We start from the raw sequence: 72,089 nt of genomic DNA, 5'->3' as shown, positions 1-72,089 counted from the left end.
TGGAACTTGTAATCTCCAGGTCGCTTCAGTTTTTGGCAGCCCTAGCTTCTGATTGTCGTCCTTCCTTTTTGGTTTTTTTCTTTTTTTTTTAAATCCTTTCAAGCATTCACAGTTCACGTATGATTTTAGAAAGGAATTGGGTCATCCTCCTTTAGTGTGTTTGGCCCATTTTTAACAATAGAAAAGAACTGGGCCTTTATTTAAATTTATGGCCCATTTTTAACCTATATATTATATACATTATATAAGAATTGGAGGCCTAACAAAATTGGAGGCCCAAAGCGATAGCCTGAGTTGGCTGGCCCATGGGCCGGCCCTGGAAAAAGCAAAGGGCACAAGTACAACTTTTAGTGGGGACATGTGACTCATCTTTGTCTGGTATTGGGGACAACATTACGAAACCATGGGATGTGTGAAGATACCTTCCACGAGAAAATTTACATCACCGGATAAACTTTAGCTCCTTGCAAAACCCATCAGATCAAAATTTAGCTCCTCCGAGCAGCATGCAAAACCCAACACCCGCGGGCAACGGACAAACTCCGTTGCGGGTAACAAGAGCTTCCGTGTGTTAAATCCGGCTTTTGCGGATCACGTGTACACTCTGAGCAAAGAGACGGCGGGTCAATCCGGCTTCCGCACCCACGAGCAAAGTTTCAGCGTGTCAAGTCCGGCTCCCGCAGGCCATGTAAAAACTCCGACATGATCACCGCGGGTAACACGCGTTTCAGAATATGAACTTCGCCCCGCTGGTCGATTAAACTACCCCGCAGATCAATTCAAGTTTCGCACGAAAAATATTGCGGGTACACCACGACTTCCGCGGATCATGAGAAAGCTCCGGACAAAGTTACAGCAGGCTCAGTTTCAGCCAACGCTGGTAATTCTCTGACCACCACAGGTTAAGGAGGATCAGTTTCAACTTCCGTTGTGACATGCGAGATTGGCGGGTCACTTACATGCTCCGGCATGATTAACAATAATAAAGAGAAGTGTATATACACTACCGGGGTGTCATCAGTGATCATTGCGGGCCATACGAATGGACCAACAGACTAACACTTGCCACCGCATACCACATACGTGCATTTAACGCACTAGCCCGCATCCGCGGGATCCATACTCATCACTTGCTCGCTCTGGCGGGTTAACTCAATCTATTGCGGGTCAAAGTTTCCTCACGTACAAGCTTCCGCAGAATCGTTCCGCCTCCGCGGAACATATGCTCATGCAGGTTAATCACGACCTTACATGCAAAGTTTCTGCGGACTCCGACGGGCCGCATGAGTGCCATGCGGGTCACTTATACGAGCCCAGCAAACACTTAGATACGCCACATGAGTGTCATCCGCGGGTCATTTACACACTCCGGTGAGTTACCAAAAATTAACACGGTGAGCCATACGCTCGTGCCCGCGGGCGAGAGCCAGCAACCACGGATCACATACGTTTCCCGACTAGAACCAAGCACTCTGCTGTATTTCACCGTCCTCGCCATGCTACTCTCCACAGTTCTACGAAGACCTCTATCAAGAAGAAATATAAACACTACATATGTACACTCGAATAATAAATGGTCATGTAGCACGTGCTGTGGTGGAGGAAGTATGGAAACAAAAGTGGATTTAAATCTCAATTTTCATAATAGTGCCTCACCTATTATGACATATTTATTTTGTTAACTAAGTTGGGGTTTGAACAATTGACATTTTACCCCCTCAAGGTTATTAAAAGTATAATAAAGGTTGGAGTCAACTATAGAGAGCATCATTCGCGTAAGAGGCGCGGAACACGTTTTGTCTTATGGAATGCTTTCCTCATCAGACGGTGTTGGTTCTCAAAAAAGTAAGTTTCTCAAAAATCCTTTAATTTTTTATTTATATTGATTTTGTTTAAATAAGGAACAAAATAAAAACAAAAGAAAATGTTTGAGTGAATAAGATGTTCATTAAAAAACCGCATGGGTGCCCAAATCATGTCCTGACACAATTTTCATTTTTATTAATAAACTAATATTAGATACTAGTTTATGAAATGAAATGGAGTTGTCATAGACTTTACTAATAAACGTAAGTATTATCAAATTTTTGGAACGATTATTAATAAAAAATGATTATGAGAAATTGTTTAATCTCATATGGCATCTCAAAAACAACGAATATCATTTTTGTCATGATATAAAAAGTTGTTTATACCCGTCCGCACGTTTAATTGAAATATTGTTAACAAGTTTACTATTACAAGTTCAATGTTACTAACATTACTTAGCAGGAATGAACTGGAGGACTATCATGGTATATCACCACCACATTAGCGCGGTGGAAGACATCCAAATATAAGGTTGGGCACACCTCATAATTCGCCCGAGGATGGAAGACATCTTATTATACCCGGTGTGCGTGCCGAAAGTGACATGCGTGTCATCTTTGGATGGAAGACGTCCAAATAACAAGCTAATGCCAATGCCACGGCTACAGGCTAATGCCAACGCCACGGCTACAGGCTAATGCCAACGCCACACGCCACGGCTAAAGGCTAATGCCAACGCCACGGCTACAGGCTAATGCCAACGCCACGGCTAAATTAAATGTTGGGAATCCTTATAAAAAACCCTTATGGCCACGCGCCGAATTAATGACATGCGTGCCATCTTATGATAAAAAGGCCCGCGTGCCAAACTCACCATCATGATTTAAAACCTCTTACAACCCGAAGCAAAGTAGACGCACATGCAAAAAGGTCCATATAGAAAGCATTGGGTCAAAAAAGCACTACTCCTCGCTCCTGAGCATTCCTCATAAAGTCCAGCACTTCACCAAACCGCTTGCACACCCTAGAGATGCACTGGACTGGGGGGACTTGTAGGTGTAGAGTACGTCAAACCCGGTACGACCACTTATATATTACATAATATGTTATGTTTATTACATTATTATTATTGTCTACTAATTAGGCTCATTGGGCTGGGGGTTTGTGGAGGTAACCCCTGACCGGGCCTGGCCCAATAAAGGTTAGGGTTCATGATGGTAGCCATAGAGTCCCTATATAAGGAGCCTTTATCATACATTGAAAGGACATTCTCTTGGACCCTTGGCTCCCACATATTTTTGTGTCTGTAAACAAGAGTTCATTCTCTTAGCAGTCACCTCCACTACCCCATTTTTATATGGCAGATCTGATCAACCGGAGAAGAAGATCAAGGCGTATCGTATCAGCAGTTAACCGTATCCTACCCTGTTGACTCATCGGATCTAGGACCCGTTAAGGGGAATAGATCCATGTTTCTTCAACTAGGTTTTCTGAACTCAATTTAAATTCATTTATCTTGTATTAAAATAGTTTAATTAGTAATTAAGTTTTATTTATGGATAAAAAGATATCAACCATTCTACTATAAGTTATCTTTGGGATTGAGTTTCAAAGCAACATATTGACTTATTGGCTTTTTTAAAAGTCATTTTAAAAAAGTCAGGACTTGTGGCCTATGTTGCACGGGAGCTGGTACGGGAACGGGAAACGGGCACGGGTACGGGAACGAGAAACGACAAAACTCAAAAAATCAAGAAACGGGTACGGCACGGGTACGACAAAAAAATTATTAAAAAAATAAAAATATATATTACATAGGTAATTAATTATTAATAACAATAAATAAATATATTATTTTTATTTATATATAATGTCATTTAAACATTTTATGTATAAAATTATAAGTTGATAACCAAATATAAACTAGTCTAGATAGTAAGGGTTAAATGTTAAAATGTAGAACCTAATTTAATACTATTTAACAAAGTTTAGAGACTACATGCAAATAATTGAAAGATCAAGGAGTTTAATGTAAAAACCTAAACCTATTACTTAACCTAAAATACTTTAAAATAATCTGGCCGCCTCTTCTTCTTCATTCTTCTTCCATCGGTTTCCGGCGCCGGAATTCATCGGATACGTCCCGGAATCGTTTGTTGACCGTCCCCAGCTTTTCGAAACGGTCAACGACCGTCCCCAAATATTAGGAAACGGTCAAGAAACGTTTCCTGCTGTCCCCGTCGGTGTTTCCGTCCCCGGCGAGTTTCTGGGACGGGGTACGGCAGGTGGGTCGCGTTTCCGTGCAACCTAGCTTGTGGCTTTTAAAAAACAGCTTTTTAACTTTTTCAAAAGTTAAAATAAGAAAGATTTTTATGATTGCAAAACACCTTTTTAACTTATTGCTTCTTAAAAAAACAAGCCAATAAGTTGTTTTTAAACTCAATCCAAGCATACACTAAGTTAGCAAGTTTGAGTCTTTTTGAGTGTGGGTACCCAAATCAAATCAATTGTTGAAAAATGGGACAGGTGTAATTTACATTACAAGAACACAGCTGAAGTATATAAACCAATATTATTATATTAACAAATGGCATAAAACCAGTTATAACACAAATTATGTACATTATGAGCATATAGCTGCTTCTTGTTTACATAATCAGAACAAAAAATATATAGCTTTGCCCTGAACAATACTTACAATTCAGGAACAGTAGCAGATTATTTTCAAGATTTTACAGAATATAATTTTTTCAAGCAATTGGTTATTATACATAAAACAAAAAATATAATAAATAAGTAAATAGATTCCAGCAGATAATGAGAGAAAATTGGTTAGATACAGCACAAGTTGCAAGCACAGTAGTACTATGTTCCCATGTCAGTTATCTAGAAACCATGAATTTTGATATGCTCTTTCTTCACAATGCCAGCCTGGAAAAACAAACAAATCACCCTTATTTTTTTTCTAAATATTAAAACAAAATATCTGTGTATACAATCATTACTTGAATGAGGAAGGTTGATACATTCTTCCTTTGATCACCTTGAAGTTGGATCACCTGCATAGCGTATGTTAATGCAGCGCATAACGTATAAATACGTACAGCGTATATAAAAAGGAGAGAGTAAATGAGGTGGTTACCTTGCCAAGTTGAGGGTCTTGAACAACAGTACCATTGCAGCAAAACTCCTTTTTGAGATCTTTAAGGATCTTATTGTAGCTAAACTCTTTCTTCAACCCTTGGACAGTTGTCAGGCTTTTTCTACCATTGCGTTGGTTGTTGTATACGTATATGAACGTATTCCTTTGACCCCGCCGCACCCGAGTTCTCAGCATTTGCCTCAGCAAATGGATCTTACTTGCACACAAAATATATAATAAATAATAATACTGATTTACTTCTTCTACACAAAATAAATAATGTGTGAACATACCAAAGGCAGTTGGAATTTGGATGTCAATCTCAGACATGAAACTTGAGTGCTAGAATTGGAGGCAACAAACAACCAACCAAATAGGCTTCTTTTTGTTCAAAACACCTGAAACATCGACTAAAGTTCAAGCTTTTTACAAATCCTGATAACTACAATTCATGGTCCGCTTTAACCATAAGAGAGGACGAAGTTGGAGCCGTGGAGAGGTTGGGAAAAAATGGAACCGACCGGCCCCTGGAGGGAAAACCACCCCGAGTTTCTCTCGGATGATTTTTCACTGAAATCTGGGGAATACTCCAAGGTTTCTCCCGGATGAATTTCGTGTGAGGTGAACCGAACCCCTTTGTGAAGAAATGGGATAAAATGAGAGAAAGTGGGATGATATGTTAAACGAGACGATATTTAAGGGCGGTTCGGTAAATCTCATGGGGTGGCTTGAAGGAGATTTAAATAATAATTCGTTTATTATTTATTAATAAGTTTGTCTTATTTTTATTAAGTTAGTCTTATCCTAAAACATATTTGAGTTAGATTCAAATTGGGTATTTGAATACGAGTAGGACTCGAATCAAAGGTGTTACATAAACCCTTGGTTCACATAGGTTTATTAAGTTTTTCGTGTATCTTTTCTTAATAATATTGAGTTGTTTTTGTTCGTCAAAAAAGTCTTCGTCGCCACTGTGTTTTCAAGTTGAAAAAGTGCAACCATCATCCAAAGCTTTTTATTCTTTATTTCTTTCTTTCTTGCTATACGTACAGCATCAACAAACAAGAAGAATATTAATATTATTCTTTCTATCTAGTGTGTACAAGAAGAAAAGGCAACAGAGCATATAATATTCAAGATCAGTTCTTGAGTTTAGTCGACTCTGCTGTGGTAGATTCAACAAGTGGTATCTAGAGCCGGTCACCGGATCACGTTCGTACGTAATCGAGTTTAGTCGATCGGAGTGGTGAGAAAAGAAGCCGACGAAGAAGGAAACGATGGCCGATACGTCGTTTGTCGCTGGAATCAGGCGTTTGAACCAAACTAATTACCGGGTTTGGTCGACATGTGTTATGTCATACCTTCAAGGTCAGGACCTTTGGGAGGTAACCAACGGAACCGAAACGCAGGTGCCAAGAAACGACACCGGAGGTGCCATCGGGAAGTGGCGAGTAAAAGTCGGGAGAGCGTTGTTCGTGTTAAAAACAACAGTCGAAGAGGAGATGTTAGATCACTTTCAAGAATCCGAAACACCGAAGCATGCATGGGATATTCTTGAACGACTATTGACGAAGAAAAACGACACCCGATTACAACTTCTTGAAAACGAGTTGCTTTCGGTTACTCAGAAAGATATGACGATTCCAAAGTACTTCCATAAAGTGAAATCTTTTTGTCGCGAGATTGCCGATTTAGATCAGCAATCAAGGATCGGAGACGCGAGGATGAAACGGATTATTATTCACGGTTTGAGGCCGGAATTTCAGTCGTTTGTCGGTGATGTTCAAGGTTGGCCGACTCAACCATCACTCTCGGAATTTGAAAATTTATTATCCGGACATGAATCCTTAGCCAAACAGATGGCCGATGTGTCGGTCTCCGCTGTACCGAAGCAAGAAAGCGAGGCGTTGTTTGCGGGAAAAGGAAAAGGAAAGTTCAAACCCAACCACGGTTACAACAAAAAGAAACCGTGGGATCAAAATAAACCCGAGGAACAAAACCAACGGGAAGGAAGCGTTGATCGAAAGAATTGGAACCGCATGAAAAAGGGTAAACGTCCGTCGTTTAAAAATTTTAAGTGTTATAATTGTGGCATGCGAGGGCACATCGCAAAGTATTGTACAGCGAGTGCAACTGAAGAAGGAAACGCCGCGACAACGCAAAATCGAACTGAAGAGCCTGGGATGTCGAGGCCCATTATGCCGGAATTGGAGAAGTTCATGCGTTAACGGCTACGGTAAAACCCTCTTTAAATTTATTAAATGATTGGATTGTGGATTCGGGTTGTTCGAATCACTTAACGGGTGAAAAGGAGCGGTTAAAGAACCCGGTTAAGTACGAGGGTAATCAGGTGGTAGTTATAGCCGATGATTCGCGACACGGCATAGCTCATATCGGTGAGGTTGACCTCTCACCAGATTCTGAGGAAAGTGGTTTTGTTCTTAAAAACGTGTTTCATGTTCCCGGTATATCGGTTCCTCAAATCACCGATACCAGACGATATGTTTTGTTCGGGCCAAACGAGGTGAGTATTATCGATAAGTTCGAAACTAAATCCATACCGGTGGTTCAAAGGAGAAAGAAATACTCGGTTTATGTATTGTCTGTCGGGACTTCGTACGTTAATAAGGTGAAAAGGAATTTAAACGCAGATCTTTGGCATCAACGTTTAAGCCACGTCGGGTATGATAAACTTCAATTAATCGTGAAAAAGAAATTGGTGGCGGGAATACCCGAACTCGAAGTAAAAACGGATGTGGTCTGTGGCGGTTGTCAGTTTGGAAAGGCTCATAAGCAACCGTTTGAGATTTCTAGTTATCGAGCTAAAGTCCCTCTCGAGCTAGTTCATACCGATGTGTTCGGTCCGGTGAAACAGTCATCAATTAAAGGTATGAGTTACATGATATCATTTATTGATGATTATTTGAAATATTTGTGGGTATATTTCATGAAAGATAAATCCGAGGCGTTTGAACGTTTCAAAGACTTCAAGTTAGAAGCCGAACGGGATCTAAAGAGAAGCATCGAGTGTCTTCGTTCCGATAACGGAGGCGAATATACATCCCGTGAATTTTCTTTGTTTCTAAAAGAAAATAGAATTAAACGCCAACTAACGTGTTCTAATACTCCGAGCAAAAAGGGGTTTCGGAGAGAAAGAATCGCACCCTAACCGACATGATCGGAAGCATGATGCACAACAAAAATGTACCGGGGAGATTTTGGGCGGAGGCAATGAGTACCGCTGCGTTTATAAGTAACCGATTGCCACAACAAGGAATGGGATACGAGTCACCATACGAGAAGATGTTCAAAATCCAACCGAATGTTAGTTACTTTCGAGTTTTTGGATGCGTGTGTTACGTGTTCATCCCGGGGCATCTCAGACACAAGTTGGAGAAAAAGGCAACGAGATGTATTTTTGTTGGTTACGATAATGAAAAGAAAGGGTGGCGATGTTGTGAGCCGAGTACCGGGCGAATTTATGTGTCTCGGGACGTAATATTTGATGAAAATTCATCATGGTGGTCACCAAGTAAGGAAGTCTTGCCCGACACACATGACTTACAAAAAGAGTATGATGAGTATGTTACGGTTCAGGTTGGTGGCAACGATCTAGAAGAACAATCTGAACAAACACTTAACACCGAACCTGTTTTAGGAACACGAAACGGGCCACGTTCTGATCCATGGCGATCCGGGTCGTTAGTTAGTCAAATAAACGGTCAAACCAGCACCTCAGCTGTACCAGTATTAAGTTAATACTGAAGGAGATGTAACGGCTTTCCGGAGGTCTGAACGAGTCAGAAATCAGAGCCCGAAGTATGCAAATGCCGCCTTACTTGTTAATACCGAAGGAGATGTACCGGCTGTCCGGAGGTCTGAACGAGTCAGAAATCGAACCCGAGACGGTAGAATAAGCTGTACGAGATCCTAAGTGGATGGAAGCAATGAAGCAAGAGTTAGATGCTTTAGCCAGTAACGAGACCTGGCATCTTGTTCCGAAGCCTGGGTGATGTAAAACCGATTTCGTGTAAGTGGGTTTTTAAAATTAAAAGACGAGCCGATGGGTCGATAGAAAGATATAAGGCTCGACTAGTCGCACGGGGTTTTTCACAAGAGTACGGGATCGATTATGAAGATACGTTTAGTCCCGTAGCTAAACTCGTTTCTGTTCGAGTAATTTTAGCAATTGCCGGCAAATGGATGTTAGTAATGCGTTTTTGTATGGCGATTTGGATCGTATAATATACATGGATCATCCGGGAGGTTTTGTAAGTCAAAATTTTCCTAACTATGTTTGTCAGTTAAAGAAAGCAATTTACGGCTTAAAACAGTCACCGCGGTCCTGGTTTGGTAAGATTGGTAAGTTTTTGGAACTCAACGGATTTGTTACTCAACGGATTTGTTCCTACAATAGTCGATACCAGCATGTTCGTCCGAGCCGAAGGAGACAAAACCGCCGTTGTCCTCGTTTATGTCGACGACTTAATTATAACCGGTGATTTAGCCTACGTGGTGGAGCAGTTGAAAAACAAATCTGTGCACTCGTTTTTTTCATGAAAGACTTGGGAAAATTAAAGCACTTTTTTGGTCTTGAGCTCGAGTACGAGAATGATGGGTTTATACTTCACCAAAATCGGTATGTTGTTAATCTTTTAGTGAAATTCGGTATGGAAAGTTGCAAACCGATACGTGTACCCATGGAACCAAGCGGGTCTCTTTGAGCCGAAGAAGGAAAAGAGTTGGAAGAAGTAACCATGTATAGGCAAATAATTGGAAGTCTAATTTATTTGACCTTGACACGACCGGACATTGCGTATGTCGTTGGTGTGCTTAGTAGATTCGTTCAAGCTCCAAGAAAACCGCACCTTAAAGCTGCTCGGTTAGTGTTGCGGTATGTGAAGTCGACTCCAAGTTATGGTGTTAAGTTTAAGAGGGAGTCGAGTATGGAATTAATCGGGTTTTGCGATGCCGATTATGCTAAAGATCTGGACACGAGACGATGTACTACCGGGTATGTATTCTTGATTGGTTCAAGTGCTGTTACATGGTGCAGCAAAAGGCAACCTACCGTATCACTTTCGACTACCGAGGCGGAGTATTGGGCCGCGACTATGGCTGCGCAAGAGTGCGTGTGTGTAAGGCCCCGTTACCGGTAACCCTACTTTCGTGTTGGATTTACTCATAAACACAGTTCTAAATATCAGAGTTAATTAAAAACTTTACGCGGAATATAAAACTTTCATAAAACATTACATATCAATTCATAATCATGTCTTAAAACATTCCTCTTGTCTTTCAAAATCAAAACATAACTTATAAAAGCATATCAGATCTTCAGATGCCAGGCTTTAGTCTTCTGCCATGTGTCCTCCACTCAAGCCAGCTGTCTCATCCTACTCACCTGCGTGCATACTAAAAGTCAGCTACGCTGAGTGAGTTCTAGTTAATCATACAATACCATACAATACCTTATTACATACATACGTACTTAACCTCATAACTTTCTTTCATACACACATAAGTACTCATATCTTCATTCTTACTTACATACTTTCTTTCTTACTTACATACTTTCTTTACATTCATAATCATACGTTTTAAAGAGCCTTTCGCCCTATAACCTCACAGATATTATAAGGGTCTGGTCCCTAACATCACAGATATTATAAGGGTCTGGTCCCTAACATCACAGATATTATGAGGGTCTGGTCCCTATCCTCACAGATATTGTAAGGGTCTGGTCCCTAACATCACAGATATTATAAGAGTCTGGTCCCTAACATCACAGATATTATAAGGGTCTGGTCCCTAACATCACAGATATTATGAGGGTCTGGTCCCTAACATCACAGATATTATGAGGGTCTGGTCCCTAACATCACAGATATTATGAGGGTCTGGTCCCTAACATCACAGATATTATAAGGGTCTGGTCCCTAACATCACAGATATTATAAGGGTCTGGTCCCTTGGTTTTCGAATATTAGTAGGGTTCGATTCCCTCTTCGTTACCATACAACCATACATCATACCTCGAGTATTATTAGGGCTCGGTACCCTTTTCGTAACCATACAACCATACAACCGTCATTTCCTTCTTTTATTAACTTTATTACGTTCATACACATAAACATACATATCATACTTACCATATTTATAACGTTACAACTTGACAGTACGTGCAATATCCGAAGATCGTTCACGCCCCGACAAGTATTCATTTGAAATATTCATACATCTACGATATATAATATTCGTACCTTTATTTTTAACCTGACGGTACGCGCAATATCCGAAGATCGTTCGCGTACCGACAAACAATCATTCAAATCTATCACACATATCACATATGACATACACTTATCACTTAGGATAAATGTATTAACAACACATCGAGTATGCACACAGCCCCGAAAACATAACAAGGAATGGGGCTAGAAACTCACCTGAATTCTGCTTCTTTCTCTGGTAGCTGTAAATCCCCTCTTTAACTGAGCTCGGCTAACTGTACAAGTTACACGTATCAATACTCGCCTGACCTAATCTGGTGGCCTAGTATTAGCTTACTTTAACTTATCGCTTTATAATTTATTTTCTAATCAAACTTGGCTTTAGGCGAAGTTAACCCTTCGGGCGAACTTAGCTTCAGGCGAAGTTAAACCTTAGGCGAACTTGGCTTCAGGCGAAGTTAAACCTTAGGCGAACTTGGCTTCAGGCGAAGTTAAACCTTAGGCGAACTTGGCTTCAGGCGAAGTTAAACCTTAGGCGAACTTGGCTTCAGGCGAAGTTAAACCTTAGGCGAACTTGGCTTCAGGCGAAGTTAAACCTTAGGCGAACTTGGCTTCAGGCGAAGTTATCCTTAGGCGAACTTGGCTTCAGGCGAAGTTATCCTTAGGCGAACTTGGCCGTAGGCGAAGTTATCCTTAGGCGAACTTGGCCGTAGGCGAAGTTACGCTTGAAGGCGAAGTTACGCTTGAAGGCGAAGTTCATCAAGCGAACTTAATCTTGCAGGCGAAGTTGTCGCGCTGCAGATCTGTTTGCCCATAACTCCTTCGTTTCTTAGCCAAATAACTCGATTTTGGTACCCACGGAATCGTATGATCGGCGCCTACAAACCCTAACCATCAAATCGGCCTAAAATCGACGTTTTAGGGGTCCGATTTGGGCAGTTTGGTTTCGGGTCCGATTTGGGCAGTTTGGTTTCGGGTCCGGTTTAACCCATCCAATCCTAACCATTTTCAGTAATATTAGCTTTGTTGGATATGTTCTTACCTTAACAACTCAGATCTAACAACAAAATCTCGGGTCTCGGCTTCGAATCTTGATCGGTTAGAATGTGTGTTTTGAGTGTGCGAAGAAAGAAGGTGGAAATGAAAGATTGGGTTTGGGATGGGATATTTATATCCCTCTAAGCCCACGGACCCGAGGCCCATTCTCATTCAACCCATCTCAATTAATCCAACACTAGCCCGACTCATACCAACTCCTACTCTATTATTTATTTCCTAATAACCCGGGTAAACTTTCTCTCTAATATTAAGTAATATAATTAATATTACCTGGAAATTTCGGGATGTTACAAGTCTTCCCTCCTTAAAGAGGTTTCGTCCCCGAAACCTAACTTATTCCCTATAAAAGGAAAACTTCTTATATTTACACGCTTTATCGAATCGCCTTCGCTTTCTGAGTTATCCTTCTTACTTCTGACTTTACAGTCATCGAATAGTGGTCATGCGTTTTAGCTATTTAAGGTAGCTTGTCCATGAGACTCTCGATGTACCACAACTCATCTCATACCTCCAAGGGCTTTGATTAGTACTTTTAACACTATTGTCTAAAACAACCTTTCATCACAACATAATAATCATTCATAACCAAACTCAATATATATATTACACGTTACTGATAACCATAAGTTTTAAACCTTAACACACAACAAGTCCTTAAGCAAAAGCAACTTAATAACACTATTGCATAAGCAATTATTCCTTCATCAAGCGTCCCTCTCTGCAGTTTCCCCAAGTCTTCACCCTTTCGCACCTTCCGCCCCTGATTCCTTGCAATCCCTAGCCATGTGGTCAGCTTTTCCGCAATTGAAGCACTTTGGACGATCAGGGCATTCTCGAGAATAATGCCCACTCTTTCCACACCGATAGCACCTGTCTGTCCCAGTCTTACATTCTCCCTGGTGCACTCGCCCACATGTCTTACACGCATCCTTGTTCCCAACCTTGGCCTTCCTCTCATCAGTTGTTGTCACCATCTCGCCAGACCGCTTAGCAGAGGTAGCCCATTTCTTCTCCTTCTTTTCTCCTTCATGTCCTTCCTTTGGCTTCTTGCAATCCCTTGCTAGGTGCCCACGTCCTCCACAGTTGTGACACCTATGGTAATCATCACATTCCCCAGAGGAATGTCCTGCTCTTCCACACCTGTAGCAAACACCTAATCCCTTTCTGCACTCTCCGGGGTGTCTCTTCCCACATTTTTCACAAGCAGTGAACCCCTCTTGCCTTGCCTTCTTTTTGCGTGGATCCACCTCATCGGCTTCCTCTGGTTCTGGAGTTGGGTTCTTTTTCTTCTTTTCCCCCACCGTTCTTGCTCCCCCACAATCCCTAGCTAAGTGACCCGACTTACCACACTTATAACATTTCTGGTCCTCGGTGCAATCACGAGTTATGTGTCCCTTCTTCCCACATCGGTAGCACTGATTTGGACCAGCCTTGCATTCTCCTAGGTGCATCTTCCCGCACACTTTGCATGTTTCCCTTCCCGCGACCTTTGGTATCTTCTTCCCCGCATACTCCACGACATCTACAGATCCTTTGGTTCCTTTCGCTCCTCCCTTTTCATCATCACCCTTCTTTCCGTCTCCTCCTGCCTTCTCAGTGGCCCTTGCATGGTTTTCGGCAGACTTGTCAGTACGAAATTTCTTCTCTGCAGCGGCTACAGCGTAAGAAATGGCAAATTGAGTAACAGGATCCAGCTGATACCCTTCATTGCTGCTTGGTCCTTGCAAAGTTTCACTTTTATCCTTTTTTGTGGTAGTAACTAGTTCTTCAGAAGGTTCTCGGACAACGCGTATTCCAAGAGGACGTCCAGTGTGACCTCCCTTACCAACAAACCTTTTTGCTCCAGCCATTAGTATTCTAAGGGAAAACACAAACATCATCACTCAAGGAACTATCTAGTACAAGGATAGCAAGGCTAACAGGTAATAACAGTGGCCAGCTGTGACTAGCTGATCACATTGCTTTCCGTGTCCTATATACTTCCCTTTATGAGTCTATTTGTGCTGGTTCTACTTAAGCAGTTAGTCAATTCAAACAATCAATTATTCCTATCCGTACCATTCTCATATCTTTTCTTTCTCATTAACATATATCATTTAATCATACCTTTCACCTTTACTGATCTTGCTTGAGCGACACATGGCATTCTTGAACTGGCATCTTCTTTCTTTTCTTACTTAAATCACATTCTCTGTTCAAGTCTAAGCATGTAGGATGCTTAAATCTCTTGAACTTTGCTCTGATACCAACTTGTAAGGCCCCGTTACCGGTAACCCTACTTTCGTGTTGGATTTACTCATAAACACAGTTCTAAATATCAGAGTTAATTAAAAACTTTACGCGGAATATAAAACTTTCATAAAACATTACATATCAATTCATAATCATGTCTTAAAACATTCCTCTTGTCTTTCAAAATCAAAACATAACTTATAAAAGCATATCAGATCTTCAGATGCCAGGCTTTAGTCTTCTGCCATGTGTCCTCCACTCAAGCCAGCTGTCTCATCCTACTCACCTGCGTGCATACTAAAAGTCAGCTACGCTGAGTGAGTTCTAGTTAATCATACAATACCATACAATACCTTATTACATACATACGTACTTAACCTCATAACTTTCTTTCATACACACATAAGTACTCATATCTTCATTCTTACTTACATACTTTCTTTCTTACTTACATACTTTCTTTACATTCATAATCATACGTTTTAAAGAGCCTTTCGCCCTATAACCTCACAGATATTATAAGGGTCTGGTCCCTAACATCACAGATATTATAAGGGTCTGGTCCCTAACATCACAGATATTATGAGGGTCTGGTCCATATCCTCACAGATATTGTAAGGGTCTGGTCCCTAACATCACAGATATTATAAGAGTCTGGTCCCTAACATCACAGATATTATAAGGGTCTGGTCCCTAACATCACAGATATTATAAGGGTCTGGTCCCTAACATCACAGATATTATGAGGGTCTGGTCCCTAACATCACAGATATTATGAGGGTCTGGTCCCTAACATCACAGATATTATAAGGGTCTGGTCCCTAACATCACAGATATTATAAGGGTCTGGTCCCTTGGTTTTCGAATATTAGTAGGGTTCGATTCCCTCTTCGTTACCATACAACCATACATCATACCTCGAGTATTATTAGGGCTCGGTACCCTTTTCGTAACCATACAACCATACAACCGTCATTTCCTTCTTTTATTAACTTTATTACGTTCATACACATAAACATACATATCATACTTACCATATTTATAACGTTACAACTTGACAGTACGTGCAATATCCGAAGATCGTTCACGCCCCGACAAGTATTCATTTGAAATATTCATACATCTACGATATATAATATTCGTACCTTTATTTTTAACCTGACGGTACGCGCAATATCCGAAGATCGTTCGCGTACCGACAAACAATCATTCAAATCTATCACACATATCACATATGACATACACTTATCACTTAGGATAAATGTATTAACAACACATCGAGTATGCACACAGCCCCGAAAACATAACAAGGAATGGGGCTAGAAACTCACCTGAATTCTGCTTCTTTCTCTGGTAGCTGTAAATCCCCTCTTTAACTGAGCTCGGCTAACTGTACAAGTTACACGTATCAATACTCGCCTGACCTAATCTGGTGGCCTAGTATTAGCTTACTTTAACTTATCGCTTTATAATTTATTTTCTAATCAAACTTGGCTTTAGGCGAAGTTAACCCTTCGGGCGAACTTCGCTTCAGGCGAAGTTAAACCTTAGGCGAACTTGGCTTCAGGCGAAGTTAAACCTTAGGCGAACTTGGCTTCAGGCGAAGTTAAACCTTAGGCGAACTTGGCTTCAGGCGAAGTTAAACCTTAGGCGAACTTGGCTTCAGGCGAAGTTATCCTTAGGCGAACTTGGCTTCAGGCGAAGTTATCCTTAGGCGAACTTGGCCGTAGGCGAAGTTATCCTTAGGCGAACTTGGCCGTAGGCGAAGTTACGCTTGAAGGCGAAGTTACGCTTGAAGGCGAAGTTCATCAAGCGAACTTAATCTTGCAGGCGAAGTTGTCGCGCTGCAGATCTGTTTGCCCATAACTCCTTCGTTTCTTAGCCAAATAACTCGATTTTGGTACCCACGGAATCGTATGATCGGCGCCTACAAACCCTAACCATCAAATCGGCCTAAAATCGACGTTTTAGGGGTCCGATTTGGGCAGTTTGGTTTCGGGTCCGGTTTAACCCATCCAATCCTAACCATTTTCAGTAATATTAGCTTTGTTGGATATGTTCTTACCTTAACAACTCAGATCTAACAACAAAATCTCGGGTCTCGGCTTCGAATCTTGATCGGTTAGAATGTGTGTTTTGAGTGTGCGAAGAAAGAAGGTGGAAATGAAAGATTGGGTTTGGGATGGGATATTTATATCCCTCTAAGCCCACGGACCCGAGGCCCATTCTCATTTAACCCATCTCAATTAATCCAACACTAGCCCGACTCATACCAACTCCTACTCTATTATTTATTTCCTAATAACCCGGGTAAACTTTCTCTCTAATATTAAGTAATATAATTAATATTACCTGGAAATTTCGGGATGTTACAAGTCTTCCCTCCTTAAAGAGGTTTCGTCCCCGAAACCTAACTTATTCCCTATAAAAGGAAAACTTCTTATATTTACACGCTTTATCGAATCGCCTTCGCTTTCTGAGTTATCCTTCTTACTTCTGACTTTACAGTCATCGAATAGTGGTCATGCGTTTTAGCTATTTAAGGTAGCTTGTCCATGAGACTCTCGATGTACCACAACTCATCTCATACCTCCAAGGGCTTTGATTAGTACTTTTAACACTATTGTCTAAAACAACCTTTCATCACAACATAATAATCATTCATAACCAAACTCAATATATATATTACACGTTACTGATAACCATAAGTTTTAAACCTTAACACACAACAAGTCCTTAAGCAAAAGCAACTTAATAACACTATTGCATAAGCAATTATTCCTTCATCAAGCGTCCCTCTCTGCAGTTTCCCCAAGTCTTCACCCTTTCGCACCTTCCGCCCCTGATTCCTTGCAATCCCTAGCCATGTGGTCAGCTTTTCCGCAATTGAAGCACTTTGGACGATCAGGGCATTCTCGAGAATAATGCCCACTCTTTCCACACCGATAGCACCTGTCTGTCCCAGTCTTACATTCTCCCTGGTGCACTCGCCCACATGTCTTACACGCATCCTTGTTCCCAACCTTGGCCTTCCTCTCATCAGTTGTTGTCACCATCTCGCCAGACCGCTTAGCAGAGGTAGCCCATTTCTTCTCCTTCTTTTCTCCTTCATGTCCTTCCTTTGGCTTCTTGCAATCCCTTGCTAGGTGCCCACGTCCTCCACAGTTGTGACACCTATGGTAATCATCACATTCCCCAGAGGAATGTCCTGCTCTTCCACACCTGTAGCAAACACCTAATCCCTTTCTGCACTCTCCGGGGTGTCTCTTCCCACATTTTTCACAAGCAGTGAACCCCTCTTGCCTTGCCTTCTTTTTGCGTGGATCCACCTCATCGGCTTCCTCTGGTTCTGGAGTTGGGTTCTTTTTCTTCTTTTCCCCCACCGTTCTTGCTCCCCCACAATCCCTAGCTAAGTGACCCGACTTACCACACTTATAACATTTCTGGTCCTCGGTGCAATCACGAGTTATGTGTCCCTTCTTCCCACATCGGTAGCACTGATTTGGACCAGCCTTGCATTCTCCTAGGTGCATCTTCCCGCACACTTTGCATGTTTCCCTTCCCGCGACCTTTGGTATCTTCTTCCCCGCATACTCCACGACATCTACAGATCCTTTGGTTCCTTTCGCTCCTCCCTTTTCATCATCACCCTTCTTTCCGTCTCCTCCTGCCTTCTCAGTGGCCCTTGCATGGTTTTCGGCAGACTTGTCAGTACGAAATTTCTTCTCTGCAGCGGCTACAGCGTAAGAAATGGCAAATTGAGTAACAGGATCCAGCTGATACCCTTCATTGCTGCTTGGTCCTTGCAAAGTTTCACTTTTATCCTTTTTTGTGGTAGTAACTAGTTCTTCAGAAGGTTCTCGGACAACGCGTATTCCAAGAGGACGTCCAGTGTGACCTCCCTTACCAACAAACCTTTTTGCTCCAGCCATTAGTATTCTAAGGGAAAACACAAACATCATCACTCAAGGAACTATCTAGTACAAGGATAGCAAGGCTAACAGGTAATAACAGTGGCCAGCTGTGACTAGCTGATCACATTGCTTTCCGTGTCCTATATACTTCCCTTTATGAGTCTATTTGTGCTGGTTCTACTTAAGCAGTTAGTCAATTCAAACAATCAATTATTCCTATCCGTACCATTCTCATATCTTTTCTTTCTCATTAACATATATCATTTAATCATACCTTTCACCTTTACTGATCTTGCTTGAGCGACACATGGCATTCTTGAACTGGCATCTTCTTTCTTTTCTTACTTAAATCCCATTCTCTGTTCAAGTCTAAGCATGTAGGATGCTTAAATCTCTTGAACTTTGCTCTGATACCAACTTGTAAGGCCCCGTTACCGGTAACCCTACTTTCGTGTTGGATTTACTCATAAACACAGTTCTAAATATCAGAGTTAATTAAAAACTTTACGCGGAATATAAAACTTTCATAAAACATTACATATCAATTCATAATCATGTCTTAAAACATTCCTCTTGTCTTTCAAAATCAAAACATAACTTATAAAAGCATATCAGATCTTCAGATGCCAGGCTTTAGTCTTCTGCCATGTGTCCTCCACTCAAGCCAGCTGTCTCATCCTACTCACCTGCGTGCATACTAAAAGTCAGCTACGCTGAGTGAGTTCTAGTTAATCATACAATACCATACAATACCTTATTACATACATACGTACTTAACCTCATAACTTTCTTTCATACACACATAAGTACTCATATCTTCATTCTTACTTACATACTTTCTTTCTTACTTACATACTTTCTTTACATTCATAATCATACGTTTTAAAGAGCCTTTCGCCCTATAACCTCACAGATATTATAAGGGTCTGGTCCCTAACATCACAGATATTATAAGGGTCTGGTCCCTAACATCACAGATATTATGAGGGTCTGGTCCATATCCTCACAGATATTGTAAGGGTCTGGTCCCTAACATCACAGATATTATAAGAGTCTGGTCCCTAACATCACAGATATTATAAGGGTCTGGTCCCTAACATCACAGATATTATAAGGGTCTGGTCCCTAACATCACAGATATTATGAGGGTCTGGTCCCTAACATCACAGATATTATGAGGGTCTGGTCCCTAACATCACAGATATTATAAGGGTCTGGTCCCTAACATCACAGATATTATAAGGGTCTGGTCCCTTGGTTTTCGAATATTAGTAGGGTTCGATTCCCTCTTCGTTACCATACAACCATACATCATACCTCGAGTATTATTAGGGCTCGGTACCCTTTTCGTAACCATACAACCATACAACCGTCATTTCCTTCTTTTATTAACTTTATTACGTTCATACACATAAACATACATATCATACTTACCATATTTATAACGTTACAACTTGACAGTACGTGCAATATCCGAAGATCGTTCACGCCCCGACAAGTATTCATTTGAAATATTCATACATCTACGATATATAATATTCGTACCTTTATTTTTAACCTGACGGTACGCGCAATATCCGAAGATCGTTCGCGTACCGACAAACAATCATTCAAATCTATCACACATATCACATATGACATACACTTATCACTTAGGATAAATGTATTAACAACACATCGAGTATGCACACAGCCCCGAAAACATAACAAGGAATGGGGCTAGAAACTCACCTGAATTCTGCTTCTTTCTCTGGTAGCTGTAAATCCCCTCTTTAACTGAGCTCGGCTAACTGTACAAGTTACACGTATCAATACTCGCCTGACCTAATCTGGTGGCCTAGTATTAGCTTACTTTAACTTATCGCTTTATAATTTATTTTCTAATCAAACTTGGCTTTAGGCGAAGTTAACCCTTCGGGCGAACTTAGCTTCAGGCGAAGTTAAACCTTAGGCGAACTTGGCTTCAGGCGAAGTTAAACCTTAGGCGAACTTGGCTTCAGGAGAAGTTAAACCTTAGGCGAACTTGGCTTCAGGCGAAGTTAAACCTTAGGCGAACTTGGCTTCAGGCGAAGTTAAACCTTAGGCGAACTTGGCTTCAGGCGAAGTTAAACCTTAGGCGAACTTGGCTTCAGGCGAAGTTAAACCTTAGGCGAACTTGGCTTCAGGCGAAGTTATCCTTAGGCGAACTTGGCTTCAGGCGAAGTTATCCTTAGGCGAACTTGGCCGTAGGCGAAGTTATCCTTAGGCGAACTTGGCCGTAGGCGAAGTTACGCTTGAAGGCGAAGTTACGCTTGAAGGCGAAGTTCATCAAGCGAACTTAATCTTGCAGGCGAAGTTGTCGCGCTGCAGATCTGTTTGCCCATAACTCCTTCGTTTCTTAGCCAAATAACTCGATTTTGGTACCCACGGAATCGTATGATCGGCGCCTACAAACCCTAACCATCAAATCGGCCTAAAATCGACGTTTTAGGGGTCCGATTTGGGCAGTTTGGTTTCGGGTCCGGTTTAACCCATCCAATCCTAACCATTTTCAGTAATATTAGCTTTGTTGGATATGTTCTTACCTTAACAACTCAGATCTAACAACAAAATCTCGGGTCTCGGCTTCGAATCTTGATCGGTTAGAATGTGTGTTTTGAGTGTGCGAAGAAAGAAGGTGGAAATGAAAGATTGGGTTTGGGATGGGATATTTATATCCCTCTAAGCCCACGGACCCGAGGCCCATTCTCATTTAACCCATCTCAATTAATCCAACACTAGCCCGACTCATACCAACTCCTACTCTATTATTTATTTCCTAATAACCCGGGTAAACTTTCTCTCTAATATTAAGTAATATAATTAATATTACCTGGAAATTTCGGGATGTTACAGTGTGGCTGGTTCGTTTTCTAAACGAGTTAAATCAAGGTAAGAACGAGAAGGTAACCTTGTTTGGGGATAATGTGTCTTCAATCTTATTGGCTAAGAATCCCACGTTTCATGCGCGTACGAAACATATTGAAGTTCATTATCACTTTATTCGTGAAAAAGTGTTAAATGGAGAAATTGATTTTAAATATGTTAACACGTTGGAGCAAGCTGCTGATATGTTCACAAAGAGTTTGCCAAAAGAGAAGCTAGTGAAGTTTTGTACTCGTTTGGGAATGAAGGAAGCAAATATCGAGAGGGAGTGTTAAACGAGACGCTATTTAAGGGCGGTTCGGTAAATCTCATGGGGTGTCTTGGAGGAGATTTAAATAATAATTCGTTTATTATTTATTAATAAGTTTGTCTTATTTTTATTAAGTTAGTCTTATCCTAAAACATATTTGAGTTAGATTCAAATTGTGTATTTGAATACGAGTAGGACTCGAATCAAGAGTGTTATATAAACCCTTGGTTCACATAGGTTTATTAAGTTTTTCGTGTGTCGTTTCTTAATAATATTGAGTTGTTTTTGTTCGTCAAAAAAGTCTTCGCCACTGTGTTTTCAAGTTGAAAAAGTGCAGTCATCATCCAAAGCTTTTTATTCTTTATTTCTTTCTTTCTTGCTGTACGTACAGCATCAACAAACAAGAAGAATATTAATATTATTCTCTCTATCTAGTGTGTACAAGAAGAAAAGGCAACAGAGCATATAATATTCAAGATCAGTTCTTGAGTTTAGTCGACTCTGCTGTGGTAGATTCAACATGATACCATGATGTTGGGCGGAAATGAGGAAAAAAAACCTGGAATGCAAGGAAAAATATGATGTGGCATGCAGGAAAAAGTAGGGAAAATGGAAGGATGATAAGGTGTTTATGGTCCGTTTTATTGAGAATTGATAAAGAAATTGACCCGACCAATAATTACGGTTCAGAAGACAAACTAGATGGGTTGGACGAGTCCTGTTATAGTAGTTTGGTGGTTTGAACCGCAATTTCTTTTTTATTTTATATTTGAATATTGTTAGTTCATGTTAGAAACTTTAAAAATGATAAAGATGATTAATTATTATAATACATACACCAATCACATTTCCAAAGATAAATAAATAAAAAAGATTAAATGAAACCGATCAGGACCAAACCAACCGGCCGACTTGCTTTGGTTTGGTGGTTCGTTTCCTAATCATAATCATTATATGATAATGATAACAATGAGATTAAGATTAACTTGATTTAAGAAATCATTTTTCTAATTAAAATGTAGGGATTATTTTAAATGAAGATGATGCACCAACTTTCTTAAAAAATGATTATGAGGGAGTTTATGCAATCTAATGTAGATGAAGGTGTTTAATCATTAATCAAATTTGCAAAATAATAAGGTAGCATTACCCAAATCTGTTGCATAAATAAACCGTAATATAAGATTGAGTTTTGATCCAACAACCGAATGAAGACGAAACGGCAGGTACCTGACCGAAGAAAGAGCTTGCGGGCGATCGGAGGAGACGATGGAGGTGAGGAAACGGTAATGGTGGTGATATGTGAAAATGAAAATGAAAATGTAGATGGACAAGAGAAGAGGTGAACGGTTGAGACTCGATTTTTATACAAGCCTCTATTTTCCTTGGGCTTTTTACCACCGTATTCCATGCTGGGGGTACACTCGTAATTTCTTGTCCTCAATGATAAATATTAATTTATTTACGATTACCTAATGAACATATTTCAAAATTATATAATACTATATTGACGCCACAAACAAACAAACAAGATAAAAAGAGGTCCAATTCTTGCTCAAGGTTCGTTATGTGTTTAATCGAACAAGAGTTTAGGGGCAGTCATGGCCCAATCATTTTGGAGGTCTGAAACGTAAGACAAATCTGAGCCTTTATGAGAAACTTAGAGAGATGAACTTACATAAAATATAAGCTTAATTTTTAGAATTTATCGAGTGATTGCTGTGTTGCGTATATGAGACTACAAAATTTTCAATTTTTATTTTAGAAAAGGAGTTTGATTTATATAGGTTTATTGGACTTTAATAATCCCTATTAAAGTGTAATCGCCGATGATAATACCAAGTCACTTTATCGCCATTGGCGGTCCCAAATTTAAAAAAGTTGGCCCCAATGGGCCGCCGCAAAAAGAACTTAACGGCGTTATATATATACTTTTTTTCAAATTTCGAACTAATGTTTTAGGGATTTTGATCGGAAGGAGGATACGGGATGATTGATGTAAAACTTAGCTCAACTGGTGATCCAATAGCTTGATTTTTGTTCATTGGAAGTTCAAACACCCGAAATGAAGCATTGTTTCGTCGTTTTGGATCACCGTTTCGAATGAAGTTTTACATCAATCGATTCGTATTCTCCTTCCGATCAAAAGTCCTAAAACATTAGTTTAAAATTAAAAAAAATATAACGTCACTATGTCCTTTTTAACGGGGCCAAGTTGTTTAAGTTTGGGGCCTCCAATGGTAATAAACTGACTTGAGATTATTATCGACCAATTCCAGTTAACAGGGATTATTAGAATTCAATAAACCAATTTGTATTTAAACCACACAACTTTGTTTTTATCTTTCCCTACAGTGAAAAAAGTGAGATGTGGATGGGGAAAAATTTAGAAACAAAAAGTAATTTATGAGAGTATTAAACCTGAGTTGGAAACATCTAAAAGACAGAGGCCTCAGACTATAACGGACAACCACTAAGCCAATTTGTAGTTTTGCTTCTGTTCAACTTATATGATTTAAATATGATTTTCTACAAATAAATAAATATTAAACTTTCTAAACGGGGTGTTATTTTTTCCGGATGCCTCAAGCTCTAGCTTCACCCAACATTACTATAGGCTATTTATAGGCTGAATTCGGTAAGGCATCGCGATACGCGATGGGCCAATTGAAGGCCATCGCGTATCGCGACTAGGCTTGTCGCGTCACCAATAGGCTTGCCACGTGGCTGGATACGCGATGACGTTGTGGCTTCGGGGTATCGCGTATCGCGATCCCTTTGTTTTCTTGGATTTTTGTGACAATCCATCGCTATACACGATGGGTTATTATCTGATCCATCGCGTATCGCGATGGGTCAAGAAAACAAATTTTCAAATATGGTTCTTGGAGTTTGAATAATTGTTATTTTCGATCTGAAATTTTCATAATGTTACAAATACTTAGAAGAATACATGAGATCAAACATTGCTTTTTGCTGAAATGACTATCACCCATAAGAATCAAAGTGATGACTAATTTATACAACCGTCATCACATACAATCTCGCCTCGCATCCGCCTGAATCCAGATGGTAACAATGAGCACCAAACCGAGTAGAGTTCATCTAGGAAGACCGAATGTAAATGGCCCATGATTCCATCTATAGAGCAACTTGTTCGAGGGATGTGTTGTGTCCGGACAAGTATATCAAAATGATGTCATATTCTTCATCTAACTCCATCAATCCTCCACAACAGACATGGGTGGAGGCACGTCGGGCTTAGAGAACCCACTCAAGAATCAAGATTAAACTTTGTTAAAATTTACATAAAGAATGTGTGTCCTTTGTATTCCTTGGAAAATGCCCCTAAAGTTTTTTTATCGGTTATTATATATATTTTTATTGTTTGTTAAAAATGAAATTGGTGACATAAATTTAAATAGAAATACTAGTGCAACTAGAAATGTTTTAAAAGATGAAAAAGTTATCTAAATTAGACTATTTTTATCACTTATATAGATACAATACAATTTTTTAGCAAACTAAACTTACGTGGGATGTATTTATTTTATTATAGTTTGGTTTTTTGTATCATCATGGTACCTCGGCTCAAACACGAACACTGATATCTATTTTCTAGGAGGAGAAACTGTTGAGACCACACTTCTCAGTCCTTCCGTCTTCAAACCTAATGCATGCATAATTCAGAAACATGAGCCAGAAAATTCTTTCAAGACTGGACATTTAAGTCTTTGTGTAGCAACGCAACACTTCTCTTCGGATAAAAATCTTTTTGTTGTTATTGATGAAGTTCACAAGTGATGAAAATCTCTTAACCAAAAGTAGTGTCTGAGGTTGACAGAATACAAAAGTAAAATTCACTCATTACTGAGGAAGACAACTACAAAAACCCCTGAAACTAATTTATCTTCTGAAGTCGTTTATGAACGTTTCATCTTTTGAAAATGTATTTTAGTTCTTCAATAAAATTGGGGAAAGATTAAAATAGCATTAGACCCCTCAGCTACATTGATTAGAAAAAAAGACGGTTGGGTGAAAATGGTGAGGTGAAGCCGTGATCAGAGTAAATTAAACTAATGCCTGTGGGCTTGGCTTCCAAAGGACAATGCGTACGTGGGTTTCACAACCAGGCTGGCTTTTACATGGCTCGCGAGTCATACTCATGCTGCAGTTACATATTGACTCAACCGATTACCATTTTTTTCTACAAACCAATGTTTTTCACCATTGCAGATTTGCAGAAAAGCTTTCACAGTAATTTAAAGCAAACCCCACATATATAAACAAGTAAAAGCATGAAGAAAGCAGAATAACATACAATAAATTACACAAACACCATATTCCATTGAACGATTAAAATATCCATTCTTCCCAAGAGTACTTCAACAAAACACAAAACAAACATGTCTTTATTCAACCACAATCACAATCAAACCAAAAACACCACAAACAGTTCCAAACATCAACCACAAACCACTTAAAAACCACCACGAAGACGAAGCACAAGATGCAGGGTAGACTCCTTCTGGATGTTATAATCCGCAAGAGTACGCCCATCTTCAAGCTGCTTCCCTGCATAAATCAACCTCTATTGATCTGGTGGGATCCCCTCCTTATCCTGAATCTTCGCCTTCACATTATCAATCGTATCATAACTCTCCACCTCCAGAGTAATCGTCTTCCCAGTCAACGTCTTCATGAAAATCTGCATTCCTCCCCTCAACCTCAACACAAGATGCAAAGTTGACTCCTTTTGGATGTTGTAATCCGCAAGAGTCCGCCCATCCTCAAGCTGCTTACCAGCAAAGATCAACCTCTGCTGGTCCGGTGGGATACCCTCCTTGTCTTGAATTTTCGCCTTGACGTTATCGATTGTGTCAGAGCTTTCGACCTCCAAAGTGATGGTCTTTCCGGTCAGGGTCTTCACAAAGATTTGCATCCCACCACGGAGACGGAGGACCAAATGCAGGGTGGACTCTTTCTGTATATTATAGTCAGCCAAAGTCCTTCCATCCTCAAGCTGCTTACCAGCAAAAATCAACCTCTGCTGGTCTGGGGGAATACCCTCCTTGTCTTGGATTTTCGCCTTGACGTTATCGATGGTGTCAGAGCTTTCGACCTCTAAAGTGATGGTCTTTCCGGTTAGGGTCTTGACAAAAATCTGCATACCACCACGGAGACGAAGGACCAAGTGAAGGGTGGATTCCTTCTGGATGTTGTAGTCAGCCAAAGTCCGACCGTCCTCGAGCTGCTTACCGGCAAAGATAAGCCTCTGCTGGTCTGGGGGGATTCCTTCCTTGTCTTGGATCTTAGCCTTGACATTATCAATGGTATCCGAGCTTTCGACCTCAAGAGTGATGGTCTTTCCAGTGAGGGTCTTGACAAAGATTTGCATACCGCCACGGAGACGGAGGACCAAGTGGAGAGTTGACTCCTTTTGGATGTTGTAGTCAGCAAGAGTTCGGCCGTCCTCGAGTTGCTTTCCAGCGAAGATCAAACGCTGCTGATCTGGGGGAATCCCTTCCTTGTCCTGGATCTTGGACTTGACGTTGTCGATGGTATCCGAGCTCTCAACCTCGAGAGTGATGGTCTTGCCAGTTAGGGTTTTCACGAAGATCTGCATCTGTTCAATTCCAAAAATACAAAACAATTGTTAAAAACAAATTTGTAAATATTTGATCTAATTTACATATAAGTCTATACATCAATTAATAAAACTTAGATCAATAACATAAAACGCCTAAATTTACGAACCAAACCCTAACCCTAATTGATAATATTTGAATTGCAAATCAAACAAACCAACATCAATCATGAAATTAAGATCAATAAAGAAAAGACGCCCAAATTCACGATTGAAACCCTAAACCTAATATCAAAAACAGTATAATCGAATTCAATTGTAATTAAAAGCCACATCATGCAGATATCAATAAACAAGAAAGCCTAAATTCACGGGTTAATTCATCAAACCTAATATCAACAACTCTAAATTCTATACCTATTCAAAGCGTTGAAATTATAATCGAAAGAAGAATTCATCGGTTAGATCATTTGAGGGAAATTAAACGAAAAAAAGTTAATATCATCATATACGGATCTAAACGAATAATCTCAAATTATTAAACAATAATAATAATAATAATAATAATTAAAATTGCAAACAAAGAAACAATACCTTGAGATAATTGAAGAAAACTGAGAATTGAAGAATGTAAGTATGATGAATAATAACAACGATTTTGGGTTCAACGATTTTGGGTTGAATTTATAGAAAAAGAATCACCATAGTTCACGCAAAGGAAGGTTAACGTAACGGGATGCTGGATGACCAACAAACGAAAGCTTGCCACGTGTGTGGTGAACTGATGACCAAGCGTTTGATTGTGATATTTAATCGGCGGGTTATTCTAGGGTAGGCACCTGCTTTTGGTTTGGAATATATTAGCCGATCATGTGTATTCATAAAGCTCCACTATCAGTGGTTATGCATCACGTGACGACTAGTCAGAGTTATGGTTTTGTACAAAAACAAGCTATAGTTATAACTCTTCACTACCAGGGATTATGCGTCACGTGGCGCCCAGTCACTTTTACACTTTTTGTTTTTTTTTAATTTTTAATAAGAATAATCAAATAACAATAATATTTTATTAAATAAATATTACAAGAAAATAAAAAAAAACTATTTGTCGTTGTCGTCGTCGTCGTCTTCGCCTTCTTCATCGTCTTCGCCCTCTTCGTCGTCGTCCTCGTCGTTTTCATCGTCTTCGCCATCGTCGTCGTTGTCTTCATCATCGTCTTCATTGTTGTCCTCGTTTTGATCATCGTTTTCACCAGGCAGAGGCCGACACATCCAAAGATATTGGACCAAATCCTCCTTTAGTGCGTTATGTATCTCTCTTGACCGCACGGAATCCGAGTTTTCAAGTTGTTGCTCCATACTTGCCGGAGTCCGTGGTGGATCCGGGTCCGGTATGAAAGTTGGACATATTGCTCTTCCCTTGTCCTTGATGATCATGTTATGCATTATGATACACGCATACATAGCACATCTCATTCTTTCTAAAGACCACAGACGACAAGGATTTTTAACATAATGCCATCGTTGTTGAAGAACATCAAAACACCTCTCGATATCCTTTCTCGCAGACTCTTGCACTTTCTTAAAATACTGTCTTTTTTCATCCATCGGGTCTGTGAATGTTTTAACAATTATCGCGAACTCTGGATATATTCCATCACCCAGATAGTAACCATGATGGTAGAAGTTATCGTTAGCCCAAAACGAAGCGACGGAAACGGTCCCAGATATGTAACTCTCCATCACAGGAGACTGCTCTAAGACGGTTATGTCATTGTTGGAACCGAGAACACCAAAGAATGCCGACCAAATCCAAAGGTCGTATGAAGCGATCGCTTGAAGGCTGACCGTTGGTCCCTTTTGGTCACCTCGTGTGAATTGACCTCGCCATGCAGTTGGACAATTAGCCCATTCCCAATGCATGCAATCTGCACTCCCTATCATGTCGGGGAAACCATGCACCCTTGTATGTGCCTCGTAAAGACGTTGTAGATCGTTAACGTTGGGCTCTCTCAGATAATGTGGTCCATATAGTTTAAATATTCCTATATTTTACAAAACTTTTATAAAATAAATGATCACAGTAAACAAGTGAAAAACTATTTAAAAAAAAAAACAAAACGTACCGTAACAAAAATACTCTAAGGTGTCTCGAGTTGTTTTTCGGCCATCTTTAAATACTCGTCGTTGATGTCGGTCGTGTTTCCGTAGGTGAGCACGCGCACGGCTGACGTAACCTTCTGAATAGCCGTGAATCCTAGCGTCCCTCGAGCGTCAGGTTTTTGCTTAAAGTAATCAAACTCACGCTCCAAATCATTGGTGATGCGCATAAATAAATTTTTAGACATCCGAAAACGACGCCTAAAGGTCTTCGGGTTCTTGTATCTCGGCGAGTCGCAGAAGTAATCCGCCATCAACCGCTTGTTGGCTTCGGCACGATCTTGTTCGATATATGCTCTTTTCGAAACGGGGGGGTGGAGAGCTAATTGCACCCGTAACGGAACTCATATACTGTTTCGCGAGCATAATCGCACTCGTAACCGCCTGTTCCTCCTCCATGTCCTCGGCTTCTTGGTCGGGGCCGAAAAACTGTTTATATATAGATGGAGAATCCATATATAGTGAATTTTGTGTAAGGAATTTTTATAGAGTTGAAAGAGAATTTTTATAAATTTGACGAGGTTTGATTGGGGATGAAATGGTTTAATATATAGGAAATAATTTTTTTTTTATTCTCCAACGGTCAAAAAGCAACGGTCCTTTTTGATTAATGTGCCATTCTCCACGTTTTAGATACAACGCACAAAAAAAAATCAACATAACGCGTGGGGGGGGGGGGGGTGTACCCCCCGCGTTTTCACCAAAACGTTGGCCACTACACCTGGTCTTATCTTTATCTTTTCTGTTTCATTTTTTTTAAATCAAGTTGCATATATAAAACGACATATAATATAAATTCGGTCATATATTTTAATCATTTTCCATTAAATATTATCGCTAAAAGTTTGTTCTAGTCCTAGTCGATGATGCATTTGGACGTGTTATTGGCTTTTTACAAAAATATATTTTAATCATTCAATCTCAACCATCTATTCATCAAGATCAATGGTTAACATAGAGTTTCTAGGGTTTTCACAACTTCAGTGAGTTTTTATTTTAACCATACCCTATCTATAATTTATATAAATGAAAGCTCTAAAATCCTACGTGTCGCTCTCTGGTTACTCTCTACATTCTCTCAAGCCACCAGATTGCATTATTTGTAAATGGAAGCTTCTCATGCATTTGACCCGAATTCATGGGTATGAGTCTCACCAAACCCAGATATTCCTTAAACGAGTTATAACATCTCATTAAACTAAAAATTAATCTTCTCAAATATTTGATTTGAAAATCCTATAAAATAGGTATCTACCAAAATTAATATATGATTTTGTTTTAAAAAAAAGATATTATTTATAATTTCCATATTCGATCGATAGATTGATACAAGGATTGAACTTTGAAGAAGTAATTTAGGGTTTAGACAGAGGTGAAGAATGACAAAAAGATATTGACATGTTCGTGGGTATGTGGGTGAGATATAACCCGTACTCGTATAAACATAAACGGGTCCGAAACGGGTTAAATTAATGAGAAGCCTCCATTTAGAAATCAAGCAATCTGGTGACTCTAGAGGGGGTGGGGAGCGACGTGATAGCGACACATAGGATTTTATGGTAGACAATTATATAGATAGTTAGATATACTAGCTTTTATTTCTCGAATTATGAGTTTATTTTACATTATTTATTTATATTATTTATATGTTTTTTGGATTTTAGTTTTAGTTATTATAAGGAATGATTTCACAAATAAATATTCTTAGTGATATTCTTGATTGAACATATATTATTTTAAAAGTTATCTACTTTTATCACCCGTATTACAATATTGTTTTACATTATTCGTTTATAATATTTATATATATTTTTTTGAATTTTTATTTTATTTATTGTAAGAAAGTTAAAAAATGTACTTAGGATTTGATGATGAAATTGTTTCACAAATAATTGAGATGCTATAACCCGTTTAAAAGTTATTTGGGTTTGGTAAGACTCATGACCCGCTTATTTTTGTTACTATAAGATGTTTCACAATTATAAATTATAATTTTTTTAAAAAAAATTAGATATTAGTTTTTAATATATTTCTATTTTATAAGATTTTCATATCAAATATTTTGTGAGATTAATAATAATATAACTAGGATGGTACCCGTGTTACACATTGGTTGAAATTAGATAAGTAACAAATGTATATAAACAACCATAAAATATCATAAATATACAACCATATATCAACATTAGGACAACCCAACCAAAAAAATAGAGAATAACATTGTCTACATAAAAAGTTAATAGTTACAAAAATTTGAGTTTCTTATCAAAGTCATGAAAACATTAGATATTAACAGTATTATACCAGGATGATCTTGAAAATTTCCGTCCTAAAACAAAATCATCCGGCTTTACAACCTGAAAAACAAACAAACCATGGAACTTAATTAAGTATTAAACCAAAATGTTAATGTATATCATAATAACTTTATATTAACATAAATAGCTACCTAATTATGTTGAACTAAAAAGAAAATGTGAAAAATGCAACAATTAGCATATAAATATAGACAATTATAAAATTTTATAAGAAAACATTTAAAAAAGAATAAAATTTAACATAACTTTATAACCAAAAAAAAAAAATGCATCAAACTGGTCATCAAAAATCAAAGAATATTGAGACTATCATGTTTATAAACAAGCATATTAAACATAACCACTAAAACATAAAATAAAAAATTCAGATTGCGTTAATTGAAGCTTAATAATAAGACAAACTAAATATAAACATAAAAGGAGATTTCAAAAGAAGATCTAAACATGTGGAAGTTAAATTTACCAACCATCAACTTCTACCAGAACACCAAAAAAGCAAACTGTCATCACAACCTGACAAACAAAATAAATGATCATACCAGTTTATTGTACGTTTTTGAAAGTTTGTTTTTAAGAAGTAAACTAATAACATAAATAAACAAAACAAAGTAAACAATAAAGTAAGAATTTAGACTTATCAACTAAATAAGTAACTTATTGAATTTCTATTACCTTAATTCATCTTCAGAATCCAAAGAGCTTGCAAGATCATCAAATCGAATTCATAGTTTTGGCACTCTATCAACCATTTAACCTTCTCACCGACTTCATTCTCCAAATCAAAATGTGCCGCTTTCTTTCTATCATTAGAAAGCTTCAAGTGTCACACCCCGACCAAATGCTGCGGAACATACCAATGCGTAACGTATTGATTAGACAGTAGCTCAAAAGGACACTAAATAATGTGGCAATTATTATTTAATTTTTATTAACATTATATCAAGTACACAAATTACAATAATTAAATCAAATAAATCGTTCTTTTGTGTAATATGAATAGATATCTTAAGATCAAACTATTGTCTTCAATCTTGAATAATATCAACTACTTGTACCTGTAACATGTATGAAAATAGAGTTTGTCAACACGAATGTTGGTGAGAATACATAAGTTTTAGTTTTATATATATATAGAGATAAATCACAATTCATATGTAAATGATGAGTATTACAATTCTTATGAAAATGTAAACAACTAAATAGATGTGGACCCGTTCTTATTGATACGAAATCAAAGTACTTGGGTAAATGTATGATTAGACTAGAAATAGATGAGGATGAAATACCAACCACCGAACATAATATAAACAATTAAGCACATAGAGCCTTATCATAGAGCATGCAATAATCACACATAAACATGTATTGAATTGTGTTTTGAATAGATGTGGAAATAAAAATGTGTAATGTAAATAGGGTATACATGTCACCCTCAAAATTTAAAAGCTGCAAAAGGGGGATATGTAAACTCACCTTAATTAGTGGATTAATAGGAACGAGATGACGATAAAAGAAAATTTAAGATAAAAGCGGCGAGCTCCTCGGGTTACGTCAACAGAAGTTCCTAGTTGATATTAATATTAACTAAATAAGATTAGTGAAATAATAACAAGGCGTATGACGGATTTGGGAATTGATATGGTTTAAGTACATTATTTGATAAAAACAAAAGTTGTTATTAAATTTGTAAATAATATAAATTAGAGGGTATAGCCAATAAAATAAAATGACACGACATAACGGTTACAAATCGGTTTATAAGGATTTTGGAATCATTTAGGATTTAAACTATTATTGTTATTATGTTTAATTTTTACATAAATAAGGTAGACATTAATAATATATGCATATACTATCGAAAAAGTTACATGAAATATTTTGAATATCTAACATAATTTGGTTCGTTAGCGAGAGTTGTAAAAGGACTATTATACATCTTTTTTTGTCTTCGTTTTTTAAGTGTATGCGTATTATACATAAAGTTATATATTTATATATAACATGAATACGTAAAGGAAAGAGTTGTTTCGAGGTTCGGTTTATCAAAACAATACTTATTTAGATGTTATGTATGTATAATAATAGTAAAACCTTTTAAAAATGAAATTCAAAAAACTAAAACACAAAAACCGGGCATGGGGGATTCGAACCCGCGCCCCAGGCCGGCTCTCAAGCTCTACGTTTTGCTGAACACGAAAACTAATAAACACATATTCAGGTTATGGTTCTTCCCCAATAACTTCACATACAAACCCTAGAACTCAAAACCATTTAATTGATTGTTTTTTATTCAAATTAGGTTAGGGTTATTGATACATGGTTAAAAACGAATCAAATGCATATTAAAATTACCAGAAAAACTAACCAATTGATGGGGGACGAATAACAACTAAACCCGGCTCTAACTTGATCTCGAAACGAGTATTGACGGCCTTGCAGGGTGCAATTAAGTTAGGGTTTAGGTTCGGCCTGTTATGAGGGTGATGTGGATGAGTTGAATTGAATTATGAATATGTTTATATAGTGTTTTAGGAACCATTTAGGCCGCGGTTCGTATTTAACGAAATAGCCGTCGATTGGTAGTAATTTACCAAGTTTAGGGTGTCGGTGGACGCGATTTATGGTTTGGAATGATATGGTAACATCAATTTCGTCAATTAGTACGTGAATTATGGTTCAAGAAAGGGGGGGGGGGGTTCTTTGGCTGCCGACTGTGAGGGAGAGAGAGGAGGGAAAATTGAATAATTTTTGCAATTAGGTCCTTGTTCTATTGATGTGGGTGCAAAAGTGGTTAAAACTAAGTTAAGGGACTTGTTGTGCATATTAGTAATAGTTATATATAATTAAATAGCTAATTAAATAAATACATAAATAAATAAAGATTAAATCTTAAACAAAAAGCGAGATTTTATTGAAAATTTTCCAAATACGAACCGGGGTATGGATCGGTTTGGGTCACGATTACAATATGAAAAGAACGAAAAACAACGAAATGTTACATCAATTTATCGAAATCTCTTAAAAGATAAAGATCATTGGATTGCAATATTGATTTAGGCTTAACAATCTTTTATTGCCCATTCACATACTTTATAACCACATTATTCTAGAAAGGATAAAAAACCACTCACTAACATTGACCATAAGAAGAACTTCTTGATCATCTTGTTAAATATTTTCATGTATAACATTCATCAATGCTTTTTCTTCCTCGGTTTGAACTTCTTTGCGAATCCCGATGGCGTGCATTTGGTACCGAAACATAATACTAAAAGACATAACATATTGAATATTATCCATGTGGATTAAGGAGAGATCGCTAAGAACAAACTCATATTTATTCAAATCGGTGGAATATTTCCAGTCAACAATGGTGGCCATGGTTGAAGAAATTGAAAAAAAGATTGGTATTGATTGAAGAAGTTATGGTCTGTATGTTGATCTTACAAATTTATTTTATTAATCATAATTAGGAACGACGGTTGTATTGATTCAAGAAGACTCATGATTAACCCTATATTTTCAGACTATTTATGAACATGAAAGCTATTTTTTTTATCTAGTAAATTGATAATGTAGATCATATATATCAAATATAACGGAGATAAAATAAAATGTATAACTTGTTTAAAAGTTTTAAAACTTAAATTTGTAAAAGATAAAACATATATAAGAAACATATAGAAAAAGATACTACAATGAATGGAAAATTAACATACAAATATACACCTATAGTTAGACAAAATAAAATAATACAATCCTTATATTCAACAAAGTTAAAAGTAATTAAAACATACAAACCTACACCCAAAAGTGTTATCAAAAACTCATAGTAGGTTTCCAAATATTTCTTTATACACAACGTTTTTTGTTTCATTAATCAGTTTGGATTCGTTATCTAGTAAAACAATCTTAATACCTTCTCGAGTCTTAACTCTAGACAAAGCAACATAAAGTTGGCCATGTGTAAAACCGGGTCTTTTAAATATATCCAACGCGCGCTAACGATTGTCTTTGACTTTTATTTATAGTCATTGCAAAACAAATGGATATAGGAAACCGTCTCCTCTTTAACTTGAATGGAAGTTGCTTATCAGATGGTGTAAGACTTATTAGGCTAATTAAAGTACGATATTCGATATTAGTGCCAGAAACAACCTTAGCTTCAATGACGCGTTTACCTAAACTAACAACTTGTAGTCGAGTTCCAGAAACAAACCTTTTTTCTGATTAATATTCCTTAATAACATAATAGGAACTCCCACCTTAAATAACAAACGATGGTTTGGCATTTCAGACATCTTTATACCATTAAGAAAATCAGGAGAGTACAACATGGGATCAAAATCTGCTGATACACTTTCAACCTCGTCGATACTATCTTAACTTAAGTATTTCATTTATTGACCCAGAAAATATGCTAACATACGGTCATTAATATCTTGAACCACCTCATTTAAGGGAACAAGCAATGCCCGTTCTTGAAAGTAAGTAAGATCATTAAACCTTTCTGACATAGAAGGATACACAAAGTCTATTAAATCAGACATAGGATCAATGGAATGTTTTATGAGAAGATCATTTGGAATTGATATAGCTGCTTCAACATCATTAGGACCACCAAGATTACCTTCATCAATATCAAACAACCAATCAGCGAATTGCTTAATCTCTAAAGTGCATTTGAGAACCAATAGTCAACCTCATGTTCTTAGTTAGTTTCAAAACCTTACACTTTGACCATATGTAGGAAGAACTAATTGTGGCATTCACACAATCGTTTCTTATTCCATTCTGTACAACATGTAAAATTTGTCTGAAATCACAACCTAGAACAACTACCTTACCTCCAAACAATGAATCAGAAGTGTTGGACAAATCACCTTTCATAACATCTTTTAGGGTTCTGTCGAACGCTTCAATTGCGTGTTTATGAATCATGGGAGCTTCATCCCAAATTATTAATGATGTTTTCTTCAATAAGTCAAAAACATCAGTAATTCCCTTAACCTGAAAACGTAAAATATTTAAAAAATATATTAAATAATGTAATTAAAAAAGATAAATTAACTTTAAATTAATCACTACCTAATGAAATTTATAATAACTACCTGGCATTGGGAGTCCCCGATCAGATTGATTGGAATGAGGAATCTTGAATGAGTCGTTCTACCACCTTCCAATAATAAAGATGCTATTCCACTTGAAGCAACATTAAGAACAATTTCTCCCTTAGACTTAATTGAGGTCGATAAAGTTTTTCATAAGTATGTTTTGCCAGCACCGCCATAACCATACACGAAAAAAACACCACCTTTTACGTTTCTATGAGTTAAATATTTCGTTGTAAACGCCTTTTTGTTCATCAGTTAGAGAAATGCATAAATGTTTAAAATCATTAGTCAAAGCATCCGTATCATAAGATAGTTCTTCCATCATAAGAGGATTCAGTGAGGTAGATATAGATTCCTGATCTGGAAAGACCATGTGTGTATACCTACGTAGAGATGAATTGTTTGGTACCAAAAACTCCTCAAGCTCAAGTAATGCCAAGTTCTTTAGTTGCTCGTCACTAAGAATCAAACCTGAAAAAAAAAATAAACTTAATGTTAACTAAACTACAAACACAAGTTCACATATATATCAAAACTAACCTGGATTCTTGTGTTTCTTTTGTTGATATTAAAGAATCCCATCGACTAAGAAATGCCATGTATTATCTCAAACGTAATCAGGTCTTGATAAGGAGAATGTTATAAGCATTGTTGCAAACAAATTTCGTAGATAATCTCCGTTTGCGGTATGAATTGCTTCCTCTATTGCTTTTATGTACTCCTTATCATCATCTAAAAGCCCTCTTCTATAACATGCATCTCTTAAATAATCACAAACAACACCATCTACTGTTCGAATATCTTCAAAACTTTAGGCCCTTTAACCTTGTTTAAAAGTATTCTTAAGTAGTAGGCCTCGTCAAATGATGCAGGAACGGCATGAATTCTACCAATAGCAAATCCAAGTTGCCTTGGTACCCATTTCGGTGGTACTGTTTTTTTCCATACAAACTATGTTGGAAACTCAGCATATGATAGCTTCCTTGCAGAATGATAGTTTTTATTGGCTTCCATCTAACTAGTAAACATTGAAGCTGAATTGGAAGTCTTGGTAAGTACATCTTCAATATCTTCCTGAGGACAATAAATTATTTGTTGTTGACCAGGTAAATGAAAAGGAAGTCTCGTAACAGCTGGGACCCTATAATGAACATCAAAAGCAAATATTCTCCAAACAGCCTCACATGCAGAAAGATATCTACAATCGTAAAAAGCTTTAATCTCATCTACATTAGGATCTTCATTTTCGAGGTTGCTATTTTGGACAAGGGAAATCGTAGCTCGATCTAGACCCTTATTTATATATTTAAACAAATACTTGGTTGATCCTTCTTGATTGCACCACTCGACATTTATATAGACTTGAAACTTTTGTAATAGAACTTTGTTGTAAGGTACATCACTTCTATTATCTAAATTTATACCTTTCTTAACGACGTAACGTCTATTATCTCTTCTTTTATAAATTGGAAAACCTTTTGAATCTATTCTTGTCACACTTTGAAATATTTTTGGGACATTCTAGGAACATTCTCTATCAATCATGCAGCTACAGCTCGGGTTAGCCTAACCACAAGGACCATGAAGCATATGATCGAATACAAACTGGTATAGGTCTGGTTCATTGACCTTTTCTGGAATTTCACTTGAAATAAACTGATCTATATGTGATGGATTATGAATTTTATTCTCTGGATCAATGAAAAAGCAAATATGGGCATGAGGTAGACCACGTTTCTGATACTCAATTGTGTAAACGGCTGCATTTGCAATTAAACAAAAGAATTAGAGGATAAAATAAAATAAATAGTTTAGAAATAAGCTAAACAAAATATGAAAAAAAATATTTAATTGCGAACCGAACATGCTTTAACCTTCCAAAACAAAGACTTATCCTTCAACAACTTAATCATTGAATCAAGCTTCATATTAAACATCCGACATAATATATCTGGCCTGTCTTTAGAATTTAAATTGGTATCCTTTAAAAAATGCTTCACTTCTAGCCAACCGGGATTGCACGTAATGGTTAAGAAAAAATCTGGATAACCGTACCATCTACAAAGACACATAGCGTCCAAATAATTTTGCATCATATATCTACTTCCACCAGTAAAAGATGATGAAAGAATTACACGCTACCCAGATGTAGAAACATCTGAATTTCCTGTTGTTTTAAAGTTGCGAAGGCTTTCGTATGTATCACACCTAATTTCACACTGTTTACCACGTATAAAATGTAACCTTTGACTCTCAACCATGGTGTATTTGTCTACCAAAAGCTGCTGAAAAAGCCTTCATCCGTTAGGGTAGTGAAAATTGGTTCGACCTATCTTGTAACCTATATGCAAAGAACTCTCGCATCGTGCACTTCTTACGGGTAGCTGTAGATGAAGGATCGACATTCCTATGAGGAATGTCTACCTTATAACAATCCTCACCAAAAGGTTAAAGAAACGGATATTGGAGAGGAGTATAAGAAAGATGAAGTTCACTAATTCGTAAAAAACCACCAGACCTGGAGTTAACTATTATATCTCTATTGTCCATGACGTCTGTAAGACCCCGAAATCCTGGAGTCCTACAATTGGTAATCATTCCAAATTTCAATACAGAGTATTCTTGCAACGGAAAATTTACAAAACATCCACATATTATCCTTAAGACATAAAAATATAAATTAAAACATTCATAAATGTTAACATGATGAGGAGCATCGACTAGAACTGCCTCGGGACCCCGTGTAGTCTTGTGCACCTCCAAGCAGTATTCCATCCACGTCCCACTTGAAAAATCATTCTAACATATACGCAAAGTCAGCTTGAGCTGAGTGAGTTCATGTTTTTATCATCAAAATATTTTAAAGACTAGCCAAGGTGTTTGACATACGTCTTCATAAAATAAAATACATAAATAATATCAATAAATAATTAAATAAACTTTCTTCAGTCAAGCACGTAACACGGGTCACATCCTCTCAAGTCCAAAACACAAAGTTAAGGACTCGAATAATCTTCACCCCAAGGACAGATAAACTGTTAGGGTATTTTTAACATCCGTTCGCCCCAAGGACAATCTTCCTGTCTCGGAACTCCTCACCTTAACCCCCAACAGGGGAATGAAGGAATTTTTATTCTTCTCTTCGACCCGATCACGCCTTAACAAAAACATTCACGTGGTGGCGACACACACATATACAAATAAAATAATCATAAATCATACAAACTTCCAAGCATAGATAGTAAAAATAACATAAACTATGCAATATCATCCAAACACTTCAAAAGGGTAAAATCGTCATAAAACGTGTATGCTAGCTGAAAACATAAAACATTTAAAATGGGGCATCATGAAACTCACCTGATATGGATCACGTAAACATCACAACTGGATCCTCTAGCTAATCACGCAAAATCACAATCCTATCAAGTTAAAGCACACAACAATCACTAACTAGACCGCAACGACTCGCTTATTCTACGAGACGTCCTAATGGGATTGGATTGACCCAAAGCCGCACCAAATATTCATATCCATCTACATCATCCCTCGGAGTCCTTAAATTACCCAAAACTCCCTTTCCAATAAATCACCACCAATGGTTCCCAAACTATTCCCGTTTTACATTAATTGTGTCGAATTCGTACGTTAACAAACCGATTAACCAACTACCAAAAAAACCAGCCCCATTTTGAGAATATTTGACCTTTTTACAACTTACTCATCAATATTTAACCACCCAAGTCGGTGGGGGTTTGTAAACTCATCATTTTTCACATTAATTCACAAATTAATAGATTTTACGCGCTCTTTCAAACTGATTATGGAATCATCAACCAAACCAGCCCCTATAACCAAAAAAAATAATTTTCCCACTATCCCTTCACTAACATAAGACCCCTCGAACTGATCGGGTTGCCCATTCCTTCAAACAATACCCGAATAACAACAATTTACGATTTCAACATTCAAGAACCCTTTATCAATTGACCTATCAAAACAACTCCAATGGTCATGAAATTTTAGTATGATATACTAGACATATCTGGTAATCTTTTGACACCAAAAAATCCAACTTTTGTACTCGGAAAGCATGCCAAATGAATTTAATATAAATCTATCTCTAGTTCAAGAAATAGATTAATTGACCATCTTAACGACCTAGATTATAAAATTTAAGATCATGAGAGTATAGTAGACACCTTGAACGACCTCCAACAACTTGGGATTGAATTAAATCGATCAAAATCGAAGGGTTTGGGGGCTATGAAACTTGCGGCCAGATGGGTTTGGGGGGAGGGAAAGGTTTAGGTTATAACTTTTCATAAGTTAAATATTTAGCCCTTGCACTTTGTAATTTGATTCTTCTTGCTCCCAAACTATATGAAATACTTTTTGGACATACTCATATATTTCCCGAACCCTCAAGAGAATCACGATAAATTAATTTACAAACTTTACACTAGCGTCATTTGGTTTACTAGAATTTTGGGATGTTACAGCGTCACCAATATCTCCAATGATAAGAGCAGCAACCTCAGAGGCTGTTGGTAAGTTATACATCCTAGCATCTTATTGGTTGTTCCAACAATGCGGAGCTTAAAATCAATATGAGGGTTTTCTTTAAATAATCACGTACCATACGATAACCAATGGATTTTGTGAGTCTAACATTTGCTTTAGATGATTAATAATATAATCATCAAAATTGTCTGCATCTAATGATGATTGACTGTAGACAAAAAGGGAAAAATACACTTTAAAGTTAATATAAAGGAAGTATATGATAAAAAATTAAGTGTTTAAAAATGAAAAACATATACTGTTTAAAAATCAGTCTTACCCAAAAACTCCCTGTCGATTTGATATTTCGTTCTCTGCATCATAAATGTAGAGTTGAGCAAACTGAGGTTTCTTACCATCTAATAGAAGAAGAGTTACTATAGAATGGTAGTTTTCTCCACTGAGTCTAAACGTGTAAGGAGCGTTTCCTCTATTAATGGAATTGTCAATTTTTCCACCCATTGATGTGAAGGAGAACATTGAATTGAATCGTCTAATATTTTTCAAAAAATACTTGCTTACAGAATCTTAGCCACGAAATAAATTTATATAACTTTCATGAGGTGCTTTAAATAAGGAAGTTTAACATTTCCATTGTGGCAACATAAAGAGAAACTTGTATCGGCACTATTTTTTTTCCTCTCCTAGATTCAGCTTCCCATAAATAGGCATTGCAAGACTCACATTTGAAACTTTGATCACCATGATCAACATAATCTATACAATACATAAAATTACATTGATGCTAAAGATTTATAACAAACTATGTAGACTTATGTAATGTATTAAGTAATAACCTGTTGATATGCCTTTAAAAACGTCAACAACAAACTCAAAATCGTTGAACGCCTGCATAGGTATAGGAGTAGTATTGGTTATTTTCCTGGGTCTGCCAACACGTCTTGTTGATGAGGTACTTCCATAATTTATGTACGTAGAAACAGATTCGCTAATATTTGACACTGGTTTAGGGATGATGTTAGAAGAAATAACACAACTTGTTGAAAACAATACTATAAAACAACTAAAACAACAAATAAAATAAATATAAATGTAATAACTCAAAGAAAAAATGTGGTACTTGAAGAAGACGGGCTTCTTTGAGAACTTTTTTTAAGGACTGTTTTAATTTATCATGTTTACCATCTACAATTTCCTTTCTTTGTTTTTGTTTTACAAAATAAGAACTGTCAAGTTGCGTAGAAGTATCATCTGCAAATATATATATATATATATATAATGAAAATAACAGTAGTTAGATAATTGCAATATTTATCAATGATGCAAAGAGATACGTGCGTTGGTTATATAGAGAATTCTTGTTTACGGTTGGTAGCGTAGACGGATACAAGTTTTCCTTTCCTTTGGAAATAGCATAAAAAGAACTGCTTTGAACTTCATAAGGAGCATCGGTTCTAATATTACAAGCTGCGTTTAGAATGTTAACATAAGCCAAGAAACTATTAAGAATAAAATTAAACATATATTAAAAACATAATACATATAAAACTTACTTGGACCAGAAATACACACATAATTATTTGGTGGGTAGTTTTGAGATATTGTAAGTGGTGTATTGTTTGAAATGTTTCCTAACGGCCCGATTTGATGTTGACCTTTATTCAATAAATATACAATACGAAAATGAATTAAAACAATGTAAAGCAAAAATATAAAATTACAAAACTAACAAATTAAACATGGTTAAAATTAAGTTTAAAATTTTGATACCTAAAGATTTTACCTTATGGATTGTAATGAAAGATTGGAGATAAGTATGCGTTAAGAAACATGTGGTAGGAGGCATAATATGAACACTTTGAACATTATTTGACTGTAGTGTATTTGAAACATCAGACAATTGGTTTGTTGGAAGATTACCTAAATGAAATATACACATAAAAGATATAAATGAAAAAGCAATACCGGTAAATAATCGGTTGAGTTCATACATGTTTGACCCAAAATTTAAATACCATTTCGATCACAGTTCTTGCTTTTTGAGGTGGAGAGTACAACTTTACGTTTCTTTGAAAATGAAGACATGATTAGAGAAGTGATATAGAAAAATGGTGAAAGAGATATAGACATGCTACAAAATGCTAAATACGGAAGATAATTATGAAAGAATATTTAACGAATATAGAATATTAAATATAATTTGTTATGTGTTTAATATAAGGAAATGGAAATTATCTTAAATTAGGAAATACATTTTTAAATTAATAAGTTTATGAATATATTTAGAATATCAGTATTAAGTTTATTACAAATATTAATGTAAGTCAAATATTTAATATAAATGTCTTTTGACTATGTTTAAACATAATTACTATAAAAGACGAATAATACAAATTTTAAGTTGTGATAGTTAGGATTACACACAAGTTTGTGATTGTATTAACAAATAGTTAGGTATAAATAGAAATAAATGAAAAAAAATACCAATACCGAAACACATTATTTCAAAAGCAGACAAAATTAAATTGAAATAACATTGTTTTATAATAAAGTTTTAACAAAGACAAAAATAATAAAATAAAAACAAAAACTCAACACTAATGAATTTTAACCACAACCAAAACAACATCGTTCTTATAATAACGAATAATTAAACTCCCGCAAAAACATAATCGATTATTGATTACGTAATATTTCCATCCAATTAAAGTAAAGCGACCCTTTTCGTTTTCGCCTCTGTTTTTAACTTTGAAGATTGTTTCAGACCCAACTAAACTCCTGAACTTAATTAAGCGTTTCGTTTTCAAATTTTCAAGTCTTCCGACTTCAACGGGTAATCGCTTACAAATTAAAAAAATAATTTAGAAAGTTTATATGCTTATTTTAAATTAAAGTAACAAAAATATAACAAAAGCATAAAAGAGTATTATATTTATTACCATACGATATTCAATCTTCTTGTGGAACTCTAAATAACAATCAGAGTTTTCAGCCGTAGTTTTATAACGATGATCAAAAACCAGATTTTGAGAATAACCAACTACTGATTCACAATATGGAGAGTCCACAGTATGTTCAACATGTAGATTGAAGTTTAATAATTGATGAAAAATAATTGGTGGTAAATGTGGAAATAATAAAGGAATACCATTCTTATCATACACTCTTAAATCAATGGTAGAGTTTTTCACATACTTTAACCACAGAACGTCACCACTCTGAAACAAAAGTCTTTAACCAACTGCTTCCAACCGTCACCAAATAGATAGTGTTTTTTATAAAATTTAAAACTGATCTCCCAGGAATGGTTATGGTAAAAAATGTACCTAATTACTCCGATTTGAAGCGCGCCTTGAAACTAGGATTCAATATTTTTCTCTGTTGGTATATGATGTCAGTAGTTCAGTGTCTAGTGTCTGTAATCGAGTTAGTTGGATTTGTGTTTTGTATTAAGCGAAGTTGGTACTCAAGTTCGCCTGATATGGGCGAACTTGTAGAACAAGCGAAGTTAGGGACAACTTCGCCTAAACATGTTAGGCGAAGTTGTTGTCTGATATAAACATTAGGTTACGGCTAGGTTTATTATTATTGTACAAGTTTTCAGTTTACGAGTTATTCAGTTTGTGTAATCGGTGATCAGAGAATCACGTGTTTCCAGTTGCAATACAACGTGTCTTTGTTTATTGTAACATGTGTTTGATCGTGTTAACGTGTATCGTCTTCTACGCTCGTATCGTCTTACGTAGGGATTCCGCACCTACGTAGAACGAGATATTCCGTGTAGATCCGGCTGGGAACCTACAATTGGTATCAAAGCTTTTGCTCATGATTGTGTGGTTCGGGATTATCACGCGTGTGTAGAAATCGTTCCGTTCGACTATTCGCGGGACGAGTTTACCGAGTTTTTGTGTCCTACTCACCTCTCACCATCAAAAACAACCCATTACACCTTCGCATACCTTGCAAAACGTCAAAATCAAACCTGCAAAATCATCGTGTTCATCAGGCGAAGTTGCCGCTACTGTTTGTAGGGTTTAGGCGAAGATATAAGGTTAAGCGAAGTTATCCACAACTTCGCCTACCTCACAAGTTCGCTTAACTTAAGCGAAGTTATCTACAACTTCGCCGATCAGGCGAATCTAAAAAGAGAGCGAAGTTACGAATTCAAGCGAAGATAAGACTTAAGCGAAGTTAACTTTAACTTCGCCTACAGTACTGTTAAGAATAAAATTTTTATTTTTCGGGGTTCTATTGTGTTTTCGTTTCGTGAAAGATGACTTCTATAAATATTACGGAACTGGTAAAGATGGAAGTGGAAGCGGGTTCAGCTACTAAGGCACCGAAGATGCTTAAGGGAACCGATTTTGTGGCGTGGAAAGATCGGTTTGAGCAGTATGTTAAATATCAAGACGCTAAGATGTGGGTGTGCATTCAAGATGGATACATTCCACCAACTGCTTTTTATGAGGGTCGTGAACAGATTAAGAAATACAATAAGATGGAAGAGGAAGAAAAGAAGATGTATGAGGCTGAAAGCAAAGCTCATGCTGCGATAACAATGGCTCTTCCACAAGAGATTCTTCACACCTTCAGGAAATATAAAACTGCTAGAGAGCTATGGGAAGCACTTGAAAACCGATTTGAAGGAAATGTGGGGATTCGTGCATCCAAGATTAAACTACTCAAAACCCAATTCTCGGTGTTCAAGTATTTGAAGAATGAATCACTTGATGATATCATCACGAGATATTTTCACCTGATGACCGAACTCAGCAATTATTCCATTGCTTACAAAGAAGAGGAGATCATGGAAAAACTCCTTGATGCTCTCCCACCGAAATGGGAGATGTACACTGTCTTGATGAGAGAAGATAAAGAGTTTGCCGACTATGACTTGGAAACAGCAGTCAACAAACTACGAACTTTTGAACTTAACATGGTTCGAAAAGAGACACCAACTGATCAGGTTCAGGATCCGGGAATGTATGGTGCGAAAGTTAAATCAAGTTCAAGTTCGAAGTCTGAATCATCTGCTTACTACTCTAAGGGAGACTCGGGCGCTAACTCAACACATGAAGGTCATGTAACTCTCAACATGGATGGTGATGTGTGTTTTGTAGCTGATGGAACAAATGCTTCTAAACCTCAAGCAACCAAGGGTAGTTTCTCTTCAAGTGTTCCGAACAACAACTACTCTCAGATGCCCATGAGTGTTAAATCTGCTGAACAGCAGTTTGCTCTCTATGCATCTTTCATTGCTTCGTATGAAAATTACATTAAAGGCAAGATTGTTGATCCTGCAACTTTAGACGAAGACTATGATCAGATCGATGCTGATGATCTGGAAGAGATGGATCTGCAGTGGCAGATGGCGATGATTGTAAGAAGGGTTAAAAGGTTTATGAAGAAGACTGGTAGAAAGTTTGTTGGTGAAAGACCAGGATTTGATAAGTCAAAGGTGCGGTGTTATAACTGTCAACATAATGGACACTTTGCTAAAGAGTGCACAAATGAACGTGTAGAACGCAGTCAGAACAGGTCTACACAACAGAGTGGTGGAAGTAGTGAGAAAAGGGCGATGATATCCAGACAGAACGGGGAATACGATTGGAATCTGCATGTTGAGGAAGTGTTCGAACAGGCCAATTTGGCGAACATCGAAACTGCAGGAAGTGAGAAAGTGACTGGAGAAAATCAAGCTTACATGGCAGAAGTGACAGATCAGCTCTCCGAGGTAAGTACTAGACTCCCTTGCACGAAATGTGAAAATCTGTCTGAACAATTGACAACAATAACTGATCAGTTTGTTAGTTTGGATGCTCAATTTAAAACATTAAAAGAAGATCATCATTACACTAAAACTAGAGAAAACAGTTACAAGGTCAAAATAAAAGCTAGTGAAAAAGATATCAGAAGTCTTAAAGCCAGTCTAGCTGAAAAAATACAAGTAATTGATCTTAGCTATGAAGTGTTAGAAGAGAAAACCAAACTAATAGCTGAAAGGGATAAACAGATAGCTGATCACCAGGTGAAAGTGGTGGAACTAAACAGAAAGCTTGAGCAATTTAGAAATTCCTCTGCTATACTTGATCACCTTGTAAGTGATCAACGTTCCCCAGTTAAAAGGGGAGGAATTGGATATAATGAAGTTCCACCACCTTATAATCATAACTATACTTATGATCCTAGTAACCAGAAATCTGTTGATGTTGAAATTGGCCAGACAGTTCCTGTTAAGGTTACGATTAAAGATCCAGAAGTTAGTAAAGGCGAAACGAGTAAACCTGTTTTGAGTGTTAAGATTTCTGTTCCTAGTTTTGTCTCATCAAATTCGGACAAGTCATCCGAGTCGAGTGAGACAAAACAAGAGGCAGTGTTACCAAAACGTGGAGAGGAACATAAACCAAATGAAAAGAATTCTCCACTAAACCCGTATTTTAATCCTCTGCTTTAATCGTGCAGGAACAGTTGAACAGGGCTGCAAACAATCTATGGGTTGTGGATAGCGGCTGTTCCCGGCACATGACGGGTAACAAGAATTTGTTACACGAATGGAAACCTGTTCAGGGAGGAAGAGTAAGTTTTGCTGGAGAGAGTGGTGGAAAGATTACTGGAATTGGGACGGTGACTAATGGTAAAATGACGTTAGAGAAAGTGAATTTCGTTGAAGAACTGAAGCATAATCTGCTGAGTGTATCGCAGATCTGTGACAAAGATTACACTGTGCACTTTACCAAGAATGAAGCGATCGTATTGTATCCTGGTTTCAAGATACCAGAGGATTGGATAGTAATGAAGGCTCCAAGGGAAAAGAATACGTATGTTATGGATATGAGGTCGACTGAGATGGCAACAGAAGAATCTTGTCTTCTATCAAAAGCAACTGAATCGGAGTCCGAGTTATGGCATCGAAGAATGGGGCATATTCATCTTCGGAAAATGAACTACATTGTCAAGAATGGGCTGGTGCTGGGTGTTCCCTTGAAAAATTTCAACTTTGAAGACCAATGCTTCAATCAATCAATCAATCATGCCTAGTAAAATCCCACCGACAGCAAAGCTATAAGTAGGGTCTGGGGAGGGTGGGATGTAGGCACACCGTACCTCTATCCAAAGGAATAAAGAGGTGTCTTCCAGAGAGACCCTCGGCTCTAAGTACATGTGTATGAAGCAAAATAAAGGAAATCAAAGTTTAACAGTTATATAAAAACTACTACTAATTATAATAATATTAATAATAAGATCACAGTTTAACAGATATATAAAAGCTAATAATAATTATAATAATAATAATAATATATGTAAGGGAAATACCATTATGGTATGTGACCAATTCTAAGCCCTAAGGTAATCAATTCTCTCTAAAAATCCTTAACTTTAATTCTACTTCTCCACGAATTCCTATCCTCAACCATGTCCTCGGAGAGGTTTAGGTCTATCAAATCATGCCTAATCCTCTCATCCCAAGTCAATTTCGGTCGTCCTCTACCCCTCCTCCCCTCTATAGTAATGTTTTCTACGGATCTAACAGGATTCATCGTCTGTCTTCTCTTTACATGTCCAAACCATCTCAATCTCCACTCTCTTATCTTGTCCGCTATGTTCGCCACCCCAAATCTCTCGCGAAACACAATGTTTCTTATTCGGTCTAGCCTTGTGTGCCCACACATCCAACGTAGCATTCTCATTTCTGCTACCTCCATCTTCTGCACTTGTGCCTTCTTGATGGCCCAACAATCTGTTCCATATAGCATTGCAGGTCTAATTGCCACCCTATAGAATTTTCCCTTTAGTATAGTCGGGAAATTCTTGTCGCACAATATACCTGTGGCTGCTTTCCATCTACACCATCCTACCTGAACTCGGTGGGTCACATCACTGTCTAATTCCCCATCACGAAGACCAATGCTTATCGTGCAAAAAGGGAAAGCAACACAAGAATCCCATCACACCAAGAAGGTTAATTTAATAGTCAGTACCCTAGACCTACTTCACATGGATCTCTTCGATCCCGTGAATGTAAAAAGCCTAGGTGGAACATCATACTGTTTGGTGATCACTGATGATTTCTCTCGATATTCTTGGGTATATTTCCTGAAGACAAAGGATGAAACGGTGCAGATGGTAATAAATTTGATTACCAAGGTTGAGAATATTATGGGGAAAAAGGTTAAATACATCAGGAGTGACAATGGGTCAGAGTTCAAAAACTATCAGATGGAGATTTTCTGCTTACAGAAAGGGATAGACCACCAGTACAGTGCTCCGTATACTCCGCAACAAAATGGGGTGGCTGAGAGGAAGAACAGAACGCTAATTGAAGGAGCCAGAACCATGCTGGCTGATTCGAAACTTCCTGTGGTGTTCTGGGCTGAAGCTGTTGCTACAGCCTGTTATATCCTTAATAGAGTTTTAACTGTTAAAAGATTGAATAAAACATGTTATGAACTTATGCATGGGAGAAAGCCTAATGAGTGGTCTCGAACCATTCGGGTCCCCGTGTTCGATATTAAAGACGAACTCAAAATTTGGTGAAATAGCCGACGAAGGTATTTTAGTCGGATATGTTGTTGGGACTCCCAACAGACGAGTCTTTAATACATCGACCAGCAAGGTTGAGGTGGTGTGTAACACTGATATCACAAGTTACAAATCACCAAAACCAAGCACGGGACCCGCTGGGGCTTTCGACTATGATAGGCTTTTTAAATCTTTTAACATGCCTTACTTGGATTGTGCAGAAGTTGATGAGAGAATAGCTACGAAGATGCTTTATGATGAGGAAGAAAATGTTGTGCAAAGACCGCTGTACGATGAATGTCAACCTTCCTCGTCAAATGCTGTCGATACCCCTGCTGCCTCTACAGAAGAGGAATTCTTCAATCCGTTTCACTCTCAACAACAATCACCCATTGATGAGCTACCTTCGAACCTGGAAGACAATCTGCAAGTCAGTTTGGTTCCGACTATGAGAGTTCACAAAAATCACCCTTTGTAGAACGTGATAGGTGATCTGTCCGACGGTGTACAAACAAGACAAAGCTTGAATGAGCACACCTGTGTTTACACAAGCATTAAAGATACAGGCATCATTAACGAATGCTTGTATGCTTCATCAGCCAGATTGAACCAAAGAACTATCAAATGGCTCTCAAGGACAGTTCGTGGGTCGAAGCCATGTAAGAAGAGTTAGCCCAGTTCAAGAATATGGAGGTATGGAATTTGGTTGCAAAACCGAAAAATGTGCATGCGATTGACACAAAATGGGTTTTCAAATGCAAGAGAGATGAAAAAGGGATAATTATCAGGAACAAGGCGAGGCTGGTTGTAAAGGGTTTTAATCAGCAAGAGGGGATCAACTACAATGAAGTGTTTGCTCCTGTGGCGAGATTGGAAGCGATTCGACTCTTTTTGGCATTTGCTGCACACAAGGAGATGAAGGTTTTCCAGTTAGACGTGAAGAGTGCGTTTCTTAACGGTAAAGTCGATGAGGTTGTGTACGTTGAGCAACCTCCGGGTTTTCCTGACCCAGACTTTCCTGATCACGTGTACAAGCTAAGTAAAGCACTGTATGGGCTACATCAGGCCCCTCGTGCTTGGTACGCAACTCTATCCGATTACTTGCTTGAGAATCAATTTGAAAGGGGAAAGATCGATAGCACACTGTTCTTTAAGAGAAAAGGAAGCGACTTTCTTCTGGTACAAGTCTACGTGGACGACATCATCTTCGTTGCATCAAAAGTCGCCATGTGTCAGGAATTTGAAGCCGTCATGAAAAAGAGGTTTGAAATGAGTGCTATGGGTGAACTAACTTTCGTTTTAGGACTGCAGTTTGATCAGAAGAAAGATGAGATGTTCATTCATCAGACTAAGTATGTCCATGACGTTCTCAAATGCTTCAAGATGGAGGACAACACTCTATTTGATACTCCAGTTTGCGTCAACCATAAATTGGGTGCTGATTCAGACAGTGATGCAGACGTGGACCCCACCCAATATCGGGCAATCATAGGTTCTTTAATGTACTTAACTGCTTCTAGACCTGATATTATGTTTGCAGTTTGTCTTTGTGCACGCTTTCAGGCAAACCCAAAGGAATCTCACTTGAAGGGCGTGAAGAGGATATTGCGGTATCTCAAAGGCAAGCCTAAGCTGGGGTTGTGGTACACGAGAGGAGGAGACTTGGAGTTGGTCGCCTACACAGATTCTGATTATGGAGGATGCAATCAGAATCGGAAGTCAACAACAGGTGGATGTCAGTTTCTTGGAGGCAGATTAGTGTCATGGCAGTGCAAGAAGCAGACCTCAGTCGCCATTTCAACCTGTGAAGCAGAATACATGGCAGCATCGAACTGCTGCTCCCAGGTTCTTTGGATACAACAGCAATTGCGAGATTATGGTCTGAATTTCACTCATACTCCTATTTGCATAGATAACACTGCTGCAATCTCAGTAACTAACAATCCCGTACAGCATAGCAAAACTAAACACATTGACATCCGTCATCATTTTATACGGGATTGTGCTGAGAAGAAATTGATTGTGCTCGAAAAGGTTGATACGTTAGATAATTTCGCTGACTTGTTTACTAAAGCGTTTGACAAAACTCGTTTTCAAAACCTTGTTGAGCTGAATGGGATGATCAATCCTGAGTAACCGTGTTTTTCGTCTTTGTTTAAAAAAAAAAAAAAAAAAAAAAACACGTTACTATCGCTTAGAATTATGTCGGTTGCCTCAGTTTGAAGGACATATCTTCGGATATGTTTGGTCCTCATTTCTACTTGTAGAATATAAGGATAGCCATTAACCAGATGACTGAAAGTGACCGGGGCGGTTTATGATGTGTTTTTAATTCTTTCGCTGAAAATTAGTCGTTCATACTTAGTTAGAGGGACACATACTTGTATGTGGTTGGTCCAGCTGATCCATTGGATCTTCAGGATAGTCGTTTACCAGAAAACTTCGACTTGATCGGGGCGATAGAAGTTAAAAATTTTTATGGGAGATGAAATTATTTTTCAAGTCTACTACTTCGTAAGAAGTTCCTTTACTATGTTTAACAGAAAATTGATCCAACCTTGGAAAGTGATAGATATACTGATTCTGTGTGCTTAACTAGTGAAGTTATTAGGCCTAAAAGACATTAGAACAGTCATTGTATGTCATGGTAGCTTTTTATGGTGCGTAAAAGTAGAAGTGATACTAACTAAATCTCCTCGATTTTACGTGGAAACTCCTTAAGAGTTGTGCATGTTTCCATATATATCTTTCCGAATGATAGGCAGAAAATCGATTACCCAGTCATACACGAGCCCGTGAGTGTTCTGATTCCCGAGAAGATGGTGTGTCAAGAAACTGCAGTGATCCAGATTCGGGACTTGCAGTAGTTTACTTGAATCTGTGTAAATATTTAAAAAAAAAATTATGTGTTACTGAGACATTCTAGAGCTTATAATGTTAATACTTCTCAATCATGATGTAAGAAAGAGAACGGGAAGAAGAGTCTAAAGATCGAAGAGTACTTACTATTTAATCAGACACTACGGGTCGAGGCCAACTCGGGGTGACTTGGGGAAAACCAAATACGCTTTGAGAATAGATAGGAGACATCACAATCTTTGAGGTGTTGCCCATTTAAGTTTTGAGCTTAATTGAACCTAACCCGTATCACAGAAGCAATGAAAACCATTCTAAGTTATTTACCTGCTTACAACCTGTCTCTTTATGTCATAATACAGCTGAACATGGATCTGTGTGACAGTCACTTAATTAGTATGATTCCTGTTCGGATCTTTTCTAAAACGTGGTAGTCCCTGCCGAGACTGAAATTTGATCCCGTGTACTTTATTTTTAAAATTTTATTCTACTTATGTGGTTGTATGATTTTATACCTGGTTACTTGGTCTTGATCGTATCATTTAACTCTTTAAAGGATGTTTTAAAACTTAATTGCAAATTGTTCAAATTATAGGGGTTTGTTTTGTAAAGTTTAATATCGGCGAAGTTATCCATAACTTCGCCTGTATAACTTTGACCCTATATAAAGGAAATTTTAGGTCAGACTTGTTATTATTTTCAAAATCCGGCAAACTTATCTTCCTGTAACCCTAAGCGAACTTATAGCATCGAATCATCTGTGTTATTTTTTCTCAATTCTAATCCGATTAAAGGTGTGTAGGGTTGTTGTATCGTATAATCACTGTCATTGATGTAAATCAAAGGTCGTTTCGACCCGTTTCGTGACCTCGGTCTTTCGAAACCTCAACACCCGATTTTCAAACCTGTTATTACGTGGTCGTAATCAACTTGATCGTCTAGATCGTCTTAAAAACATGTTTTACGAGATCCGCAATCTCCAAATTGACCGAAATCACTTCATATTGAACGTCTAACTGTTGTCGATTCATATTCAGGCGAACTTACAGTTTAGGCGAAGTTATCCTTAACTTCTCCTGAGGTTTAACTTCGCCTGACAATTAATTATGTAACAGTATATGATGCGAAGTTGTGGTTAGGCGAAGTTATCATTAACTTCGCCTGGCTCTTTTTACTTAACATTTATCAGGCGAAGTTCAAGTTGAGGCGAAGTTGTTCCCAACTTCGCCCCACCTCTAACTTCGCCTATACTGAATAAATCATAACTTCGCTCATGGCAACAGGTGAACTTGTGATTTGCCTCGACGTTTCTCTAACTTAGTCTGTTTTTGTTGCAGAAATGGCAGCTGTAGCTGGAGCAGGCGGTGCAGGTGGTGATGAAGGTGGAGAAACAACCGACAGTTTTTCCCGGGGCATAACATGTACATCACATTGGACCAGGATGCGAGCGGTGTTGATGATTTCCGCGAGATCATCACGTTTCTTCTCCGCTCGCGTATATTCCACGCGATTACCACAACACTGCCGATATCTTTGCCAAACATAGAAGATTTATGGCAGACAGTGGAATATGACTGTCGAGTCGAGCCCCCGGTTATGCGTGCAACGGTCAATAATCAGATAGTACAGTTCTCGTCTGAACAGATCAGGGTGGCTTTACAGTTTGGGGATGAAACGAGAGACGATCCTACAGACTTTGTGGCTCCATTCAGAGATGGTGCGTTTCTAAGAATGGGATATTCTGGTCCTTTGGGGGATACTCAGAGACGCAAGGGGTTCTTGCTAGACCAGTGGCGCTTTCTCATGGATGTGATGATAGTGTGCATGTCAGGGAGAAAGGTTGGTACAGATGGAATGGGTGCGACCATGCAGTCGGCGATCACTGCTCTGACTTACAATAAGCGTTACAGCTTTAGTCAGATGGTATTCTATGAGATAGATCGACAAAGACGAGCGGTGGCGCGTGAGAGATTTCTTATGTATCCAAGATTTCTACAAATGATCTTGAATCACGTCGCTCCCACGTTACCTCAGCGCCGCCCAATTAGATATGTGGAAAGTGTCAGCAAGAGGATCTTCGCTCAATGCAGATCATCCAAGCGAGGAGCAAACCTGAGCTCCGTTCTCGACATACTCCTTTATTCGGGTACTTGATCAACCAAGAGTATGTTCCAGCTCGTGGGGACGAGTTTCGGGATCCTCAACCACAACAGGCTAGAGCACCTCAACCACCTGAGGTACAACAAGCTATACCTGCTTGTAACGATTCCGACGAAACCAGGGAGACCCTAACCGGTAAACGATAGTTACGTCATATTTTATGTCGGGTACATGAGTTACCATGGTAATTATACGAGAATACATGGTTCACTGTACTGATTGTACGTGAATATATAATTCATCGTATTGAATATGCGATTAATCGATCGATAGTTATTGAAACCCGAACGAATCGAGGGTTCAATTATAGACGAGATATATGATATTTAGTGATGTTACGAAGCATTAAAGCTTCGGGATAAGTGGATTAAAGCACAGAAAAAGGATTTCGATTTAATAGTACGTCAGTGCGTTAAACGAAACCTTTAATACCAAACCGAGCAAGAGATGATCGATCAAGCCGAAAAAGATGCGCGATAATTAATGATATGATGTTTTAAGTTAATAAATGTCATGGTTTAAGTTTTTAAAGTTCTTAAATCGGTTTTATATAAATTTCATTTTTAAGCCGAAAAACGACCGTTTTAACCCCGTTTTAAGCCGAATTAAACATTTAACCGAAAAACGAACTGAACCAGATTATCCAAAACATTATCCGGATTACGAGAATCCAAACATGTGGCCTATAACGAATTTTTACGGTTAAATCTTTGTTTTTGGAATCATAACCGAAACCATGAAAGAAATGGCTTGATCGTGAGTGTAACTTGCTTGGTATTGTGGTATTTTGTTTGTAGGCTCTGTGTTTAGTGGTAGATAAGGCGGAAAGACGAGTTTGTAGCTTGTAGTGGCGGAAAACGAAAAGTATATTCGGTTTATGTTCGGTGTATGTGTTTTGGGACAGATTGTTGATGGTTTAGAGTTAGGTCATGAAATTTTACAGGGATGTTCTACACATGAAAATAAGAGTTCTGTAAATTTTTGGTAATTTTTGGATAAAGGATGAATATTTGGTGAATTTAATGCTCGGTTTTGGCTAAAAATGGTGAAAAATATTTAAATATCTTGAAAAATTCTGGAAAATTGCATATAAGCTTTTTATATCATGTATATGTCACACACAAAATTTGAGGTCAGTTGGAGAAGTCTAAGTAGGCTCTTCGGTTAAACGAGTTCTAGGGTTTTCTAGCTCGGTTTTAATGAAAATGGCATGTAAAAGAAGATTTTGGTTCTGAAAAAAATTACAGGGGACTATGTGGATGGCAGGGGACATCCAGGAGAAATTTGGGATTTTTCTAAGATCGTTTGGTATTTACGACATATTTAGTGTTTAAATGGTGTTTAAAAATAGATAAATAAATTTTAAATATAAGAATTAATTCTGGAAATATTTTTATAAAATTCCCCACTGTTAAAAAGTGATTTGTGCAAAATTTCAAGATCCGAGATTAAACGGATAATTATTTGTGCCAATTATCAAACTTTTAAAGTTAAAACGCGTAAACCGGTGAAGTTCGCTTAAGCGAGCTGACTGGTGTATAAAAACCCTAAAAATGAACTATTTTCATATAATTGAGTTAAACAAGTAAAAATAAATCATTCGAACATAATTCGGATGATTTGAGTAATTTTAACCTATTTTAACAGTTTCCGGTACGTGAAAGACGGAAACGGGACCCGCGGCCAATCGGGGCGTCTAAACCGAGCTCAAATCTCACAACTTTAATTAAATTATCAATCAACCACTACTTTCGGGTCGTGTGTGACCAAACTCATTTTTGAAACGTAAAAACGGATAACCGTGCTAGGCACGCAAAACGAGAAAAACGACTAATAGTAGTTGTGACCATGGAACTCTAAACGACATCACAATCTGAGTCCGGAGAAGTGTTTCTGGGTTAACATTGCCCCCAGAACGGGTACAGTGCTGGGTTAACAGTGTCCCCAGATGTACCGGTTAACTTGGTTAAAGTTATATTAATAATGAGTGTATAGTAACGATCGTAGGGATCATATTACAGATTGGACGTGTTAACTGATAATGATTGTTGTTACCTGCTTGCATGTGCTAAGGTGAGTTTCACGAGCCCCTTTTTCTGAACTGTTTTCGAATATTTTCTCGGGGCGGAAGCATGTTTTTACTGAGATGTTTAAGTACATACTGAACGCATGGATTTGCGTGTATTTATAAATATTTGATTGTACGGGAATCGTACGGAATGGGTACAGTACTGGGTTAACAGTGTCCCCAGATGTCTTTGGAAGTGTTACTGGGTTAACTGTGTCCCCAGATGTCTTTGGAAGTGTTACTGGGTTAACTGTGTCCCCAGATGTCTTTGGAAGTGTTTCTGGGTTAACGTTGCCCCCAGAATGAGTACAGTACTGGGTTAACAGTGTCCCCAGATAATATTATATTTTGATAATGATTTATCATGGTTTACTCGAATTGTGAAACTCACCAACTATTCATAGTTGACCCGTTTTCTCACATGCTTTTCAGGTACAATTAAGATGAAGTGATTGCTTACGTGCTATGTGCTTGATGTGTGTAAGATTTGCATGCGGGATGTAAGGATACATTATAACAGATAGAATTATGTATCGTATTGTATGGTGTGTGTATCACCTAGACGGTAATGGAATACAAGATAATGTAATTTGAAGTATATTAATGCATTCAGTTTTCTTTATAAACAATGTGGTTGATATCAGAGGTGTCTGTTGCATCCCGTTTACGTTTCCGCTGCGGTTACGGGGTGTTACAGAAGTTGGTATCAGAGCCATTGGTTATAAAAGAATTAGGATGTCTTTAAAAGATACCTAAAATATAACCAGTAGCTCAAGTATTATAGGATCTGAATATCAACTAATAATTTATAGTGACGAGAGCTGGATGAACTTGGACGAACAAGTGAGTAATTATGGTCCGGAACATAATAACAGACTTGTCCGCACGAGGGAACTCAGGGGAAGTCACGGGGAACATTAATAGGTAAAAATGGCAACATATGTGTAAAGTATATAATATTATTTATGCGTGCTAATGTGTGTATATATATATGTATATATATCTTGTGGTTTCATGTATTGAGAAATAGGACCCGGATAAGGAACCGGGGGATGAAATAATAAAAGTACCGAGGATGCTGAAATTTTTAGAGCATGGTTGATAATGAGTCTGACTTATCGGGCCATAGTTATGATAGTACCAAGTTAGATCTCCCGTTTGACATTAACCAGAAATATCTAGTAACCGTCACTCCCAACCAAAATTGATAAATCCCTTACCCTACCAACACCGGTACCGTATATCCTAATAACCCCCTATGTTCACCCGAACTGCCAACCCTCACGTACGGACGGACCTGTACCTGAACCCGTTCTTATTCCATTAAGGTAAATAAATAAATAAATAAATAAAATAAAATAATAATAATGAGTTTGATAATAAATGAGCAGATAAAAATAATATAAAGAAATATATATATATGTATTGCTCACTCTCAAACATATGAGACATACCACCTCCTGATCGAGAATTACTGATTTTAGCAAACCTAGAACGCCTGAGGACATTGACTGAGCAAGTGATAGAGTTTCCCCTAATAGTAATTAATAATATTTGAAGGCAACCCATGTTGCGCGATTACCTTGAACCTTGCAACTCCCTATGTTAACCTTACATCCGTTAGATGCCTATACCCATGTATACTCGAATAGAATGATTACCCATACACAAAGAGGTGTTGGAATCATTATAGCATAGTTGGTTATTCGTTCGTAGGTGGTATACTGTGTATGCCGGATATACGAATAGACACGGATATTATAACTCCGTGGTACGTAATCGTTTGGTGCTCACGGTGAGCATGTATCGGTTATGCTGACATGCAGAAGGATATTGAAATCAAGCATATTAAACATTGATCTTTGTTGAGAAAGATCTATATGTCAGTTGGTGACAAGGGTTATGAAACATATTTAAACGTCAACCGACGTCAGGTTAAGTCCATATGTTATTATATTTGTGGGACGTATATACTAAATACTGGTATGTGTAAAATGTATGATAATATTTGGTGTGTATGTGTACCTGTTGTTATGATTGAGCTGATAACAAGTTATACGGTGAGATTAGTATTGATTACTGCGTACGGGATGAGTACGGCAGAATGACATAAAGAGAGTAACTCCAATGATGGAGATTGATATGATTCAGTTGATTGCTCAAAGATAGCAGATGATGATACCGAATGTCGTATCACAGATCACTGCTAGTGTTGATGCAAATGTGATCGCAGAATTATAGATCGAGCAATCACATGAATATGAATATTTCAATTCTTAGTGGTATTGCTAAGAGTGATAATGTCCCACCGAATGCAATTATGACTACAAGTATTAGTTATAAACTAAACATGAATAGAAGTCGTAATGAATTAGATCCGGTATGAAGGATATATTTGTTGGTTGTGTTAAGGAAATTATTAATAGTTTGCTGATGGTAAAGGGAGGAATAGATTAGCGAGTGGATAGAAAAGATCGAAATGGTTAAGGATATTGGTAAGAGGATAGAACATTGTGTAGTGAATTATGCTACAGATATGTTGGTAGATTATGTTGTATCGTGATGGAACACGATGGTACAAAATTATAGTTAGAAAATTATTGCTCAGATGATATGGTCAGGATTTAGAAATTCTTGTGCTAGAGCACTTTATTTCGAGTAATTAAACTCAGAGAGTGGAAACTGAGCTATGAAAGATAGAAATGTTGTGTGCTGATCACTTAGAACACGCTAACCGTTTGAAGGAATTGTCATGTCTGGTAACATGGCTAATTACTCCTGAAACTAAGCGAAGTGAGCACTATATTGGGGACTAACTCCATCGATAAGGAGTATAGTCAATCCTGTAAGACATACAACCTTTGGAAGGGTTGTGTCACAAGCCAGCATTGATATATTTGACTCTATGGGAAGCGGACTGGAAGGACGTTAGGTGAGACGTCGAGTGTTAAAGAAGAGAAATGATAACGGTATAGTGCAAGATAGGCTTTTGAATAAGTAGGTATGTCCTACAACCCAGAATTATACTAAGACTAGTTCTGGTGTGAAAACATGAACCGCATAAAGGGTCCTTCCCTAAATGTGGAAAATATGGTTATCGGCAGGAAGAAGAATGTCGAGTGATAGTAGACCACAGGTGTGGTAAAGATGGACGTAACGCCCCAATTGTGGAACCAATTGAAGCCACGTGAACCGGCAACCCCAACCCATTCTTGTACAACCACTCCGAACCCAACAACTTCAATAACAATCCATCCAAAGAAATCAGATTATGCCAAACAGTTGTACTTGATATGAATGCGGCAGTACAGAACGTTTCAAGAGAAATTGCCCAAGTTGAACCAAGGTGTCGTTGGAAGACGAACCTCATGACAAGCATCAACCTCTGATCAAGCAAGGAGCCGTACTTATGGGAGTAATTCGAATGAAGCACGTCATGATCCAAAGGTGGTATTAAGTATGTTGTAGTTTCAAATCAATAGGCACCAGTGATATTTTTACGGTCGTCGATAGTAGTTAATTCCTGTTAATCTCCTACCCTTTGGAAAGATACCGACTAGTGAAACTATAGAACCCTATACTGTAGAATCGCTAACGGTAAACCCCTAATGGTTAACTAAATTGTTCGGAATTGTCCTATTATTCTGAGCGATTAACCTTTCCTTATTGACCTGCGACCAGTAAAGTTAAGAAGTTTTGACGTAATAGTTAACATGGATTGGCTAACTCAATCTGAAACTGAAATCGAATATGAAAAGAAGATGATTAGAAGCTCTCCTTCGGACGATGAAGCGATTAGATACAGAGAAAAGTGTACGGTATTATGTTACCACTCTAATCTCATCTTGAGATGTTATAATATTTACGATAAGAAGACGTGGTGTATTTAACAAACGCGATTGCCGAAGTATTTAATAGAAAACATATAGAAGATATCCCGATGGTACGCGAATTTCCACAAGTTTTCCCAGAAGAACTTCCTGGATTACCGCCAACCCGACAGGTCGAATTCAGAATCGATTTAATGCCTCAAGTTGGTCCTGTTGCTAAAGCATCTTGCCGACTTGCACCAACTGAAATGCAAGAGTTATTGGAGAAGGTCTTATACGACCTAGTTAGTCACTATGGGGTGCACCAGTGTTATTTGGGAAATGAAGGACGGAAGTGTTAGGATATGTATTGATTAGGGAGAATTGAATAAAGTGACGATCAAGAATAGGTATTCACTTCTTCGAAGTAAATGATCTGTTTAACCAACTGCAAAGGGTGATTTATTTTTAGAAAATTGATCTTAGATATAGTTATCGCCAAATGAAAAATCCAAGAAGAGGACGTTGCAACAACAGCGTTTCGGACTCGCTACGGCCATTATGAATTATTAGTTATGCCTTTCGGGCTAACAAATGCGCCGGCAGCATTCATGGAACTCATGAACCGAGTCTGTAAATTTTATTTTGACAAATTTGTCATAGCATTCATTGATGATATTTTGATATATTTGCAACGTAAAGAAGAGCACGAACGACGTGTAAGGAAAATTGTGGAAGTGTTAAAGCAAGAGGAGTTGTACGCGAAGTTTTCGAAATGTGATTTTGAATAAAGAAGGCATAATCCCTTGGTCAGGTTGTAAAGCAACAAGGATTTCACATAGATCCAAATAAGATGGAAACCAGTAAAATTGTGCCAAGCGCCGATTTTAAGTCTCCTCGACGGAGACGATGGTTTTGTCGCGTATTGTGACGCATCGCGTAAAGGGTTAGGATGCGTGTTGATGCAGAATAATGAGGTTATAGCCTATGCTTCCCGACAGTTAAAAGTACACGAGAAAAATTACACTACTCACGACTTAGAGCTGGGAGCGGTTATCTTCGCACTTGAAATCTGGACATATTATCTCTACGGTACGAAGTGCACCATCTTCACCGATCATAAAAGTTGCAGCACATGTTTGATCAGAAGGAACTGAATATGAGGCAACGAAGATGGGTCGAGTTGTTAAGCGATTATAACTGTGACATCCGTTATCACCCCGGTAAGGCTAACCTCGTAGCCGATGCCTTGAGTAGGAAAGATCGGGGTAAGCCATTGCGAGTGCGAGTACCGGGGATGATAGTCCAGTCGAACCTTTCGGACCTGATTCGAGTCGCTCAACGTGAGGCGTTGAAAGAGGAACAATTGGAAAAGTAGGGACTTTACGGCAATGAGAAGAATATCGAACAGCGCGTGGAAGAAATTCTCTACTTCAAAAATTGGGTTTGGATCCCGACTCCCATGACCTTCGTGAATTAATCATGGACGAAGCGCATAGATCAAAATATTCCATACATCCGGGATCGGATTAGACTATTGATGATACGAATATCTGAAAGGATTTTATTAATGGCCGAGTTTGGAGAAAGATATGGTTACGTATGTTGGTGAATATTTAAGTTATGCAAGAGATAAGGCTGCATACCGAAAACCCTTGGGAACGCCACAACGACAGAAAATTCGCTAATGATAGTGGGAATAAATTACAATGGATTTCGGGACGCAAATTCCCAAGATATATCAAAGGCATGAGGCAAATTAGGTAATCGCGGATCGATTAACCAATCCTCGCATTTCATCACAATCCATGACGATTACCACAATGAATTCTCGCCCAAATTCATGATGGTGAAATGGTATCTCGTCGTGGATTACCAGTTTCAATTATCTCAGATCAAAATAGTCATCCTACTTCCATTATTGGAAGGCGGGGAAGGAAGCATCGAGAGCTTGAAGCTTTCTATAGGTGAAGTAATTATCACCAATTTGTTGAATTGAAAATGGGCGCCAATCAAGCCATAAGATTTGAATTGATTCGAAAAACAACCAATTGGATTTATAATATTTATGATAAGCTGAAAGCAGCGCGAGATTGGCAAAGGATTTATGCCAACATTCAAAGGAAACCATTGTCGCTGGAAAGAGGTGACAAGGTATTTTTAAGGCATCACCTTAGAGAGGTGATATGAGGTTTGGCAAAACCGAAAATAGCTCCTTAATATACAGGACCTCATGAGACTATCTCCATGATTGGTCATGTAGTTTATCGATTAAAGTACTCCAGGGGCTAAGTACTATACATAATGTTTTGCCATGTATACGGATTGAAAAGTGCCTAAGCGATGAGGCAACGAAAGTACTAGTAATAGAGGTACTCATAGAAGACATGCTTGATATCATAACTAATTCCGTAGAGATAGTAGACGGGAAAAGTAAACAGTTTGGACATACCAAGCTTTATTGATTAAGATTAAGTGGAATTCACAGCGAGGACCAGATTATACCTGGTAACGCGAGGGTAAATTCTGAAGGAAAAACCCCCCGCCCTTCTCTCGAAAGGGGATAGTGGGCGTGTAAAATTTCGAGGACGAAATTTCTTAACGGGGGGAGAATGTAACGATTCCGACGAAACCAGGGATACCCTAACCGGTAGACGATAGTTACGTCATATTTTATGTCGGGTACATGAGTTACCATGGTAATTATACGAGAATACATGGTTCACTGTACTGATTGTACGTGAATATATAATTCATCGTATTGAATATGCGATTAATCGATCGATAGTTATTGAAACCCGAACGAATCGAGGGTTCAATTATAGACGAGATATATGATATTTAGTGATGTTACGAAGCATTAAAGCTTCGGGATAAGTGGATTAAAGCACAGAAAAAGGATTTCGATTTAATAGTACGTCGGTGCGTTAAACGAAACCTTTAATACCAAACCGAGCAAGAGATGATCGATCAAGCCGAAAAAGATGCGCGATAATTAATGATATGATGTTTTAAGTTAATAAATGTCATGGTTTAAGTTTTTAAAGTTCTTAAATCGGTTTTATATAAATTTCATTTTTAAGCCGAAAAACGACCGTTTTAACCCCGTTTTAAGCCGAATTAAACATTTAACCGAAAAACGAACTGAACCAGATTATCCAAAACATTATCCGGATTACGAGAATCCAAACATGTGGCCTATAATGGAGAGGTGGGTCCTACCCCACCCCCCTCATTAATCCGATCGGACCTAAGGGTCCAACCCCCTTTCTCATTTCATTTTTTTACAACAATCCATCCAAGCTCATCAATCCTCTCAAGATCATGATTCAAAACCGAGAGTTTTTAGCAAGAAAACAAGGTAAATAATCGAGTTATATACGTTTCCATCTTCGTTTCTTGAGTTTGTTTGCAAGAAAATGAGGTTTCAAAGATGAAAACTGATTCTTGCAAGATCAAGTGATGTATACGGGTTATACAAGGGATCTTGGTCCAAGAAAGGAGTTAAACGAATCAAAAACGAATTTTTACGGTTAAATCTTTGTTTTTGGAATCATAACCGAAACCATGAAAGAAATGGCTTGATCGTGAGTGTAACTTGCTTGGTATTGTGGTATTTTGTTTGTAGGCTCTGTGTTTAGTGGTAGATAAGGCGGAAAGACGAGTTTGTAGCTTGTAGTGGCGGAAAACGAAATGTATATTCGGTTTATGTTCGGTGTATGTGTTTTGGGACAGATTGTTGATGGTTTAGAGTTAGGTCATGAAATTTTACAGGGATGTTCTACATATAAAAATAAGATTTCTGTGAATTTTTGGTAGTTTTTGGATAAAGGATGAATATTTGGTGAATTTAATGCTCGGTTTTGGCTAAAAATGGTGAAAAATATTTAAATATCATGAAAAATTCTGGAAAATTGCAGATAAGCTTTTTATATCATTTATAAGTCACACACAAAATTTGAGGTCAGTTGGAGAAGTCTAAGTAGGCTCTTCGGTTAAACGAGTTCTAGGGTTTTCTAGCTCGGTTTTAGTGAAAATGGCATGTAAAAGAAGATTTTGGTTCTGAAAAAAATTACAGGGGACTATGTGGATGGCAGGGGACATCCAGGAGAAATTTGGGATTTTTCTAAGATCGTTTGGTATTTACGACATATTTAGTGTTTAAATGGTGTTTAAAAATAGATAAATAAATTTTAAATATAAGAATTAATTCTGGAAATATTTTTATAAAATTCCCCACTGTTAAAAAGTGATTTGTGCAAAATTTCAAGATCCGAGATTAAACGGATAATTATTTGTGCCAATTATCAAACTTTTAAAGTTAAAACGCGTAAACCGGTGAAGTTCGCTTAAGCGAGCTGACTGGTGTATAAAAACCCTAAAAATGAACTATTTTCATATAATTGAGTTAACCAAGTAAAAATAAATCATTCGAACATAATTCGGATGATTTGAGTAATTTTAACCTATTTTAACAGTTTCCGGTACGTCAAAGACGGAAACGGGACCCGCAGCCAATCGGGGAGTCTAAACCGAGCTCAAATCTCACAAATTTAATTAAATTATCAGTCAACCACTACTTTCGGGTCGTGTGTGACCAAACTCATTTTTGAAACGTAAAAACGGATAACCGTGCTAGGCATGCAAAACGAGAAAAACGACTAATAGTAGTTGTGACCATGGAACTCTAAACGACATCACAATCTGAGTCCGGAGAAGTGTTTCTGGGTTAACATTGCCCCCAGAACGGGTACAGTGCTGGGTTAACAGTGTCCCCAGATGTACCGGTTAACTTGGTTAAAGTTATATTAATAATGAGTGTATAGTAACGATCGTAGGGATCATATTACAGATTGGACGTGTTAACTGATAATGATTGTTGTTACCTGCTTGCATGTGCTAAGGTGAGTTTCACGAGCCCCTTTTTCTGAACTGTTTTCGAATATTTTCTCGGGGCGGAAGCATGTTTTTACTGAGATGTTTAAGTACATACTGAACGCATGGATTTGCGTGTATTTATAAATATTTGATTGTACGGGAATCGTACGGAATGGGTACAGTACTGGGTTAACAGTGTTCCCAGATGTCTTTGGAAGTGTTACTGGGTTAACTGTGTCCCCAGATGTCTTTGGAAGTTTACTGGGTTAACTGTGTCCCCAGATGTCTTTGAAGTGTTTCTGGGTTAACGTTGCCCCCAGAATGAGTAAAGTACTGGGTTAACAGTGTCCCCAGATAATATTATATTTTGATAATGATTTATCATGGTTTACTCGAATTGTGAAACTCACCAACTATTCATAGTTGACCCGTTTTCTCACATGCTTTTCAGGTACAATTAAGATGAAGTGATTGCTTACGTGCTATGTGCTTGATGTGTGTAAGATTTGCATGCGGGATGTTAGGATACATTATAACAGATAGAATTATGTATCGTATTGTATGATGTGTGTATCACCTAGACGGTAATGGAATACAAGATAATGTAATTAGAAGTATATTAATGCATTCAGTTTTCTTTATAAACAATGTGGTTGATATCAGAGGTGTCTGTTGCATCCCGTTTACGTTTCCGCTGCGGTTACGGGGTGTTACACTGCTGCTCCTGTTGTGTCACCGGAGGAAAATGTAGACCTTGATGCAGCGTTTGGCGGTCAAGGATTTTTTGATATGGAGCGTGTTGATCCTGAAGAAAATGTACAGGTCTCGGTAGCACTGGTTTCGAGTGTGAATGTTACTAGGGCAGCTACGACGGTGGCTGATTCAGATTCTTCAGATGATGATGTGGCTGAAGCGAGACGGATTTTAGTAACACAAGAAAGGATTCATGGGAAAAAAAAGAGAGCCGATGATGACAGTGATTCAGATTTTGAGGAAGAAGTACATCAGTTGGTTCGTAGATCGAGAAGGGAACGGACAAGTGCAGGTTCGGGAGCTGGTGAGAGCTCAAGGGTGGTACGTTTCACTCCACCCGCACTGTCCGGTATGACTATAGTTCCTACATCATTACCAGTTACAAGGCCAAGCGCCACGGACGTTCCTGTGGTGGCTACCTCATCCTCATTCGGCCTCCCACCCACTACATTCCAACTCTCGGCTTCGGAGATTGTATCTTTGCCACCTCCAACTCTTACTCCATCGGAGGTCGTCGCAAGATTTATTGAGTCGACAGTTGTAGCTACTGCAGGGTTGTCAGTTACGATACCACCTGCGGTTACGTTTACACCTACTTCTGAGGTCCCGGTTACATTGGAAATCCCTCCTCAGTACACTCAAGATATATCACATCTGAGGTTTGATTTCGATGCAACCTTATCCGACTCGGAACGAATAGCAGCGCTTGAAAGGGTCGTGGCAGAACAATCAAGGGTAAATCTTATCCAGACCCATGCTATTCAGCGCCTCGTTGCAGAGAATCAGATACAGTCGTCCCTGCTGATCGAACATGGAAAAATAATTAATGCTTTGAAACAGTTCTTGGCATCTCAGGGGGAGACGAGCTGTAAGGGTGATGAGCTGAGGACTAAGAAGCGTAATGATCGAGACGATGATCCCAATGCATCGAAAGGTGTAGGTAGAGAGTTGCCAAGAACTGAACAAGCTCTTGGGACTTCCACATCTCAGGGGAAGTCAACCAGTGCAGCTGGCGATTCAGGGGGTGATGAGGTGGTGGTCGTGGATGCTGAGATGATGGATGATGTGGTTATAGGTGATGACGATGTGTTACCGGTTGAAGAGATAGAGAAGATTGGTGCTGAGATTGTTATTGATAGTTAGATTGAAGAGGGAGAGATTGTAGAGGAAAACGTTGAGCACGAGATTCCGGAAGTTGATAAGTCAGATATAGGTCAAGATATGGGAAGCGATGAGACAGAATGGGAGGAGCAGCCAAGATGGAAAGAAGGCTACGCTCAGTGGTTTATAAAGACTAAGAAACCGGCGGTCCCTACTATGTTTAAGAAAAGTTACAACATCAGGGGTTATGCTGAATCGAGAAAGGGGATTATATGCTGGTTATATGATGAGCAGTTGAGGCTCTTTGTGATTAAAAGGTATGTTGGGGTTCAGTACTTCAAGAGACTGTTGAGATCATTGAATACATTGCCTGAGTGTGAAGTGAAGGACTTAGCCAGGTTGGGGTTGATAAACAGGAGTGATGATAACATGGATAGGGTCATTGGAAAGATTGTTTGGAAGGAAAGTATAAAGGAGAAAAAGTTCGAGCTGTTGAAACCACAGAAAGGAAAACTTATTGAAGATAAAGATAGAGGGATGAGAGCAGATGGCAAGCCTTGGATGATCATGAAGTATAAGCCGATCTGGTGTTTAAAAGAAGTGCCGATGAAACAAATGCCCGAGGATGTGCTCAAGGATCTGAAGTGGTGGTATGTTGATTTTGAAACAGCTGAAGCAGTAATGGAGAATGAAGATGAACAAGAGCTGCTGAGAGTGTATGATCCAATGCACTTGGTGAATTTGTCTCAAGCTGATCTGCAAGTGCTGAACGAGAAGAAAATATTTTATATTCCTGCTTGGAAAGAAGAAGCGAAGAAATATCAAAGAGTTGTTTCGGTTTGTGTACGAGAAGGCGTTCATGCTTGAAGATGAAAGATACAAGAATGTTGAAGATTACAAGACACGTGCTTGAAGATAGAAATATGAAGCTGTCACACCCTCAAAATCCACTAACGGAGTTTTACCGTCAGAGGGTGTGAACTGGCAGGATCGGATTCATTAGTTATAACCAAACCAAAGAAAAACGTTTAAATGAAAGTAAATGCGGAAGCGTAAAACCTTAATTCAAAAGTTGCGTCACGCAGGACGACTTAAAACCAAATGTAACTGTTAAAATTAAGTTTGCAGAATAAAAGTGTTTTCATTAATGCATGCTCCTAAACCGCGCGCCCGCCTCGGCTACCTGAGAATAACATACTAAAAGGGGTCAACACGAGGTTGGTGAGTTCACAAGTTATATAAGATAAATCGTTTAGCGTTTGAGTTCAGCGTTTTCGTTAAGTGTTTTGCGTAACCACGTTACGGCGTTTAAAAGTTTTGCGTAACCATGTTACGGCGTTTAAATGTTTTGCGTAACCACGTTACGGCGTTTAAGTGTGTAACCACGTTACAGCGTTTAAGTGTGTAACCACGTTACAGCGTTTAAGTGTGTAACCACGTTACAGCGTTTAAGTGTTACCAGATAATGTTATGTCAAATTATATATCGATAGGTAGCTAATCTATACAACAAGTATTACTAAGTGGTTCGAGACCGAAGCTGACTGTTTATCAAGTGCCCGTCACCAGGTCAACCCAGACCATGGTAAGTGTTAGCCAAAATTACACCCACTCAACCTCCAGTTGAGCTTAGCGTCGGGTGGGGTTTGTCAAACCCAGTAGTACTACTCAACAGTGACTCGCTATTCCAAATATTAACCGGTTCGATGCGTAGGACTTCAAGGGTTACGTGCCGCTTAGCCTCTACAAGTGATATATATAATTTATAACAAAATCTTAAATATGTGTTTATCTCAAAAATGCGTTTATCGCAGTATGTTATCTCCCCCAAGTGAAAAACGTTTGAAAACAGTTCAAAGAGCGGGGTAAGTGAACTCACTGTTTGCGAAGAATATTCCAAATTAGATCACCGAGTGATGCGCGTCGTAGAAAACTCTCTAGCGTTCTAAAATAACAAAGAGATTTTCTAAGTATCGGAACGTTTAACGAGTCTCTAGACTCGGCACATAATACCTATGCACGTATCATGTTTCGTGTTTCGTTTGTGAACCGTGTGTGATTTAAACAAGTACAATTGTGATACGATACACGAGTGAGCAATTACTTTCGTGTCATGTATTAATAACATACTTACAAGCAATTATTCCCGTAAGGGCATTTTGGTCAACAAACAAAGACTAACTAACCATTATTCCCCATAAGGGCAATTTGGTCGATTCATGGCAATCAAACTAGCAACTATTCCCCGCAAGGGTATTTTGGTCAAAATACAACAATTATATAAAAACTATCATATTTCATGCATTCCTACACAACTCAGCAGCTAGTTTCATTGTGACAGAATTTCTACTTGAAAGATTGTACTATTTCACCGATCATATCATCTCAATTAATTCACCAAAAATCACCACTGAAACATACATGTCTTAGGTTTCCAGAACATATTTTATATTATTTTTATTCCATATAGATTTCTCATAATGATCAAAACACTACAGTAAACTCATATCAGTCAGATTCATGCACAACAGAATGTTATTTGCAATTCCCGGTAAACGAAAAATCCAATAAATGCAAGACCACTTGGGTTTGGTTCCTAACTCAGTGAGTCAACTTCCAGAAGTGGAACCAACCCAATTGGCCTCGTAGTTCATGAGATATAGAATTTACAATATAACCTAACAGCAGGTCTAACAGCTCAGCTTTGCATCACGTTTTTGTAAAATCATAAAAGTATACTTCCACTTATCCAAAAATTACGAATTTATACTTTATAGAAACTAGACTCAACCTAGTTTACTGCAGTACCCACAATCTCAATCAATTTTCACGTTTACACTTCGTTACAGTCAGTTAAACATCGTATATATATTCTGTCCAGAATCTGTTCACATCAAAACTTAACATCATAACAATCTATGAACTATCATGCATCCATATAACCCTCTAGACACCATAACTACTATCCATGCATATAAATCACACCATACATACAAGATTAGGGTTTGTGATCTAATCCAAATCAAAGACAACAATGAATCATGCAACAACATCAATCTAGTTATCAATCTATTATGCAACTAACAAGAATCATATTGATCACATACATACATATAATCGGCCTACTTAGGGTTTACATACAACCCATTAAACATCAAAATTACACAACAAGGAGGTAAGGGATGATCAAGTATACCTTCCTAGCACCTAGTTCTTGGATTAATCTCTTGATTGATGTGTGTGTGTGTGATCTTTGTGGACGGCAGACGTGGAGAGGGAACAAGAGACTTCCGATCGGAAGTTGTAGGGTTAGGGAAAATAGTTAGGGTTTAGTGTTTAAGTTATATTTATAAATAATCAAGTTACATTCTAGTCCCTCTTCTTTCCAAGTGTTGTTTTTCTAGAACATTCCATCATACTTGGACAATAAGTTAACATGACCATAGTATTATCAAATAGCACATAATCCTAACACATAATAATCATATAATTATTGTTTTTACGTTTGTCGTTTATTTATCAATCGTTTGCGTCAACTCGTTTGCGTTTCGGTGCAAATCCCGAAAGACTACCCATGTAGTGAGTGTTAAGCGTCATTTAAACCCTAGTTTAAATGTAATGAAGTGTGCGTTATAGATTCAACGATCTTAAAGTTTGAATTGACGGAGTTGAGTTAACGGAGTTAACCTGGAATTGACGATTGTCACATCATTCCCTTGTTAAAGAATTTTCGTCCCGAAAATTTGAGTCAAGTCGTGATGAGAGTCTGAAAGAGTAAGAAGAAAAATTTCAGTTTGTCATATCATCCCCTAGTAAAAAGAAATTTCGTCCCGAAATTTAATTCATACCTCCGGTGATGTTTGACGGTTTGCCGGGTTTCGCGGTTTTCGGTGTTTGGTTAGCCCTTCAAAAAGGTGGGGATACTTTTTCATCATTTGATCCTCGCGTTCCCACGTGAACTCCGGTCCACGTCTCGAGTTCCAACGAACCTTAACGATTGGAATTTTTGCTGTGTTTGAGTGTTTTGGTTTCCCAATCCAAAACTTCGACTGGTTCCTCAATGAACCGTAACTGTTCATCAACTTGCAGTTCCTCCAAAGGGACTACTTGGGTTTCATCAGATAGGCATTTCTTCAAATTTGATACGTGGAATACATCGTGTACGCCACTGAGTTCTGTTGGTAGGTCCAGTCGGTACGCCACCGGACCAATGCGCTCAGTTATCCGGTACGGACCAACATACCGTGGGTTGAGTTTGTTTCGCTTACCAAAGCGAACTACACCTTTCCAAGGTGAGACTTTGAGTAACACCCGATCGTTCACTTTAAATTCGAGAGGTTTTCGGCGCTTGTCGGCGTAACTCTTTTGGCGATCTCGTGCTGCTGCCATGCGATTTCGGATTTGAACGATCTTTTCCGAGGTTTCGAGTACCAGTTCCGGACCAGTGATTTGGCTATCACCCACCTCTGCCCAGCAGAGTGGTGATCGACACTTCCGTCCGTACAGCGCTTCAAACGGTGCTGCCTTAATACTTGCGTGGTAGCTGTTATTATACGAAAACTCTACCAAGGGTAAGTGGGGTTCCCAACTCTTTCCGAAATCTAAGACGCATGCACGCAACATATCCTCCAGGGTCTGGATAGTCCGTTCACTTTGCCCATCCGTCTGAGGATGGTATGCTGTACTCATATCGAGACGT

General features: G+C 38.1%; 1 protein-coding gene and 1 long non-coding RNA gene across 2 annotated transcripts; both read right to left on the bottom strand.

Moving 5' to 3' along the window:
* Positions 1 to 4,559: 4,559 nt before the first annotated feature.
* LOC143557707 (uncharacterized) lies at positions 4,560 to 5,405 on the bottom strand. Its single transcript, XR_013139618.1, has 3 exons — positions 4,952 to 5,405; positions 4,815 to 4,868; positions 4,560 to 4,740 (listed from the first exon to the last, which is right to left on the bottom strand). It is a non-coding gene; the product is annotated as an uncharacterized LOC143557707 (long non-coding RNA).
* A 20,463-nt stretch (positions 5,406 to 25,868) lies between these two features.
* On the bottom strand, positions 25,869 to 27,784 carry LOC143557709 (polyubiquitin-like). The gene is made up of 2 exons (XM_077046715.1): positions 27,725 to 27,784; positions 25,869 to 27,169 (listed from the first exon to the last, which is right to left on the bottom strand). The coding sequence occupies exon 2, from the start codon at positions 27,167 to 27,169 to the stop codon at positions 26,135 to 26,137; it is 1,035 nt and encodes a 344-aa protein (XP_076902830.1). The 5' UTR covers positions 27,725 to 27,784; the 3' UTR covers positions 25,869 to 26,134.
* Between the last annotated feature and the right edge of the window lie 44,305 nt (positions 27,785 to 72,089).

The sequence above is a fragment of the Bidens hawaiensis genome, unplaced genomic scaffold (assembly GCF_021521415.1).
Source record: "Bidens hawaiensis isolate Kalapana, Puna unplaced genomic scaffold, B.hawaiensis_p1.1 tig00019089_1, whole genome shotgun sequence".
Classification (NCBI taxonomy): Eukaryota; Viridiplantae; Streptophyta; class Magnoliopsida; order Asterales; family Asteraceae; genus Bidens; species Bidens hawaiensis.
The sequence above is the reverse complement of the archived record's forward strand: the minus strand, read 5'-3'. Positions and strand labels throughout refer to the sequence as shown.

Excerpts from the sequence above, each read along its gene's own strand:
- LOC143557709 (XM_077046715.1), bottom strand. The coding sequence starts at position 27,169 with ATGCAGATCTTCGTGAAAACCCTAACTGGCAAGACCATCACTCTCGAG.